Source organism: Lycium barbarum, chromosome 11, assembly GCF_019175385.1.
Source record: "Lycium barbarum isolate Lr01 chromosome 11, ASM1917538v2, whole genome shotgun sequence".
In the NCBI taxonomy this organism is placed as follows: Eukaryota; Viridiplantae; Streptophyta; class Magnoliopsida; order Solanales; family Solanaceae; genus Lycium; species Lycium barbarum.
The window spans coordinates 109049466-109121554 of record NC_083347.1 but is presented as its reverse complement, the minus strand read 5'-3'; the positions used below and the strand labels follow the sequence as shown (position 1 = coordinate 109121554).

General features: G+C 37.5%; 2 protein-coding genes and 1 long non-coding RNA gene across 8 annotated transcripts; 2 read left to right on the top strand and 1 right to left on the bottom strand.

Moving 5' to 3' along the window:
- The first annotated feature begins 43779 nt into the window (after window positions 1-43779).
- Window positions 43780-45042, top strand: LOC132620097 (uncharacterized). Its single transcript, XM_060334808.1, has one exon. It carries the CDS (start codon window positions 43780-43782, stop codon window positions 45040-45042), a length of 1263 nt encoding a protein of 420 aa, XP_060190791.1.
- Window positions 45043-51165: 6123 nt separating this feature from the next.
- On the top strand, window positions 51166-61726 carry LOC132616692 (uncharacterized). 6 transcript variants are annotated; one of them, XR_009573336.1, is made up of 5 exons: window positions 51166-51482; window positions 57791-57922; window positions 58897-58992; window positions 59083-59969; window positions 60606-61726. It is a non-coding gene; the product is annotated as an uncharacterized LOC132616692 (long non-coding RNA). The 6 variants fall into 6 exon arrangements; XR_009573337.1 differs by having other exon boundaries at window positions 57791-58992; window positions 59083-59124; window positions 59283-59969; XR_009573333.1 differs by having other exon boundaries at window positions 57791-58992; window positions 60606-60706; window positions 61523-61726.
- LOC132616691 (non-specific lipid-transfer protein 2-like) lies at window positions 51768-52383 on the bottom strand. The gene has a single exon (XM_060331267.1). It carries the CDS (start codon window positions 52305-52307, stop codon window positions 52029-52031), a length of 279 nt encoding a protein of 92 aa, XP_060187250.1. The 5' UTR covers window positions 52308-52383; the 3' UTR covers window positions 51768-52028.
- Window positions 61727-72089: the final 10363 nt, after the last annotated feature.

Below are 72089 nucleotides of genomic sequence, written 5' to 3'. Positions count from 1 at the left end.
AAGCGACGTTCGTTATCTACCAACTACATATTGCATCAAGCCAACACAATTAACAATCAAGATATATAACGGAATGGCTAGCCCCAACACACATCGAGTCAATCATTTAACATACGGTATTACCATTTCCCAAATCAGCATTTTGCTTAGGATAAGAATCTCACCCTACACTCGAGTCACTTGTCACTATTTAATTAGGACATCATTCACTATAGTAACTCAATTTATATTTCTAGCTAGCTCTTATATACACTACAATAATCTCGTCAGTAGGCATAACTAGATTTCATCCGCTACTTTCAAGTCACATAAAATCCACCAATAATCAATAAGGTCACGTTAATACCTAAGGAGTCTACAGGCCACGAACACAAACAAACAGGTCACACATAACAATACCATCCTAAGACTCTATCCCATATCTCCAAATTCCTATACATGCATTCTTCGTTTCTTCTACTCAATAATATGGAAAACTAACCGAAGTCTACCGAAAGGAAGCCATAACCTACCTCATGGCCGAGCGGCTGCCACGAACATCCAATGACGCCTCAATTAATCACCACCGCGTAATCCATATGAAAAGCTCGGAGACAACCATGAGACCCAAGAGTAGAATTCATCAATATGGTCTTTCCCAAGGACTTTGAAATTGCTAAGGTAGATATGGAATTTTATCCTACCTAAAGACTCACTATCACAACGCTAGTTGATAGATCAGCCTTCATTTAGAACATTCATGACCTTACTCAAGTTACTAGTTTGGTAAATTTGCCATTTTAGGTTTATTTCAAGAAAACCATTTCCAAGATCTAAAATAGAGACCCAAAGGTATTTTAATGGGGTAGGTGAAAGATTTGGTTGAGAATCATGTTAGGATGATGTGCATAGGAAAATACCCCAAGGACTTTATATCAAGAAGGACAAGGGTTCATTATATTAGAACTTAAGAGATTTGAGATTCCCATTTGTGACTCTAGACAAGGACCGTTAATAGAATCAATGTTCGGGAGAATGAATGGAAGAGGCTAGGGAAATAACCCTTCCCAAGAAAGTATCATTTTTTGCTCCAAAAATACTCCAAAGGCGGCTGGACTCTCTAGGGTTTTGAGAAATAAAGTCAATTCCCGAAATGTCACTTAAATAGGTGGACTTCACTGTGTGAAACCGCCCCAGCGGTAGGTGTACCGCTGCGGAGGTACCGCCAGGGCGGCTAACACGCCACTATGGCGGTCAAGCAGTCCCATGCGGTTACCGCTACGGCGGTTGGTGTACCGCCACAACGGCACCGATGTAGCATCCACGAGACTGCTATAGCGGTCTGGCCCTATTTCTTTGCTCGCACTTCTATTGCTTACGCGATGCGCATGACAATCTTGGTTTGGCTTGAAAGGTTTTCAAGATGCGAGAAGGTGGAGACATCATTAGGCCCCCTAGTTGTCGCCTTCCTTAGAATTTCACAGTAACGACGAAACGGGTCGTTACATCGATACCAATTGAACAACTGTTAATTCCCGAACGGTAAGGGAGCGAACCCATGCTAACGGTCATACGTCCAATGGCCGGGGCTTACTAGTATCATCTTGCCCTCATCAATTCGAGTCTGACCGAAGGGGATGGGTCAGATAGCGTAATCGGGAAACTCCTTATGTCTTACGTAATTTGATGGAATTATCAGGTCCTCATGGCAAGGTAATTTAATGCCGGGGTGACTTGAGAGATGTCCACTGCGGGACATAAGGCTTGAGTATACCCCAACGTATCACAAACTTCACAAACGGAGCTGAATACCGTTGTAGCGACTGTGTTATCGCTAGGACGGTACCGCTACGATGCTATACTTGGCGATTAACCTAGGGTACCGCTATAGAGGTCCCTCTACCGCCGTGGCGTAACCGCTGCAGCGGCTTCATGGCCGCGCCGGCGATTCTGCTGCAGAATATTAAGGGACTGCAGTCCCTTTTTCCTCTTCATTATTCCACCATCCCACTTCGAAAACCCCTCTATATTCCTCAAAACCCTTACTCCCATTTCACTCCTAATCACACAACAACTCTAGCAACCATCCCCTCTCCCTACTTAACACAATTTAGCCTCCCCAATCACTTACTTTTTTGCACCCACAAGAAGAGAAGAAAGAGAAGAAAGGGAGAAAAAGAAAAGCCAACACAAGGAATCCATCTCCCCCCTACCATTGCACTACGAGATCAGGTAAATTTCATACTCCCTCTTTTCTCCATTGTTAATCCATTAAGCCTGCATCCTAAATAATATCTTAAGTGTAAGATTTTGGTAACACAAGTTGGTTTTTCTGATCTTTAGGTAACTACACAATTTGGACGAATTTTTATAGTAATCTGAACTAGTTAATCGTTAGGATAATCTTCCCTTCGCACTTAGCGTGATTATAACACAGATTTGAGGCGCAAAACTTGAGCATAGTAAAGAAAAATTCTTGAAATAGATTCTAGGGTTTATCAAGAATTTTGGGCTAGTTTGTTGTTAGAATGGCATCCAAATGCGTTTTAAACTTCATGCATACTGGTTTTCTCCCCGATCCATGCTTCAAAACTCATTTTTAATCCAACAAGGGTAACTTGAAAATTGAGAATTTTGGTTAATTGTTCGGGTAAGGTGATACCGCTGCAGCAGTACACTGGCCGCTACAGCGGCACTGCTGTGGCGCTCAACTAGCCACAGTGGCGCTCACCCCAAATATTATTGACCGCTGTGGATGTCTCATTTCCGCCATAGCGGTACCGCCATGGCGGTCTGCAGGCCGCTGTGGCGGTTGTCGCAAATTCTGCATCAGTGCAGTCTGCGGCTAGGAACTCTTCTACATAATTTTTCGCTTTGATTCTTGCTAGAATTGAAATGTAACTAATAAGGCTTAAGGATTGACGCGTTTCTAATTTCCTCGTAGGCACAATGGCTGAACACGGGGAATAAATACCACAAATCCAAGGGGCGGTGCCCCAAAACAGAGAAGTGTCCGCCTATGAAAATCTTTCCACTCGACAGAGTAAACGGCTACACTTGGAACAGAGGTCTATTCCCTTACTATTGGAGCGAGGCTTTGACATGGAAAATGTGGAAAGACGGGCCCCAGATTTCTGGAACAGGTTCGTGGAGACCAAGTGGACTCGCTTGGTTCGAAACAGATTGCAAAGAATCCTGGGTTAAGGAGTTCTATGCCATGCTGTCTTCAGTTGACTAGGATGTTCCTATCCCCGTGATCATAATAAGGGGCACTCCCGTGAAAGTGGGCCAGGGCTATCAACCGGATTTACAGGCTAGATGATCATCCCGAGGAGCCTTATTTGGAGAAAGCGGTGGAGAAGGATCTGATGTGGTTGGCCACCTAGTTGGTGGAGGCAAGTGATATACCAACGGTTCCCTAGGCTCGTGATAGGGGAGAAATATACAGTGACCGCTTTACTGCTGAGTCTAGGAGATGGTCACAGATTATTAGCAACCGGGCCCGCCCTTCCTCAAATACCCATGATGTCTCCTATGCCCATGCCCTTGTTATTGCTTGCGTTCTTGCTGACATTCCTGTAAATGTGGGGGGGGCAAGTCATCGCCGAGTGGAAGGAGTTTGTGGAGGTTGGCGGAAAAAGCTTAATTTTTCCTTCCTTGATCACCCTTTTAAGCCAGAAGGCTAAGGTTCCAGAGGAGGACGATGACGATGGGGTCCAGCTTGAGCCTTCTTACCATCTGCTGAAGGCGAAGGGTTATGGATCCACGATTGTCAGCCGGAAGAAGAGAAAGGAGGATGATATGGGCGAAGGAGGAAGTGGAGCTGAGGTTGACGCTGGTGAGGGGGAGGATACTGGGACTGAGGCTCCTCATGCACAAGGTCCCTTTGAGTGCATAGAGACGCGCTTTGATGACATTGAGGCTTTACTCCGGGCAATGCTCATGCCTTCTGGCGATTCCAGTTCATCGGGTGTTGCTGCCAGCTACCCCACTCAGTAGTAGATGAAGGGATAATTTGACACCCAGACATAGATGGGTGAGTCAATCACCGGACGCCGGACTGCCTACACCACTCTGGCTAAACATTATGGTGAGCTTTGCACTGATTTTGACAGGGAGAGGATGAAGAACAAGGCGCGCCAGGTCTTGGAGGGTTGCTAAGGGGATGTGGGGTACGATGTACCCCAATGAGCCGCTGCCAGTGGAGGATGATGATGACTCCGAGCAGTATTCCTTCGAGAGTGGTCCCCGTGAGACTGCCGGTCGGCGCGGGTTAGGTGGTCTGGTGTTGGTGACTCTGATGATGATGGTGCGACTGGCATGCGGCCAGCCTAGAGATTTCCCTCTCCCTTTATGCTTGCTTGCCCTTGTAGGGCCTTTATTTCTAGACAATTTTTTGTTGGTTTGCCTTTTTATTTTCGGATAATTTTGTTTTGGTTTTTGGTTGGCCTGGTTTATGGCCATTGTCTGGATAATTGTTTGGATATTGGACTATTTAGTTTTATTGCTTTTAGTAATGGTAGATGGTTTCATGGTAGTGACTTGGTTGTTTCTTGCCCTTGTCGGCTTATTTATTTTATACAGCTTGTTGGTTAGTCATACTGTTGTTTCTATCTGATCTGTTGAGGGTTACAGGGAAATGGACTGAGAACAGGTAAGTGCAGGCCTCTGATTCCAGTAGTGCCGCTTCGGCGGTCTCTCAGACCGCTGTGGCGGTACCGCCTTGGAGGCAAGAGGGCCGCAGGAGCGGTCCCTTTGGGAAGGCGGATCACTACTTCAGTGGTTATGCCACCGCTATGGCGGCGCCGCCGCAGCGGTAGGCTGGCCGCTGGGGCGGTATATCGGCAGTGGTATGCCCAATTCCTCTCGCATCCGAAATCTAACTCACTTCTTATGACGCAGCTATATCTAACATCTGAAATATAACTTACTCTTTACACGTGAATACCAATTGGAATCATCTAGATACCAATTGAGTTCACCGAGATACCAATTCGATTGAAGTAGCATGATTTGAAAGAAAGAAGGGAAATCTTGCTAGATGCCCTATACCCTCCCGTGGACGGGTACGGACTTCTACCTACCATTCCATGAGACTCTACTAGACCAATCTCTTGTACCTAGTAGACCGGTAACCTAGGCTCTGATACCAACTTGTCACGACCCATTTTGGGCTCGTACAGGCACCTACCTTCCCACCTTGGTAGGCAAACCCTCTCGTTTATACAACGCTTCAATCACATAACTTTCCTTTCAAAGCTCTTGTAAATTAAAAAAATAGCGGAATTTCATTTATAAATACAAACTCGAATGTTACATAATTTGACAATATGTTTTTACAGACTCGATACAAATTCCCATGACCTGGTCTAAACTAATTCAAGAGCGACTAAGTAAATTTCAGAGTGATACCATATAATAAGACTCAACCCCCAATCCCGGAATGAAATGGGAGGAGGCCTTCCAGACAAGCACCGCATAACTTCCGCATATACTTCGATCAGTCACATGAAACAATCTACACCTCAAAAAGGGTGTAGCAAGTGCAATATCAGTACAACCACACGTACTGAGTAAGTATCATAGGCCGACAATGGTTAGTAACACATATATTGGTAAAGAATTCACGAAAAATGATGATAATCACTAAATCAAGTCACATATCCCGAAACAGTAGATTCGCAACTTCAATCTAACTCAAGTCCCAACCAATATAGCATAAATTATGAGTTGGACAAACACATATACATATCTCAACATCGTTACCATTCCCAGGACGCTCGTTCATGTTTTAGGAGCGAACTCAATGTTACAACACCCTCATGTCCAACCTTATTTAACACGATACACTACTAATTTTAGGTTCGTTTAACAGGCACAAGTCAACAACATAAGTCACAAGAGTCAAGTCCAAATGTTCATTGTTACCTATGTATAGCATCTAAACCTCATATAATAAGTCTGAGTATATCTAATCCTGGAACAATCAACACAATAGAATCAACAACAGAATGATCACAATACAGTCATCACGACATCTCACTCAAGTCATAATGCAATGCAATGCAATAATGATATGAATGTGATGTCATGCCACGCTATGCAAATGAGATGTACACATGTACTCCAGACGGAAATATCGATGTCTTGGCAGCACAATCCAATGTGACTCGCGAAGTCTGAGTGCCACCCATCCTGGTTCTTTGCCAAACAGATAGACGGGACCCTAGCTAATTGCTCACAGGGGAGTCTCACTAGCACAACCCTGGGGGACCCGCGGAGCCCATTCACTACAATCGAATCCTGAATAACATCGGAATAGGACATGCACAACGATTCCTGAATATAACCATCGGACATCAGCCTCCTCACAATCACTCAAAAGAGTTTTCAAATATCAGTTTCATAAATCAACGATTCCGGAATTGAACCTCGGACATCTGCCTCCACACAATCACTCAAGTAAAAGAGTTTATCAAGTATCAGTTTCATATAAACAATGATTCCGGAATGGATCTTCGGACATCAGCCTTTTTCACAATCAGTCAAGTAAAAGAGTTTATCAAATATCAGTTTCGCTCAATCAACGATACCGGATCATCACCGGATATCGGCCATGCATGATAATATGAGAGAATGCGTGCAATGCATATGTCAATCATTAACAAGTAAGATCAATATCATAAGTACCTCAACGGGGTACGCCAACAATATATCACAGTACACATACCAACAATGGTTATGTCAATCCTATCTGAATTAGGACAACAAGCGACATTCACTATCTACCAACTACATATGGCATCAAGCCAACACAATTAACAATCAAGACATATAACGGAGTGGCTAGCCCCAACACACATTGAGTCAATCATTTAACATACGGTATTACCATTTCCTTAATCAGCATTTTGCTTAGGATAAAAATCTCACCCTACACTTGAGTCACTCATCACGATTTAATTAGGACATCATCAACTACAGTGACTCATTTGATATTTCCAGTTAGCGCTTATATACACTACAATAATCTCGTCAGTAGGCATAACTAGATTTTGTCCGCTACTTTCAAGTCACATAAAATTCACAAATAATCAATAAGACGTCAATACCTAAGGAATGTACAGGCCACGAGCCCGAACAAACAAGTCACACATAACAATACCATCCTAATATTCCATCCCATATCTCCAAATTCTGATACATGCATTCTCCGTTTCTTCTACACAACAATACGAAAAACTAACCGAAGTCTATCGAAAGGAAGCCATAACCTACCTTATGGCTGAACGGATGCCACGAACATCCAATGACGCCTCAATTAATCACCACCGCGTAATCCATATGAAAACCTCGGAGACAACCATGAGACCCAAGACTAGAATTCATCAATAGGGTCTTTCCCAAGGACTTGGTTTGGCTTACGCGATGCACATGACGATCTTGGTTTGGCTTGAAAGTTTTTCAAAATGCGAGAAGGTGGAGATATCATTAGGCCCCCTAGTTGGCACCTTCATTAGAACTTCATAGTAACGATGAAACGGGTCGTTACAAAAATGGTTGACCCAAAGTTGACTTTTGGGCAAACGAACTTTTTTCTGAAATTTCATCGATTCCGAGAGGTCCGGATGGTCATTTAGAACTTATGTGTGTATTTGGTTCGGTTCCCAACGCACTCAGATGCATTTCGGGACTTGGGTTGGGAAATTGTAAGTAAGGCATCGGGGGTTGACTCGGTCAACGAGACCTCCGTTGGGAATTTCGATGCCACGGGCACGTTCGCAGCATATTTTCATGTGTGTCTATGTGTATGGCATGTGAGAAGATGGCCTTGGAAACTAGACGAAAAATCGAATCCAATTACGGAGTTTGGGGAGTTTTCTGGTGTGTTAAGGCGGCACCAGCACCGCAGTAGCGGTATCACTGGAGTGGTAACCCTGCTGCTGAAGCGGTGCAAATATTTTAGGCATGACCGCTGAAGCCGTCAGGTGACTGCTGGGGCGGCACCGCTGGGCCGGTCCCAGTGCCGCTAAAGCTTGTGACGGGAAGTTAGTAACATTAATAAAGTGTTAAAAGCCCATAGACCCCCATTATGTCCCTTTTCGATATTTGAGCTTGAAGAAACTGTTCTTAGGGATATTTGAAGGAGAATCTTGGAGGTAAATCTTGCTCATTTCTTCATTCTTCCTTTAACCATTACCATGTTATATTCCCATTTTTTCCCTTAATAAACCCATAGTGATGGGAGTTGAAAGAGGGCTTTAGAAGAATATTGTCCCTAGGATTATTAATGATAAATTGGTGGTGTTTATTCTAGATATTGACTAATCTAAGCTTATTAATCATATATCTTCCACTTTTAGCATTAAATTTTGGAATTGAAGACTTAGGGTTTATACCCAATTTAGGGGTTTTGCTGAGATCAGAAATTAGGCTAATTCTTGAGTTAAATAAGGAATTAGTGGTTGGGTTATGATTACTTAGTACTTAATTTGGTATTTTGGTCCCGAATTTTTCGTTTTGTCCTTGTGGGCCCGTTTTCCCAATTTCTAGGGTTAGAGTCGACCTAATTGAAATAATAGCAATATTAGTATCATTCTTCATGATTTCTAATACAGAATTCGATTATGCTAAGACTATTTTGGTTCTGAGGTTCACCGGAAGGGCAAGGAAAAGGAGTGAGTCGTTGATGTTGCGATTCGGGCATCCAGGTAGGTTATGGCTTACCTTTGGTGAGACTTCATATAGCGAAGCACATATTTATATTATGATGTCGGAGACAGCATATAAACCTTCGGGTATAAATTCGGGTTGGATATTGCCTTAGGTTGGGCCCTGATGTATGTTGGGACTAGCCACCCCGTTATGTATGCTTAAATTGTTCTATTGTGTTGGTTTGATGCCATGAATAGTTGATAGATATCGGAATCTTTGTTATCGCCTTGATGAGGATAGAATTAACATACCCGTTGTGGGTATTTGTACTTGGATATGTTGTTGGCGTACCCACTGTTGGTAATTGTGATTCGCTTACATTATTGGCGTAACCACTATTGGTATTGTGATATTGATATATTGTTGGCATACCCACTGTTGGTATTGTGATATGATACATTGTTGGCGTACCCCATTGTTGGTACTTGTGATATCGAACTTGATTGTTAATGTTGATACAGGCATTCTCACTCATTCATGATACATGGCCGATACCCGGAGATGATCCGGTGTCGTTGATTGAGGAAACTGATATTTTGATAAACTCTTTTACATGAGAGATTATGAGAAGATTGATGTCTGAAGATCAATCCCGGAATCATTGATTATATGAAACTGATACTTAATAAACTTTTTTGCTTGAGTGATTGTAAGCAGGCCGATGTCCGAAGATCAATTTCGGAATCATTGATTTTATGAAACTGATATTTGATAAAGTCTTTTACTTGAGTGATTGCGAGATGGCCGATGTCCGATGATCTATTCCGGCATCGTTGTTGCATGGCCAATTCGGATGATATTTTCGAAATCATTGTTAGTGCATAGACTCCACGATCCCCCAGGGTGGTGCCGGTGAGAACCCCCCGTGGGCAAAGATTCGGGGTCCCTTATGTCTGTTGGGCAAAGATCCGGGACGGGTGGCACTTAGACTTCGCGATTCACGCTGGGTTATGCTATCGAGCAGTTGATATTTTCGTCCGGAGTACATGGGTACACCGCATTTGCATCGCATTGCATTGCATTATGACTTGATTTTGATGTTTGGTGTTGTATTGTGATTTTGGATTGGATACCTTCAGACTTGGCAAATTTGGGATTAGATGCTCTATGTAGGTGATGACGGATAATTGGAATTGATTGGATTGTCTTATACTTGTTAGTTTCCTTGCTTATCTGCTTCATTTTCTGGATTGTGTTAGCTATGCTTAGTCGACTGATGATGCCTACCCGTACTGTTGTTTGTACTAACTTGCATTTGCTGCATTCTTTTATAAATGCAGAGTATCAGGTTGGATCCACTTAAGTGACCCATGGCAAAATACGCTAAACGCCTCATTCTTTATATATATATCGTGAGACTTATGTATTTGTTCTATTCCGCTACTTAATTTTCATCATTTTATGTATTGGTTCTTTGTTGGGGTGAGAGTTCGCTTACCGAGGTGGGAACATAAGTACCCGTACGGCGTAGGCTAAATGGGTCGTGACAAGTTGGTATCAGAGCCCTAGGTTACCCGGTCTTTAATACAAGAGCGTGTCTAGTAGAGTCTCGTGGATCGGTACGATGAGCTCCGTACCTATCTACAAGAAGCTATAGGACATTTAGGAAATCCCACTTTCTTTCTTTCCGTCGTGCTACTTTATTCAAATTGGTATCTGGAAAGATCAAATTTGTACTTGTCTCTTATATCTTCACTCACAGATGGTGAGAATTCGCGACATGCCAGCATGGAGGATGTACATGCGGTTGACCCCACCGATTTTTACTGGCGCACCAGACGAGGATGCCTACGAGTTTATCGTTATGACACATGATCTACTCCACTCATCAGGGATTACGGATACCCTCAGAGTCGCATATGTTACCTTTCGACACAGCAGTGGCATGAGGGCATGGTGGAGTGGCTACCTTGCCAGCAGGCTAGCAAGTGTGCGTCCACTTAGTTAAGAGCAATTCTATAGGTTGTTCCTGGATAGGTACGTGCCCGATTCGCGGAGAGATGAGCGTCAGGGTCGATTCCTCAATCTCCGTCAGGAGGGCGTGCCGGTTGCTACCCATACACTACCCTTCTCCGATCTGGCTCGTTACTCCTACCCCTTGATTCCGACGGAGCCCGACAAGATCCGGTGGTTCATTAATGGGCTGGATGGTCCTCTCCAATTGCCCTGTGTCCAGCTTGAGGCCGAGGGCACTTCGTTCCAGGCCATTGTTGACAGTGCAGCGAGAGTTGAGGCCGCGAGGGCGAGAGCAGCTAGGATTCCGGTTAGAGATCCTTGATATAGCGACGACAGGTATTATTTCTGTTCGAGGCCAGTCTATTACTGCGTTATTTGATCCTGGATCCACTTAGTCATATATATCTGCATTTCATGCTGTTGGTTGGGATTTGCCTTGTGATAGCATAGATATACTTATTCATGTGTCTACTACGGCCGGAGATTTTGTGGTTGTTGATCGAGTCTACCAGTCTTGTTTGATTACTTTTATGGGGTACGAGACTTTGGTAGATTTGATGATTCTTGATATGGTGGACTTTGATATTATATTGGGTATGTCCTGGTTTTCTCCTTGTCATGCGACCTTGGACTGTCACGCCAAGACAGTCACTTTAGCGATGCCGGGCATTCCTAGGCTTGAGTGGAGAGGTACTCCTAGTCCCGCTCCGAAGAAGATCATTTCCTTCCTTTAGGCGAAGAAGTTAGTAAGTATGGGGTGTTTAGCGTATTTGGCGCATGTTCGTGATACGACTGTTGCATCTCCACCCCTTGGGTCTATCCCTATTGTGAGCGAGTTAGCGGAGGTATTTTCGTCGGATTTGTCGGGTATGCCAATCGATCGCGACATTGATTTTTGTATCGACGTGGACCCGGGCACTCATCGTATTTCCATCCCACCATATCGGATGGCACCTGTCGAGTTACGGGAGCTTAAGGAACAATTACAGGATTTATTGAGCAAGGGGTTCATTAGACCGAGCGTCTCCCCTTGGGGTGCTCCTGTGTTATTTGTGAAGAAGAAAGATGGGACCATGAGGATGTGTATTGATTACCGCCAATTGAACAAGGTCACTATCCGAAACAATTGCCCTATACCTCGTATTGATGATCTGTTTGACCATCATCAGGATGCTTCGGTGTTTTCGAAGATAGATTTGCGTTCCGGCTATCACCAGCCTTGAAGATTAGGGTGGAGGATATTCCGAAAATAGCATTTCGGACAAGATATGGCCACTGTGAGTTTTTAGTGATATCTTTTAGGCTTACCAATGTCCCAGCTGCATTTATGACTTTGATGAATGGCATCTTTAGGCCGTTCCTTGATTCCTTCGTGATTGTGTTTATTGATGACATCTTGGTGTATTCCAAGAGTAGAGTGGAGCATGAGAGCCATCTCCGTACCGTTCTTGGGTTGTTGAAGAAACATAGCCTGTTCGCTAAATTTTCTAAGTGTGAGTTCTGGTTGGTATCTGTAGGATTCTTGGGCCATGTGGTATCTAAGGATGGGATTATGGTTTATTCACAAAAGATTGAGGCTGTGAGAGGTTGGGCGAGGCCCACTAGTGTTACTGAGATTTGTAGCTTTGTGGGTTTGGCCAGTTATTGTCGTCGCTTTGTTAAGGATTTTGCTGCCATTGCTTCATCCTTGACCAGATTGACTCAAAAGGATGTTCCCTTCCAATGGACGGATGATTGTGAGGAGAGCTTTCAATATCTCAAGCTTCTTTTGACTACAGCCCCGATCCTAGCCTTACCTATGGAAGGTAAGGATTTCGCTGTCGATTGTGATGCCTCCTGTATGGGTTTGGGTACTATGTTGATGCAGGAGGGTAGAGTGATAGCTTATACTTCCCGTCAATTAAAAGTTCATGAGAAGAATTACCCTACCCATGATTTGGAGTTGTTAGCTGTAGTCTTCGCTTTGAAGCTTTTGAGGCATTACTTGTGTGGTGTCCATTATATGGTTTTACCGATCACCGTAGACTTCAGCATGTGTTTACCCAGAGAGATCTAAATTCCAGGCAGTGCCAATGGATGGAGCTCCTGAAGGACTATGACATCTCTATTCTGTATCATCCCGGGAAAGCCAATGTGGTGGCTGATGCCTTGAGTCGCAAGGCAGTGAGTATGGAGAGTTTAGCTCAAGTGATTGTCTCCGAGCGTGCGTTGGCCATGGAGGTTCAGACTCTGGCCAACAGTTTCGTCCGTCTTGATGTTTCAACCCCGGGCAGGATTTTAGCTTGTATAGAGGCAAGGTCGTCTTTATTGGATCGGATCAGGGCTCATCAGTTTAAGGATGCTCAGTTGATCAAGATCTCAGTTAGGGTTTCGAGAGGTGACGCCAAGGAGGTCGTGATTGATTCTGAGGGCATTCATAGGATTAGGGGACGCGTATGCATTCCTCGTGTTGGTGATTTGGTTTAGTCATCTTATCTGAGGCCCATAGCTCACGCTATTCCATTCATCTGGGGGAGACTAAGATGTACCGTGACTTGAGACAGCACTATTGGTGACATCGGATGAAGAGAGATATAGTTGACTTTGTGGCTAAGTATGGAAATTGTCAGCAAGTAAAGTATGAGCACCAGTGACCCGGTGGGGTAATTCAGAGGATGCCCATTCCCGAGTGGAAGTGGGAGAGGATTACCATGGATATTTTCACGGGTCCTCCGAAGACCCTTGGCAAGTTTGATTCTATTTGGGTGATAGTGGATCGGTTGACGAAGTCCACTCACTTTGTTCCAGTTCAGGTTTCCTATACCGCGGAGAAGTTAGCTAAGATGTATATTCGGGATATTGTGAGATTACATGGGGTTCCTATTTTTGTTGTATCTAATCGGGGTACTATCTTCACCTCTCGATTTTGGAGGGCATTTCACGAAGAGTTGGGTACCCGATTGGATTTTAGTACAACATTCCATCCCCAGACTGATGGCCAGTTCTAGCGGACTATTCAGGTGCTCGAGGACATGTTTAGAGTGTGTATTATTGATTTCGGTGGTCATTGGGATCAGCACTTTCCCTTGGTAGAGTTTGTGTACAATAACAATTATCATTCGAGTATTGGCATGACGTCTTTTAAGGCCTTATATGGTAGGAGATGTAGATCTTCAATTGGTTGGTTTGATGGGTTCGAGGCTCGACCTTGGAGCACGGATCTATTGAGAGAATCCCTTGATAGGGTAAGAGTTATTCAGGCCAAACTTGTGGCAGCTCAGAGTCGGCAAAAGATGTATGCGGACAGGAAGGTCCAAGATTTGAAGTTTACTATTGGTGACCAGGTTCTACTGAAGATTTCATCCATGAAGGGTGTTATGAGGTTTGGTAAAAGGATCAAGTTGAGCCCCAGGTACATTAGTCCATTTGAGATTGTGGATTTTATTGGTGATGTAGCTTATGAGTTAGCATTGCCGCCAGGCATGGCGGGAGTTCATCCGATCTTTCATGTTTCGACGCTGAAGAAGTACCATGCCAATGGTACCTACATTGTTTATTGGGATTCCATATTGCTTGATGAGAATTTGACTTATGAAGAGGAACCTATCGCGATATTGGATAGGCAGGTTCGGAAGTTGAGGTCAAAGGAAATTGCTTCTGTGAAGGTGCAATGGAAGCAGGTCCTATGGAGGAGGCTACTTGGGAGACTCAGTCCGACATGCATAGCTGATATCCCCAGTTGTTCACTAATTCAGGTATTCCCTACTTTCCTTCTTTCCTCTCTCGAGGACGAGCAACGGTTCAATTGGTATCTAATATAACGACCCATTTGGTCGTTATAGTCTTTCCGGTATTTTTGCCAATTCCCGAGGATTAATTAGCTCACTTTTGCCACTAGGGACCGTTAAAACGCTTCTCGAGGTGTCTAGACCAGATTCGGGCAACGTTTCTGAAAATATAGGCTTAAAGTGAAAAATGATTGACTCAAAGTTGACTTTTCGAAAAACAAACCTTTTTCGGAATTTCGTCGATTCCGAGAGGTCTGGATGGTCGTTTAGAACTTGTGTGTATATTTAGTTCAGTTCCCAATGCACTCAGATGCATTTCGGCACTTGGGTTGGGAAATTGAAAGTAAGGCATCGGGGGTTGACTCGGTCAACAAGACCTCCATTGGGAATTTTGAGGCCACGGACGCGTTCATGGCACGTTTTTATATGTGTCTATATGTATGGCATGTGAGCAGATGGCCTCGGGAACTAGACGGAAAATCAAATCAAATTGCGGAGTTTGGGGAGTTTTCTGGTGTCTGGTGCTCGCTTTGGCGGCACTAGCACCGCAGCAGTCGTACCGCTGGAGCGGTAACCCTGCCGCTGAAGCGGTGTAAGCATTTTAGGCTTGACCGCTTAGATGGCGCCGCTAGGGCTATCCCAGTACCGCTAATGCGGGTGACGGGCAATTAATAACATTAATAAAGTGCTAAAAGCCCTTAGACGCCCATTATGTCTCATTTCGATATTTGAGCTTGAAGAAACTGTTCTTAGGGATATTTGAAGGAGAATCTTGAAGGTGAATCTTGCTCATTTCTTCATTGTTCCTTTCACCATTACCATGTTAGATTCCCCCTTTTTCCCTTAATAAACCCATGGTGATGGGAGTTGAAAGAGGGCTTTGGAAGAATATTGTCCCTAGGATTATTAATGATAAATTGGTGATGTTTATGCTAGATATTGACTAATCTAAGCTTATTAATCATATATCATCCACTTTTAGCATTGAATTTCTTAATTGAAGACTTAGGGTTTATACCCAATTTGGGTGTTTTGCTTGAGATCATAAATTAGGCTAATCCTTGAGTTAAATCAGCAATTAGTGGTTGGGTTGTTATTATTACCTAGTACTTAATTTGGTAATTTGTTCCCGAGTTTCCCGTTGTCCCAATTTATAGGGTTAGAATTGACCTAATTGAAATAATAACAATATTAGTATCATTCTTCATGATTTCTAATATAGAATTCGATTATGCTTAGACTATTTTGGTTCTATGGTTCAGCGGAACGGCAAGGCAAAGGAGTGAGTTGTTGGTACTGAGGTTCGGCCATCCAGGTCGGTTATGCTAGATATTGACTAGTCTAAGCTTATTAATCATATATCTTCCACTTTTAACATTGAATTTTGGAATTGAAGACTTAAGGTTTATATCCAATTTGAGGGTTTTGCTTGAGATCAGAAATTAGGCTAATCCTTGACTTAAATCAGCAATTAATAGTTGGGTTATTATTACCTAATACTTAATTTGGTATTTTGTTCCCGAATTTTTTGTTTTATCCTTGCGGGCCCGTTTTCCCAATTTATAGGGTTAGAATTGACTAATTGAAATAATAGCAATATTAGTATCATTCTTCATGATTTCTAATATAGAATTCGATTACGCTTAGACTACTTTGGTTCTGAGATTCAGTAGAACGGCAAGGCAAATGAGTGAGTTGTTGGTGCTGCGATTCGGCCATCCAGGTAGGTTATGGCTTACCTTTGGTGAGACTTCGTATAGCGAAGCGCATATTTAGATTATGATGTCGGAGACAGCATGTGAACCTTCAGGTATGAAGTTAAGTTGGATATTGCCTTAGGTTGGGCCCTGATGTGTGTTGGGACTAGCCACCCCGTTATGTGTGCTTAAATTGTTCTATTGTGTTGGTTTGATGCCATGAGTAGTTGATAGATATCGAAATCTGTGTTATCGCCATGATGGGGATAGAATTGACATACCCGTTATTGGTATTTGTACTTGGATATATTGTTGGCGTACCCACTGTTGGTAATTGTGATTCGGTTACATTATTGGCATAACCGCTATTGGTAGTGTGATATTGATATGTTGTTAGCATACCCACTGTTGATATTGTGATATGATACATTGTTGGCGTACCCCATTTTTGGTACTTATGATACTGAACTTGATTGTTGATGTTGATACACGCATTCTCAATCATTCATGATGCATGGTCGATACCAAGTGATGATCCGGTATCGTTGATTGAGGAAATTGATATTTTGATAAACTTTTTTCTTGAGAGATTGTAAGAAGGTCGATGTCCGAAGATCAATACCGGAATCATTGATTTTATGAAACTCATACTTGATAAACTCTTTTACTTGAGTGATTATGAGTAGGCCGATGTTCGAAAATCAATTCCGGAATCGTTGATTGTATGAAATTGATATTTGATAAACTCTTTTACTTGAGTGATTGCGAGATGGCCAATGTCCGATGACCTATTCCGGCATCATTGTTGCATGGCCGATTTCGATGATATTTTCGAAATCGTTGTTAGTGCATGGACTCCGCGGGTCCCCCATGGTGGTGCCGGTGAGAACCCGTCGTGGGCAAAGATCTGGGGTCCCGTCTATCTGTTGGGAAAAGATTCGGGATGGGTGGCACTTAAACTTCGGGAGTCACACTGAGTTGTGCTGCCAAGACTTCAATATTTTCGTTCTGAGTACATGTGTACACCGCATGTGCATGGCATTGCATTGCACTCATACATTTACTGCATTGCATTGCATTATGATTTGATTTTGATGTTTGGTGTTGTGTTCTGATATTGGATTGGATACGTTCAGACTTGGCACATTTGGGATTTGATGCTCTACGTAGGTGATGACGAATAATTGGAATTGATTGCATTGTCTTATACTTTTTAGTTTCCTTGCTTATCTGCTTTATTTTCTGGATTGTGTTAGCTATGCTTAGCCGGCCGATGATGCCTACCCTTACTGTTGCTTGTACTGACCTGCACTTGCTACATTCTTTTATGAATACAGAGTATCAGGTCAGATCCACTTCCTTGACCCGTGGCTGATCGACCCTTCAGCTTTCTCTCGAGTTTCCAAGATGAGCACGGTGTCCGCTGACCTTGAAGACTTTTAATTAGTATGTCATATTTTTATTTCAGACACATAGACATTTATGTATTAGTATTCCAGGTTGTATTATTCTCCTTAGATGCTCTTTTATTATTCAGACTAGACCCTGGAGGCATTTATTATCTTCCGCACTTTTCACTACTATATATATATATATATATATATATATATATATCGTGAAACTTACGTATTTGTTCTATTTCGCTACTTAATTTTCATCATTTTATGTATTGGTTCGTTGTTGGGGTGAGGGTTCGCTTACCGAGGTGGGAAGGTAAGTGCCCGCACGGCCTAGGCTAAATGGGTCGTGACAATGTTTGATTAGTGCATTTTTTCTTCAAAATCAACCTAATATTCATCGTAGATGTTTTAACTTTGAATATAGAAACAGGACAACAGTTAATTGGGAAGAGTCATTTGAAGCATTTTGATTTCTTCCACCTTTCGAGTTTGTGAAAATGGTAGTGGGCATAGTGGTGTAGTAGTGGTGGAGGGGGAGGTGTAAATGGTGAAAATGACATGGAAGTTTAAAATTTGATTTGGACAATGAGGTGGCATGCCACATGGCATTTTCTTCATTAAAAATATTAACCTTGGTCAACTTTAACGGTGGAGGGGTATATTTGTGCCCAAAGTATAACTGTAAGGGCATATTTGGACCCAAAGTATAACGAGGGGTATGTTTGACCGTTTTTCGATAGTACAGAGGTATATTTGCCCTTTTCCGATTAAGAATTTATGATTGATATGTATGGTTATCTTCAAGGTTGAGTATTTATTCAGAATCATTGAAGATTCTTAGTAGCTTTATATGCGTAAAGTTGTATTTGGACATGGATTGAGAGTTGTGATTAATAAATAGGATCTACTGATGTGGTCTATTTATTTGATTCATTAAGTATTCTCAATGTACCATGTATAAATTGTCCTAGATAAGAGTATGCTAGTGGTGAAGTTTTATCTATGGAAAAGTGATTTACCTTAAGATACTAGTAATGCTTAATTAATTCATGAGAAGAGACATTATGATTTTCTCACCCAAATAGGAGAAACGTAATATCTTAGATTCTCAAGTGTATTAATCGAAAGGACAATTAGTTGAAAGAAGATTTTGTATTTCTTATTCAAAGAAAGGACACAATGTAATATGTATGTCTTGTGCTCATGGATAATTATAAAATGAGGATTAAAGTATGAATCATTTTAAATTCTATATATACCTAAAACAGCTATCTTCTGAATTTGGTCATAGTTTTGGAGATAAAGTATATGTTATTTGTTCTTGCTTGGTAAAAGATGCAATTGCAGTGATTGATGTCATTTTTTGGCATTATGAGATCGTCTAGATGAGTTTTAGGTACTTTGTCGGATTAAAATTTGTTTTAAGTAAGAAAATGATATTCTTCATATCGGTTATATTTATGTTAAATCTGGAACATGATTACACATGATGATTTAATATGAATTGATATATGATAATATAGATCAGATTATTTTTCCTGGAGTCATCTGAATCAATTATTTTCCTAATTTGATCATAGATTTAGAGATCTGGAACATTACGAACTCTAATTAACCTGAAATTCGGTAGGTTCATCGAAAATGACACAAATAATCAATACTCACTGCTTTGCAGTGAATCATGTTGTTTCTCGGTGATTCTAGGTTGTTTAGATAGTGTTTTGGGCAATTTTCGTTTTCTGAAAAAATAATTTAAAGGGAAAACAACTCGGCTATGATCTAGAGGTGATAGAAATTGTTTTCTATGGTTTGCATGACTAAATACTAGTGAAATAATGAATTTACGTGTTGACTTTAGGTCTTCCTCCATATGGGATAGGTTTATTATGGGTTTGCACAATGTATAATCACTAGTTATGGATAACTGGTATTAACTCTCCATCTGAGTTATATGTTGGATCAGTGAAACTAGGGAAAATGATATTCACTTGGCTTAAATTAAGAGTATACTCTCCATCTGAGCTAGCTCTGGTTTTAAATTTATTGGAGTGAATATATGGCATCACATATATATGTTGCATGAATTATTTTTTTATATTGAAATTTGTTGTTCAAGGCGCATGGATATCTATGTGGTGTGTTTTGAATTTTATATTCAATGGTTACATAAGCATGCTAATTTCCAGAAAACAACAATGAGATTATGTAAACGTATTTTAAAATTTTGTTCGTTGTTCTTGATTCATGTATATTAGTACACTAAAGATGATATGTGATAAGAACTACTGAACAAATGTATATGTTTTTTTTATCCGAATTGGTCATGGTTTCGTAATTCTGATTTTTGACGAACTCCGATTGACTCAAAATTCGGTAGGTTCATCAGAAACGACCCACTAAGAAATACTCGTGAGCTTTGCTCGAGAAATGGGCCCTTTTTTGGCCATCCAGGGTCGTTTAGATGGGTTTTTTGGTCTTTTTTTGTTTTCTGGAAATTTTTTGTTAAATAAAAAAATTTATTTCTTCAAACAGTGGTCGTAGGGTTCATTCTCTATGGTCTCCATTGTATATAATAGTGATGTAATGAGTTTATATGTTGACCTAGGTCTTCTTCCCCGTCGGATAAATTCATTATGGTTAATTATTGTGCTTCAGTCCCTAGTTAATTGATAGCTTGTCTTGATTCTCCAACTGAGTTACACGTTGGTTCAGTCAAACTAGAGTTTATTAAAAGTGATATTTACCTAACTTAAATTAGCAGTTTATTCTCCATCTGAGTTGGTCCTGTTTTAATTTATGGGGTGAATTATCTGGCCTGACTCAATAGAGTTGCATGAATAGTTAAGTTTCCCTATCGAATCTAGCTATTCAGTATGCATGGTTATATGTGCGATGTGTGTTTTGAATGTTATTATTCTTACTACTTAACTAATGATCTATTTAATTATTATATGTCAATTTCTCAATAGACTTTATCCATCCCACTTACTACTAGTCAGGAACTTCGTCTGATAGTGATAAGACATTAATTTAAAGAATGCATTATATGTAACTTCTGTTAGAAAGAATTTATTTTCAGTTTCTAACTAAACAAGAGATGGATAGTTAGTTTATTTTTCATGTAACTCTTGTGTTATCGAGTTTGATAAACATTTTATCTTTTGTGGTACATACATTGATGCGTGAATAACTCTTCTGAACTGAATAATGTTAATCTATCCCATAAGAGAATTTTTTTTTTCTCTTTTCTTTTCGTGAATTGAATGAACTTATCTGTGACACTTGTCTCTAAGTCATTTTAATCAGAATAGGATTTCGAAGTTGGTCAAAGGATGAACTTTTGAGGTTCGTTGAAAGTTGAGGCACTACCAACTTGTGAGTCCTATTTAGAAGGAAAATAACTAAGAGACCTTTTCTCTTAAAAGGAAATAAAACTAATGATAAGTTAAGCTAATCCATTCTGATTTGTGTGGTATAATGAACTTCAAGGCAAGAGGTGATTTTGAGGAATCTGTGACATTCATAGAAGATTACTCATGATATGAATATATTTATTTGATGCTCTATAGGTCCGAATGCTTTGAAAATTTCAAGGTATTTAAAGCGACAATGAAAAGCGTCAAGGAAAATATATTAAGTCACTGCAATTTGATCGTAGTGGCGAGTACCTCCTTGCAAAGTTCATTAGTTACTTATTAGATAGAGGGATTGCATTTTCAATTGTCTACACCAAGTATTCTACAATAGATTGGTATGGAAGAGAAAAAGAAATATTACTCTTTTGAAGGTGGTAAGATTAATGATTGACTCATTCATATTTGCTTTTTCATTTTGGAATATGTCTTAGAAACTGCGAGTTACATTCTAAATTTACTTTCTTCTAATTTAGTACCTTTGATACCCCGATTGGATGCAAGCCAAATCCGCAAATGTTCGGATATGAGGTTGTCTAGCACATGTGTTTAAAGGAAAACAGATACGTGGGAATCAAGAACGGATGTACGCATATTTATTATATATATCCAAAGGGAACGAAAGGAGGTTTAAGGTAATTGTTAATACAAATGCCAGATTTTTAGAAAAGAACTATTTAATAAACCAAGTTCCTAGAAGTAAACTAGTTTTATAGGAACTGAGCAAAGAAATAGCAAATAAGTCATCTAAAAATTCAGAAGTTCAAGAACATCTAACCGACAAGTCAGGGTTGACGTTCCGTTGCATTTAAGTAGTGGGAGAAACATTAATAAGCATAAGGAAATTCACTACCTTTAAGTTGTGGGAGTGATGTTGAGCAAACAACACTATGAAGTCGTTAATATTTCAATACCAAAAGGCAATGAATATAATATGAAGATTCAGGAATATGATAGTGCGACTATAATAGTAATAGTACTTAGTCGTAGTGGGAGAACAATAATCAAGATCGGTTCGGTGTATAATCTTGGGATAGTTTCATGATAGGATCCTGAAAAGAAATACCCTTTTAGGAGAGTTTCATAATAGGATCCACGAAGATCTTAGTACAGAACGGGTCAGTTACGACGAAGCACTACTAGACGAAGTTGCATCACAAAACAACTTCGCATGTTTTATTTTTGCAAAGAGCTTATTAGCTACGACTTTTGGTATTTATGCAAAAGGAATACATGTGAAAGTTGTAAATGCATGGTTAAAAGTCTAAGTGGAGATTGTTGGGGTATATACCATTAACCATGCGATTAGACATGGTATATTCTAACAATTGTCATGGTTAAAAGTCAAAGTGGGAGATTGTTGGGATATAGACTATTAACCATGTGTTTGGATATAGTATTTATTATAGATGAATTATTAAATCATTTTTTAATAAAGAGTTAAATATATCATAAATTAGTATGTGTGTCCTTTACTTATATAGTAGATGATTTAGTTTATAGAGTTTAGCTTATACACGGAAAATTAAATCATCGGTTCTTACAAGTATAAAGTTTACATTCACAATCTAAGATGGAAATTGGACAAAGTCATCGGTATGATTGTAGCACAAGATTAAATATAAAGTATCTTCATTATGGGAACGGTATAGTTCCGTCTTCTTCTGCTAGAATATTTTGTATGTATTGAACAGGCCAAGAAGAGATAAGTATTTTTGTACTGAATATATAAAACAAATTCTCTAGTTCATAAATGTACTTATACTCTTAACCTTGATATAATTATTACGATCAATATGATTTGTTCATTATTTTGATTTATTAAAACCTACGACTCAATTGCGAGTCTATGTATTCCTGGTAAATTGCATAATGAAAAAATACATTTGTAAATTAATAATTAGTTGATAGAATCCACGTCTCGACTTTGAGATTGATGATACCCCTTGATGTGCCGAGAAATTGTGGCACATTCGATACCTTTTTACGAGAAATTTTACTTTTTTTTAGGCAAGTATGTGTTGTTTTGATGTGTTTTTGTTGTGTTTCAGGTAAATCATAAAGTTCAGGTTCGAAAACTAAAAGTTGCAAAAAATTGCAAAGAGATTGACTTTCACGGTCCGTACAATATTATACGGACCGTGTCTGTGGTCATATAAAAGAGAACAAAGCAACAGAATGTCTAAGTTGGAAGATGCTGAGATACGAGCAACTTATACGGACCATATAATATTATACGGGCCATATAGTTGGATGTGTTGAAGGATTGAAAACGAGACAGAAAGCTGAGTTTGAAGAAGGAGTTTCACGAGCTAGTTAAACAAGCCATTTAATTTTATACGAACCGTGTAATACCAGTTCGTGTTTTTCTCTAAAGAAGTGAAGACTGAAGGTTGTATAATTTTTATACGGTCCGTGTAATGTTATACATATCGTATAAGTTGCCGCCTGAGACTTAAGCGCAAATTTTGTAATTTTAAATTTTTGAAACCTATAGATATTCCAATGTAGGTTTTTATTTATTATCAGCTAATATATTTTGACTCTTGACTTAGAGCATTGAATATTCCTTTTTTTTTTAGCTTGCAAAAATCAATTCAAGTATTATTAAATTCTCATTTCATCAAAACTAAGAAATTATGAATTCTTCAATCTTTTATTTCTTGTTCTTTGTCATGAGTAGCTAAACACCTTTACTAAGATTGTGAACCCAAGGATGGGTGTTTTGTGATTGGGGATTGTGATTGATATACGCATAATGGATTGTTAAGGTTTATTTGTTCTTCGTTTTAATCATATAGTTAGTGGTTGCAAAAATTAGCTAACGCCATAAACTTTGGTTTATTTGGAAAAGTAACTAGGGTTTGGTAAGAGTAGATAAAAAGAACTCAAGGCTTTAAACCTTGTTTGATAAATTCACTTAGGAATAAAAGGAATTTACTTGGCATAATTAACCGTTCTTCATGCATATTTTCTTATCTTTGGGAAAAGCATAGAAAGAAATAATCTTTTCTTATTGGGAAATAGTCTAGATTCACATAGAGGTTAAGTGCATTCATACAGCGATCCATTAGAAGTATATCAAGATCAAGACCTATGATCATACACTTTATCTAAAGGGAACACAACATTGGTACTTTTTACCCATATTTTTACAACTTTAAATTACTAGTCAATCTAAATTAGTCCACAAACCAAACCTCTTATAAAATCCTTTTCTCTAGAATACACCAGGACGGCAAGATTCGTATAATACTCATTTAGTAAACTTTTGAAACCATATTCTCTATGGGATTCGAGCCCAACCTTATTGGGTTACTATATTTGACATTGTCCGCTTTACGCTAATAAAAGGTGTAAATTGAGCTTATCAAATTTTTGTGCTATTGCCGGAGAATGCGGTTTTGAAATTACTAAATAGTGTTTACTCTTCTTAAAGTCTTTGTCCTATTCCAACACACCTTGTTTTCTACCTTGTAAACCAGTTGATCATGGCAGACGATGCACTTCCAGTCGACAATGTTTTTGGTAATGAGTCAGATATGAAGGAAGACTTTGCATTTGCAATAGTTCATCCTAGGGTGAATGCTGCTGCTATTAAGTTTGACCAGTCCCTCTATCATATACTCAAACAAGAGGGATACTTTCGGAATGCAATCGATGATGATCCTCACCAGCATATAACAAACTTTCTGGGGGTATGCTCTCATCATGTCCAAAGGGATATGTCTCAAGAAGTTGTTCGGCTGAAATTCTTCAAATATTCATTAGCCGGAGATGCGAGAAAATAGTTCACAAATCTACCTCGATACTCTATTGTGATATGGGAAGAGATGGTCAAAGTGTTTCCCAGGAAGTGTTATCCCCCGAGTAAAAGAGTTGAGATTCGTGATTAGATTAACGAATTCAAACAACGTCATGAGGAGCAACTTTTTGAAGCTTAGGAGAGGTACAAAGAATACTTGGATAGGAGTCCGAACCATGGTTTCCCAGATCATATTCTGAAGGAGAAGTTCTACAGAGGGTTGGATCCTATGACTCAAGCAATCACCAATAATGTTGTTGGTGGGTGTTTCATGAATAAGTCATATGCGAATATTACTGATATACTTGATCAATTGACTACACATAGTCAAGCATGGCATTCGAGTTGTTCCGTTGGTTTATCACTTGGGACGCCATTGATCTAAAATATTGTGAAGGATAGCCAGGAGACACGGCAGACTTTGGCACAGCTGGCCACCAATATTTCTTTACTGATGAAGAGATTGAATGATAGAGAGGCAAAAAGGTAAACGTTTGTGAAGATATCTCAGGCATGCCGCCTAGAATGTACCAAGTCTAAGAAGGTCCATATCAAGAGGGTCCCCCTCCGCCAGTTGAGAATGTTCACTACGCAGACAACATAGCAAAAGGAGATGTCCGTGGGCCAATTTAAAGATACTGGAGACCTCAACAAGGGCAGGGTGCATACAACAACAACCAAGGTAACTACAATAACAACTATGGTGGATTGAACCAAGGTAGATACAACAATAATAATGGTAACTTCAGAAACAGAAGTTCCAACCCCTACATTCCACTAAAAGGGCAGTCTAATGATCAAATTAGTTCGAGGTTGGAGTCAATGCTTGCAAAAGTATTGGCAAGTTAGATGAATACTGAAAAGACATTATCTGGGCTATCAGAGACAGTGGTTTCTCACTCAGCGGCTATTCAAAACCTTGAACAGCAGCTGCGTGACCTTTCTAGAGAGTAGTATCCTGCTATAAAAGGAGGACTTCCTAGTGATACTATTCTAAACCCTAAGAATGGCGGTGGTGGTGTGGAGAGTACTTTTGCTATTAGCACGAGAAGTGGTAAAATACTTCAACGTGCTGATAAGAAGATGGTTGATCTAGATCCGGTTAATGAGGAAGAAAAGATGCAGTTTGATGTGCCTATTGTGGATGATGAGGTTCGTGGTGAATAAAAAGTTATTGATATTCTAGATGTTGTTGTTGATACTAGGAAATAGACGATAAAAGGAGTTCTTCGCCCTTTGACTCAGAAGTACAAAGCAAAATCTCCCTTTCCTCAAAGGTTGGCAAAGAAGAATGACTCAGATGTACAAAGAAAAACCTCCCTTTCCTCAGAGGTTGGCAAATAAGAATGATGATGCTCAGTGTTAAAAGTTCTATGATCAGTTGAAGTGGTTAACGGTGAATTTTTGCAATCTTAGATGATGTGAAAGAGATGTCCGGATTTGCTAAGTTCGTGAAAGACCTGCTTACAAAGAAGAGGTCTGTTCAATATGAGACAGTGAATCTAACTCATCGCATGAGTTAAATTATGGCTTCCACCACAGTTCAGAAACAGGGAGATCCAGGGGCATTTACTATTCCGTGCAATATTGGGCATCATGCTTTCGCTCGTGCTTTGTGTGATATTGGGACGAGTATTAATCTAATGCCTCTTGCTATTTACAAGCAATCAGGATTGGGAATGCCTAGACTGACTTCTATGCGATTACAAATGGCGGACAGATCCATCAAGAGGCTAGTTGGGGTTGTAGATGATGTGTTGGTACAAGTGGGTAAGTTCATGTTGCCTACAAATTTCGTTATTCTGGATTGTGCGTTTGATAAAGATATTCCCATAATCTGGGGAACATTATTCCTTGCTACGGGCAGGGCGATTATGGACTCTAAAAAGAACAAGATCAAGTTCCGAGTGAATGATGAAGAGGTGACTTTCCAAGCAAGTAAGGGGATGAAGTTGCCAAGTGCTTATGAGAATATCTCAGTTATTGATTCATTTTATGGGATTGATGACGTTGTCGAACATAAAATGGAAGAAAAAGTTTGGGAGAAGCTCTTGCTACTATTCTGGTGAAATTTAATGCTATTAATATGGAGGGCTACGTGGAAACTGTAAATGCGCTTGAGGGTCTGGGTTCTTCCACTTACCATCCAGAAAGCTTGATCTTGACCTTGCAAATAGAATAACTCCACCAGCTAAGCCTTCTATTGTTGAGCCACCAAAGCTTGAGCTTAAGTAGCTCCCATCACACTTGAGGTATGAGTTCCTTGGTTAGAATAAGACATTGCCAGTGATTTTTTCAGCATTATTGACTGAGGAATAGATTGAATGATTATTAGAGATTTTTCGCGAGTATAAGCGTGCTATTGGTTGGACCACAGCAGACATTCGGGGTATTCCTTCTTATATTTGTGAGCATAAAATTCAGCTAGAGAAGGACAGCAAGCCGAGTGTTAAACATCAGCGGAGATTGAACCAAAACATGCAAGAGGTCTTGAAAAAGGAGATCATAAAGTGGTTAGATGCTCGGGTCGTGTATCTGATTGCAGACAGCAAGTGGGTGAGTCCAGTTCAATGTGTTCCAAAGAAGGGAGGTATCACTGTGGTGCCTAATGCATATAATGAGTTGATTTCCACTCATACAGTTACTAGATAGCGTGTTTGCATGGACTATAGGACCATATTCCCATGCCTTTCATTGATCAGATGCTTGATAGGCTGGCTGGGAGGTCTTACTATTGCTACTGAGATGGGTACTCTGGCTATAATCACATCAACATTTCCTTAGAACATCAAGAGAAGACGACTTTCACTTGTCCGTATGGGACATTTGCGTTCAGCCAAAGGCCCTTTAGGTTGTATAATGCGCCAACAACTTTTCAGAGGTGTATGATGTCAATCTTTTCTGACATTATAGAAGACTTCTTGGAGGTGTTTATGGATCATTTTTCTGTTGTAGGTGATTCGTTCAATGATTGTCTTGACACACCTTGTACTAAATTAGGAGAAGTGAAGAGATGCACCTTGTGCTAAATTAGGAGAAGTGTCATTTTATGGTGAAGGAAGAGATGGTCCTCGGTCACAAAATCCCTGAAAAGGGGATTGAGGTCGATCAAGTGAGGATAGATGTGTTTGCAAAGTTTCCTCCACCTGTATCAGTCAAAGGTGTCCAGATTTTCTTAGGACATGCTTGGTTTTACAGGCATTTCATCAAATATTTCTCTAAGATTGCTAACCCGATGTGCAAGCTTCTTGAAAAAGAGGCTAAGTTTGTATTTGGTGACAAGTGCCAAAAGGCATTTAATGAATTGAAGAAGCGTCTCACATCTGCTCCAGTTATTATTACTCCTGATTGGTCCCTGCCTTTTGAGTTGATGTGTGATGCAAGTGGTTTCGCAATTGGTGTTGTGCTTGGCCAGAGGCACAATAAAATTATGCACCCGATCTACTATGCTAGTAGGGCTCTGAATGCAGCGTAGATGAACTACACCGTGACTGAGCAAGAGCTGCTTGTTGTAGTGTATGCTTTCAAGAAGTTCAGGCCCTATTTGTTAGGGTCCAAGGTTGTGGTGTACACTGATCATGCTGGGTTGAGGTATCTTATGGCAAAGAAAGAAGACAAGCCGCGACTGATTCGTTAGGTCTTTTTGTTGCAAGAGTTCGATTTTGAGGTAAAAAATCGAACGGGGTCCGAAAATCTTGAGGCAAATCATCTCTCTAGGCTTGAGGAAACTGGGTGCCAACAGAGGAACTTGATATTGATGATGCTTTTCCAGATGAGCAAGTTTTGGCGATGTCTATGCAAGTGGCACCTTGGTATGTAGATTTGGCTAATTACTTGGTGACTGGTATCATTCCTGACGAGATCAAATCTTACCAGAAAAAGAAGTTTTTGCGCGATTCTCGTCAGTACTATTGGGATGAACCATACTTATTTAGAACTTACGCTGATAACATTATCCGGCATTGTGTTCCAGAGAGTGAGGTGTTAGAGATTCTGAAGGCTTGCCACGACTCTCCAATTGGGGGACATCATAGTGGTACGAAGACTGCTGCAAAGGTTCTCGAATGTGGCTACTATTGGCCTACTCTCTTTCATGATGCTAATTTGATGGTGCGGTCTTGTGATCAGTGCCAACGGCAAGGGAATATTGGTAGGAGGCAAGAGATGCCTATGAACTTTGTGATGGAAGTTGAGGTATTTGATGTCTGGGGGATTAATTTTATGGGGCCCTTTATGAGCTCTTGTGGCATGAAATACATCTTGGTAGCTATTGACTATGATTCTAAATGGGAAGAAACTGTGACTTTACCTAATAACGAAGCTAAGAGTGTCATGGAATTCTTGAAAAAGAACATATTTACTCGTTTTGGTACCCTAAGGGCGATAATCAGTGATGGTGGTTCTCACTTTTGCAATAGTGTCTTTGCGGGATTAATGGAGAAGTATGGAGTCAAGCATAGGGTGGAAACCCCTTATCATCCTCAGACAAGTGGGCAAGTTGAAGTCTCTAATCGGGAGATAAAGAGTATTTTGGCTAAAACGGTGAATGCAAACAGAACTGATTGGGCCCGCAAGCTTGATGATGCTCTATGGGCGTACCGGACTGCTTTCAAGACTCCGATTGGGACTTCACCTTTCAAGCTAGTTTTTGGCAAAGCATGTCACTTGGCAGTTGAACTTGAACATAAGGCCAAGTGGGCCTTGAAGAAATTGAACATGAATTGGGAAGAAGCGACTAAACTCAGGTTATTTAAACTTAATGAGATGGATGAGTTCCGCTATCAGGCCTATGAAAGTGCAGCATTGTACAAAGAGAGGATGAAGCAGTATCATGACAAGAAAATCCTGAAGCAGGAATTTTACAATGGTGATCTTGTCCTGCTATTTAACTCTAGATTGAAGTTCCTACCGGGCAAATTAAAATCAAGGTGGTCCGGTCCTTTTGAAGTGGTAAGTGTTTCACCCCACGGAGCGATTGAATTAAAGTCCAAAAATGGAACTCGAACATTTAAGGTGAACGGGCAGAGGGTGAAACACTACCACGGTTGCATTGAGGGGGATAGAATTATTGACCGATACCGGTTGAAGCATCTAGGGACGAATGCTGACTTGGAGAATCCTGACCAGGAGTAAATTGGTGACACCGTCGTACCGCGACGTTAAATTAAGCTCTTCTTGGAAGGCAACCCATGTTTAATTTTTGTTGTTTTTGAATTTTTGTAACTTAGACAGCGTGTGTATAGGGTAACGTTTGTTTTGGTGCAGGATAAAAGGTACAGAAAAATCGCTGAAGACTAGAGGAAATTGGACTTATACGGTCTGTATAACATTGTACGGGTCGTATAATCCAGTCGTGGAAGGTAAGGAAATCATACAGAACACTGTTTGAAGACATTATTCATACACGATCATTTTCAAGAACTGTATAAATTTATACGGATCATATAAGTAATCGTATAATTATGGTGTACTCAAACAGCAGTTGGTGGAAAAATCTGAAGTTACACGGACCGTATAATTTTATACAGCTCGTATAACTTCTATAAAAAAACAAAAAATAGTGTACAGAGGGTTTAAAATAACTGCCCGCCTCTTCTCCTCCCCACTTCCTCACTCCTACTCCTCTCCATTAACACCCACGACCATATACCATCAACCCACTACAATTCCACCTTAAAATATCCATAAATGCATCTAAGTTTATCACCAAAACCCATTTAAATTCATCGCCATACCCGAAACCCTCTGTTCAAAAGTTCATTTGTTTTTTCTTTTCTATTTCACTAATTTTCATGATTTATGATTTTCTAAATGAGGACGAGTATAATGGGCTATTGTGAATTCATGTGGTTGAGAAATCAACACCCTAATGGGTTGGAGGGCATTTCAATTGACGAATTTGAATTATGGATTCCAATATTGTTATGCCCGCCAATTGCTCAAAATTGAATACTAATGAATTGTGAAAATTTGAAAAATAGGTGAAGTCTGAGTACCCCAATCCCCGTAGGATTTGAAACCATGAAAGTAATGTGTGTGTGATGATTGGCTGCTAATGAAGCAAACTCGTAAAACTTGAGGTCATATAAGATTGGCTAGATAGCAGAGGTTCTATTTCACCAGTAGAAGTTGTTATACGGATCGTATAATATTATACAGTCCGTGAAAACTGTTCGTATTTCATAATAGAACTTCTGAAGTTTCTGTCATCATCAGTCATCAACTTATACGGACCGTATAATATTATACGGTCCGCGAAATACTTAAACTACATAAAAAAAATCTATTTTCTTCTGACTTTGATTTCTAAGACCCGTTACTAACAACAACTCTTTGCAGATATGGTTTAAAAACATAGTGTCAGAAGGGATGCGGGGCCCTGAGCTAGTAGGGGCTGAGGCCGAGCCCAAGATAAACCAGAGATTGCTCATGGGCTAAGAGATGAGACCTCCGATGATGAGGTTATGCCGACAAAGAAGGTTCGGGGGTCTTCAAAACCTCCACCTGAGACCGTGACTCCTTTCACCTCTGCAGACTCCAAAGAGGGAGAATGAGAGTCCTCTGAGGGCGAGTCTGAATCAGGAGAACCCTCGGCAAGTGAGGGAGGTATGAATGTGAGCGGCTCATCTGAGCCAACGGATACCCTGGCTCCAAATTCTGATGCTTCCCCGGAATCAATGCAAGCCAGGCACAGGTTGGTTCTGAGACGTAAAACACTATTGGAGGATGCTTTGCGGTTTAGGGTTGAAGGTTCCAAAAAGTTGTATGAGGATCAAATTTCTCTCACCAAGCAAGGGGGAAAGCCGAGAAGGAGTATATGGGAAGAGCGGTGACTCGTGTTTAAGGGTCTCGAGGCTTATCCTAACACTGCTGAGACCCTCCGATTCTATAGGCTGGGGTGTTTTGCTGAGCCTGCTGGAGAGTATTGTCCTATCATTGTGCGGTAATTTTATGCCAACTATGGGGCCGAGTTGTTGAAAATGAAGAAGCCCAGCCAAACGAACCATCAGCTCCCGATGCTTGATGAAATCAAAGTGAGGAATGTAAAAGTTGACATCTCCGCTGCTGCTATCAACAAAATTTATTTTGGGGTTGATTTTCGAGGGCCAAAAAATGAGAAAGAGCATTTAGACAAATTGGAGAGCTGAAATCAGAGGACAGTTATTAGATGGGCAGCTGCGATACTTGCCCACCTATAGGTAGAATGGGCAAGTAGTCCACACCCGAAGATAGTCAAAGATACACTCAATTAGGAGGACCGATTCTAGTGGAACCTAATGAGATATAGACTACTAGTGATGCAGAATGTCAACACCATCACGATTGCCCAGGAAATAGCTCTTGCCTCAATGATGAGTCGGTATCCGGTAGATATGGGGAAACTAATAGCTGATGAGATTCGACAGAGAGCACCCCAGTCTCAGACCTCATTGGTATTCCCGTATCTCATCACGAAATTGTGAAGAACAGCCCAGGTCGTTGAAAATCTAGATCGGGACCATTTCACCAAGGCCACCTAGTTTGGGGATTGGCGGAAGGGCATGAGGGTGTGACTGAGATATTTGTGGCACTACCCACTAGAGATGTAAAGACTCAGCACGAGTCAGATTTTGAGGCCATGGGAGATGTCACTACTACTGATCCTGCTATTCCTGAAGCTGGTAGTACTGATGCTATGGCTTAGGCCCATGCCCCTGACCCTAGCACTGTCACTATTGCTGTTGTTGCTGCTACTACCATACCACCACCACCACCTGCTGATGTGCCTGCTACTTCTTCGGGTGCTACTACTTCATCCATTCCACCATCGACAGCGCAGTCTGGGTTGATCTATTGACATTCTCCAAAACAAGCTACAGAGAAATAGCCTTCAAAACATTAAAGGCTGAGAAGCAAATTGGAGTGATTATGGCCCAGCTTAAGCCCCAGATAACCAAACAGATCAAAACGGCCAAAAGAGAAATTCAAGAGGAATATCAGCAATCTCACCAGGTCTTCCAAACTCGATTAGATGGGTTTCAGATAATATTGGCCGCTTTAGAGCGGACATCACTCGGTGGTGGATCAGCATCATTGAGTAGGGAATTTGTAAAGTTGAAGGCTGAATTTGAAGGCTGAAGGCGTAAGAGCGAGTGGAGGAACCTGTTCTGGCACCCCTAGCCAACTTGGATATTTATATCCCTGTAGAGAACCTGCTCGACTCTGATGAGGAAGAAGAAGAGATAGAGAAGGCTCGGGGAAAACGGCCACTACATGTCGTAGTTGAGGATCAGGGGGAGAGAAACAATAGGCTGTGACGTGAGGAGGTGGAGATGATTCAGGTTACTGCACTGAACTCTCTGCGTGAGAATTATCCAGATCCCACGGGTGCGTCGGGCAGCCAGCCGCGAGAGGAGAGTTCTGATGTTGCTGCAACTGAGGCAGCACGGTCCCGAGCTGATGAGCATAGCGCCTAGGGCGCCCAGGTATCTCTTACCCTTTTGTACTTACATTTGATGCATTGGGACACTGCATGATTTTCAGTTGGGGGTTGGGAGTATTTGATTATGTTAATAGTGTAAACATGTGTTTAGAAGCTCCCTCAGCTTTTCTTTGCCAGAGTTCTTTTCCTGAGGGGTTTTATTCTATTGAAACTGGCATGTGTAGGATGTTGCTTAGGTAGAATAGAGTAGTTTTGACTTATTTGGTAGTGTTCTGAAAATTATGGCATGTTTTGTGATTTTTGTTGGAAATTGTGGACTCCTCGAAAATTTTGAAAAATGCATACTTAGAAATAGCTACTGATTGACGTGATTGATTCTTTGTATGAAGTTATGGTTATTGGGATATTGTGTGTGATGAACGATTGCTTAGGAGGTTACAGTTGTAAATATAATCGTCCTTATACCAATGTGTGGGTGAGTTGTTAGTTGTGTTCAGTCTATACATGTGTAATCTAGAACTTGCCCGGTTAGTCATGTTTGAATTCAACAGTTGGTTTGGTTGTGAGATGATCTTAGGCTTTCTTTGTATAAATAATCACTTTGCCTAAACAAGCCTGGCCATATGATGTCAATATCCCTAGTTTTCCCTTTTTGAGCCTTTGACCTTTTCTTTGGCTAGCCGTTAACAAATCCGTACCCTTGGTAAAAAGTATTCCAGCTTGGCACCCGTTCCCTCCTTGATACTACGAGATAAAAGAGGCTAAAAGCCTAAGTTGGGGATGGGATAAGTGTGAAGTAGAAGCTGAGAACCTATGTTGGGGGTGGCGTATGTGGTGTTAGTTGAGACTCGATGTGGTGGCTATACATAACAATTGAAAAAAAAATGGAAGAAAATTAGAAAATTGTAACTCAAAAATAAGTTCAAGTTAGATTAGAAATTAGAAGATTAGAAAAGAAAAGAAAAAGGGAGAACAGAAGAGGTGAATAAGGGTGAAGAGGAAAAAATGTAGTTTTCAAGGAGGGTGAGTCACTAATACCCAAAAAGTATCCTACCCGTCCCTAAGCCTACATTACAAGCCGAAACAAGTCCTAATGTGATCACAACTGAACAAACCAAGGATGAAAGAATAGAAAATAAGGGCAAGCCTATGGTATTCACATGAGTAGATATGAAATTCTTTGTGAGTGTGAGTGTTTCCTTTTCTCTTTAGTCTCTTGTCCCTTTTTCATTGTATATATGTGTGTTTGGGGACGTTCTTTGGTTTATGTAAGGGCATAAGGATGGAAATTGGTGCAAGAGAAAGCGCCCGCCTAAAGTGACGTTTGTGTGCATCATGATATGTTCGATAATGTAATGGCATAAATTGAAGCTTCATTGTGAGTCGTAGCACCCTTGAGTTGTGCATCTTATGTTGAGAGTGAAAGTGAGGTGGTCCTTAATAGTAACACATGCATTCCTGTAGTTCGGAGTCAAAACCATTGTAGACATTATTACTCTGTGATATCTAGGTGGTAGTTGAGTCATCGTGGTGTTGTAATGCTTGCTTGAGGACAAGCAAAGACTTTAAGTTGGGGGTGTTGATGTGCCAGGAAATTGTGGCACATTTGATACCTTTTTACGAGAAGTTTTACTTGTTTTTAGGCAAGTATGTGTTGTTTTGATGTGCTTTTGTTGTGTTTCAGGTAAATCATAAAGTTCTGGTTCATAAACTAAAAGTTGCAGAAAATTGCACAGAGACTGACTTTCACGGTTTGTACAATATTATAAGGACCGTGTTTGTGGTTGTATAAAAGAGGACAAGGTAACATAATGTCAAAGTTGGAAGATGCTGAGATACGAGAAACTTATACGTACCGTATAATATTATACGGGCCGTATAGTAGGACGTGTTGAAGGATTGAAAACGAGACAGAAAGTTGTGTTTGAAGAAGGAGTTTCACGGGCTAGTTATACGAGCCGTGTAATTTTATACGAACAGTGTAATACCAGTTCGTGTTTTTCTCTAAAGAATGAAGACTGAAGGTCGTATAATTTTTATACGGTCCGTGTAATGTTATACGGACCGTATAAGTTGCCGCCTGGGATTTAAGTGCAAATTTTGTAATTTTACGTTTTTGAAACCTACAAATAGTCCAATGTAGGATTTTATTTATTATCAGTTGTGATATTTTGACTCTTGACTTAGAGCATTGAATATTCCTTTGTTTTTGGAGCTTGCAAACATCAATTCAAGTATTATTAAATTCTCTTTTCATCAAAAGTAAGCAATTATGAATTCTTCAATCTTTTATTTCTTGTTCTTTGTCATGAGTAGCTAAACACATTTACTAAGGTTGTGAACCTAAGGATGGGTGTTTTGTGATTGGGGATTGTGATTGATATACGCATAATGGATTATTAGGGTTTATTTGTTCTTCATTTTAATCATATAGTTAGTGGTTGCAAACATTAGCTAATGCCATAAACTTTGGTTTATTTGGAAAAATAACTAGGGCTTGGTAAGAACAGATAACAAGAACTCAAGGCTTTAAACTTTGTTTAATAAATTCACTTAGGAATAAGAGGAATTTACTTGGCATAATTAACCGTTCTTCATGCATACTTTCTTATCTTTGGAAAAAGCATAGAAAGAAATAATCTTTTCTTATTGAGAAATAGTCTAGATTCACATAGAGGTTAAGTGCATTCATACAACGATCCATTAGAAGTATATCAAGATCAAGACCTATGATCATACACTTTATCTGAAGGGGACACAACCTTGGTTCTTTTTACCCATATTTTCACAAATCTAAATTACTAGTCACTCTAAACTAGTCCACAAACCAAAACTCTTATAAAACCCTTTTCTCTAGAATACACCAGGACCTCAAGATTAGTATAATACTCGTTTAGTAAACTTTTCACACCATATTCTCTGTGGGATTTGACCCCAACCTTGTTGGGTTACTATATTTGACATCGTTCGCTTTATGCTAATAAAATGTGTAATTTGAGTGTATCACACCTTTATGAATGCTTATAAGTCTCATGTGAAAACCCTGCAGGTGGATTTTGTATCCGTCACATGATATAAGTTAAGTGGAAATATAAAGGATTTGATTAGTCAATGAATTAAATTCTCAGTAATTTAATTTAATTGATTGGTATCTGTAATCTTAACGTGGGGAGTTAAATAAGATTTAATGAAAGATTTCAAAATTAAACTGAGGAGTGCAATTACAGTTTTTTAGTGGAATAAATTGTAATTTATTGTGGTAGGATTAATTCATTCATATTCCGAATTAATACCACAATTGGCAGCATTGTTATTAAATTTGTGGTCCCTGCTATGCCTAATTGTTCTTGGACTTGGAAAATAATATTCTTTGGGGAAAAGCAAGCTCACACGTTTTGGACTAGGGTTTGCACCCTAAAACGTGGTTATATATAATATGCTTTTCAACCCTAAGAGATAGATTATTTTCTTGAGCCGTAATGCTTGCCCACACAAGTATTCACAGTCCAAATGCTAGTTAGGTTACATAGTAGAAGACTGCAGACTTGTGGAACTGGAGGATGATCTCATAGATGGTTTCTGCTCGTGATTGAAGGTTCGATTTGCGGTCGCGGTCACGCTTCAAGAGATAAGTATTGATTTTATGTTTGATTAAAATATGTGATTATGTGTTATCTATATTACATGCAAGTTCGATCCTGGCTATTTGCTTCCGCTGTTTATGCCTGTATTCCATCATCTGCAACATGCCGAAGAGGGTACTGACTTTGATGATTTGAACGCCGCGTGACGTGGATTCAGCTCCTTGACATTACATGTTACTGCTTCAATCACCAGAAATTCACCTACAAGGACCAAGAATATTGCAGCAAAAGAAATACCCTTCTTCATTTTCCAAAGTCTTAGTGAAATTAAAGAGAGAGGGGGATGTGAAAGGTGGAGAGCTAGTGAAGGATAGCGTCTCTATTTATAGTGGAGTAGGGGCAATTGCTAAGTTGAATAAACTTGGTAAATCTGAGGAAAGAAATTAAAGCTACAACATTTTTGAATTCATTTATAAGTGCCAATAATATTTGGCAATGTTAATGAAGATCGTGCACAGCTTGTACTACTAGAAATAGTGTTTTTGTCCATAAGTATTCGGATTTTTGGGGTTAGTGGTGGCAGAGTCGAAGTTATGATTTTTAGTATGTGATTTCTGCACTATAATTCTTTTTGGTTATTGGTTTTGCATAAATTATTTGTATATATTAAATAAATTTTTACACAAATACATATTTTGAATCAAAATTATTAGATTCTGCCGAACCTTTAATTGACATTGCAGCTCTGTTCCTGAGTGGCGGTAAGACCAAGTCTTGCTCATAAAGGAGACACAATTTCGTATGGATATATAAGTTATATGCACTGATCAATATTCAGTACTAAAAATTATGATTATATCATATTACTTATTGTTTTATTAGGTTGGGTTAATATTTGTTATAGAAATCTACCTATAATTAACTTACCAAGTGATCTAATTATATAAAACCTTTGGAAAATTTGGAAGTTTTTATTTGTGGAAAAAACGGCGACTTTTCTTTATTGAGAAGTGCCTTCCAAATTCTTTTTAGGGAAATCTACATGGTATAGAGAACATTAGGTCTTATTTATATTTAGTAGCTATACTTTTCCCAAATTACATCTCATAGCTAAATCTTGTATGTCAATTACACAAGGTCACTAGTACAGTAAAATTATGTTGTATTTAGTATTAAAAACTATTTTCTCTCTATTCTCTCACAATCTCCTCCTATTTTCCTCCATTTTCTCTCTCCTCCATCGCCTCTCTCTCTCCGTCGTCTCTCACCCCTCTGTCTCAGCCGTCTTCGTCGCTGCTCCGACGAGGAGCTTCTAGCTCCGGTAAATCGGAGCAGTCACCACGAAAATAGAGTGTATCTCAGAAATACACTTATAAATACACTCTCCTCCACAGCCGCCGTCGTCTCTAGATCCGGTCGTTTTCCGGTGTGCCGGCTCAAATCTGAGCTTTTTATTTTTTTGTATTTCAAATCGGAGTGTATTTCATTTTCTTGTATCTGAGATGGAGGTGTACATTTGAGTGTATTCGCTAATTTTTTAGCATACAATCCAGTATTTGAGGTGTATTTTATTTCTTGTATTCAGTAATTGAGTGTATTCGTTAAATGTTTAGTGCAAAATTCAGTGTTTGGGGGTGTATTTTATTTCTTTTATTCAGTATTTTGAGGGTATTTTTTAGTGTAAAATACAGTGTTTCTTTATGTATTTTTTGCTTGTATTTTGAAGGATGTTTTTTTGTATACAACCGATTTTAAATATAATAAAGTGAATACAATGTAAAAATAGCTACAAATGAATCTAGTTAAGTTGAATACATTTGACTTGAATACAGGTTAGTTGAATACTTCTGACTTGAATACATCGAAATCTGAATGACTTGAATACAGCGAAATCTGACTCAGCCGAATTTTGAATACAATCTACTGTAGCTAAGAAATGTAATTATCAAAAGTGTAGCTATGCCTTACAAAAATCCCCAAAATGTAGTCATTTATATAAGTTGATCTTCTTTTTATGATAACACTAATTATGAGTACATGGGCCCAAAAAGCCACTAGGTCCGAATCATTTTTTTGCGCGGATTGTCCTTCTTTTGAGGTGGTCTTTAATTTTTACCCCTCAAATTGGCGATCTTTAATTTTTGCCCTTCGCCTAATACCCCGAGGTTCTGGGTTCGAACCTCAGCTCAGTAAAAAAAAAAAAATCGCAAGGCAGAGGTTTGGATTCGCAAAGCAGAATTTTGCCTTGCCCAAAACTCTCCTTGAAACTCTGCCTGAAGCAGGCAAAATTATGTCTGCAGGCCTAATTTCGGCCCAAATAGGCTTAACTTTGCTACAAAACTTTGTCTTGCGAATTTCTTTTTTTTTTTTACTGAACCGGTGTTCAAACCCCAAACCGCAAGGTATTAGGCGAAGGATAAAAATTAAAGACCACCAATTTGAGGGACAAAAATTAAAGAACACACCAAAATCATTCCTGCGAATTGCCCGGTCCAAATGCCCAAAAATGAACAAGAGAAGAAGCTCCAGTGTGGAATCTTGTAGGTGAAAGTTAAAGGGTTGCACATCAACTCGTGGAGACGCCTAACAACCATCCCAAAATCGAAAAACAAAGAATTCAAGTTAACGGTTCCTAGTATAACTTTAAGTTAATATACAATAATAATTGAGTTTCAAATTCAAATAGTTATAAATATTTAGTAAATATTTTAATACATATATAAAATTTGAGCAAAAGCTAAGTTCCAATAAATCCGCATACAACATTTTGAATCCGCCCCTGGAACTGAAAGTTACAATAGTTAGCATTATTTCCTTTTGTTCCGTCTTTTGATCACGAGATCCTCACACCTACACTCGTGAAACAATGCAACTAAGTAGCGTAAACACAAGCGCGCGCAAAAAAAAAAAAAAAATTACAAGTGATATTGGCTTATTATCACAATTTTCTTATAATTTGTTTATGTTTGAAACTGTTGGTGGTCATAATGTTTTATTCCTTTTCCTAAAATTAATGTTTTGTATTACCGTAAAACGGTATCGACCTATATATTGTGTATATCCATACTGGTTTTTAAATTTTTTATTTAAACACATAGGTTAATTTTCACCAACGATGTTGAATGACACTTACACACCCCTAATAAAGAACGTCTCCCCAGTTGATGTGAATCGCAGTTTCGTTTTGAGAAGGACATCATTTAGAGCGTATTATTTTATCCCACCACATGGATTATTTAATACACTAAAGGGCGTATTAAAAAACTAAAATGACAAAATTAGCCTTATTTTGTTCTAAGAGACCTATAAAGGCCAAGCATCCAAGGGTATAATTGTAACAAAATATTTTTTAAGTTTTAAAAATAAATAAATATTCAAATGGTATCTTTTGTGTCCAATTTTAGTGCAATGAACCAAACAGCCAACAAAAATAATCCCTATATTACTAATTCATGTATTACTAATCCATATATTACTAATCAATGGGTTATTAATCCCTACCTTGATGTGGATCGCGGTTTCGTTTTGAGAAGGACATCATTTAGTAATATTCTTCTTAAGCTATGGAAAAATAGTTAACTTCTTTGCCTAAGGATTACTTGCAGTTTTGAAATTCTAAGACACAAGTTTGATTATTAGACAAGCAGGCAGCTGATACAATTTAAGAAGCAAGATAAATAGATTTTGATCTAAGAGGTGGTCCAAATCAAATTAAATTCAGTGACCTAGACAATTTTCTAACATGGTGTTTGAAGGTATCTTTCAGAATTTAAATTCATTAAACTATTTTAAATATAAATTAAATGTGATGTTTTCTAAATCTAACTAATTTTAGCTACTACTTTAATGTTTTCTGACACTATCACTACTTTAATATTTTCTCTCACTATCACTGCCATTCTAATTGATATAATTGTGAAATACTCAATTCTATTTTCTTATTAGTCTTTGTCCAAAAAAATAATCTATTTGTATATTTAGAAACATTTTATCTTTATGCAAAGATTTATATTCACACAAAATAGATGTGACTTATTTAACACCACAAGTTTAAAAGTCTTCTCTATTTTCTTAAATTCCGTGCTTAGTCAAATGGGTTCACATAAATTGAAACAGAGAGATTAATACTCCCTCCGTCCCAGAAAAATTATCTTAGTTTGACTTGCCATAGAGTTTAAGAAATAAAGAAAAACTTTTGAAATGTGTGATCCAAAATAAGTCTTAGATATTTATATAGCTATAAATCATCTTATAAAGTTAAATTATTTTTAAATATAAAAAGACATCAGTGTTTTTGAGATAAATTAAAAAAAAAACTTTTTGAGAAGGAGGGTACTTCGTACGCCTTAAACCTCTGACAAGACGTTGCTTCCGAGCTGCACATTTCTAACGGATGAAAGTCTGTTCAAAACATCACACCAAGGAAGACAAGTGCCCATATACTATTTGTTTGTTGAAAAGTTAACTTAGCGAGGAAAGTTTCTGGTTGTGGAAAAACTCTGTAGAAAAAATAAAAAAAGAAAAAAAAACACTGCAAATCCTTTTAGAAAAGTCTTTTCTTCTAAGAACTGCCTTTCAGGAAAGAAAAAAAAATAATTGTTGGAAGCACTAACTATTATTAGTTCCGTTTGGACATAGTTTGAAATCATAGTTTGAAATCATATTTGGACATGTAATTTGAATATTTTAAGGAGTATTTTCTCTTATAGACATAAAAATCCCACAAGTTGTGAAAACTATTCAAACATTCTCAATTCTTATACAATCTTACCAAATGAGCAAGTCATAGTTCATAACAAAATTAATTCGTTAATTCATAACAACCGGCTCAAAATTAATACTAGAAGACCTTTCTAAAAATACAACATCAATTGATCAAATTTTAGTTCAATAAATAAAATTAAACTATGGGTCTTTTTTTACAAAATTAAAAGGTTGGTAGACATAAATAAAATTTGGTGTAAGTTAATGAGATTGGTAAATGATTGATGGGGATAATTTTTAAAAATATCTACCAATTTATGGGTATTTTTTTACAAAATATAAATTTATGGATTAAATTTTATATTAAAAAAATTGAAACAATGATTTCAAATGCATGTCCAAACGCTAGTTTGAAACCATGGTTTCAAACCATGGCATGGCCAAACGCCTACTTAGTTCATTGGCTGAAAAAGCCCACGTGACCAAAAATATTGAATCAGAAAAAAATATTAGGGCCCGTTTGTCCATGAGAATTATTCACTTTTTTGGGGAATATTTTTTCACTTTTTACCCTTTATGATTTTTTGCCATAAAAATTTCAAATACAACTTGAAGTTGTATTTGGAATTTGAAAAACAATAAAAACTTGTTTTTCACTTTTTTTTCTACTTTTTTCACTTTCAATACATTCAAACAACCAAATATTCTTTGCAAAAACTATAACCAAACACAACCCCATCTTCAACTCCAACTCGAAAATAACAAATAAAGGGAAAAATATTTGGTTTTCATGGCCATACGTCTACTTAGTAGATGACCAGTTTTTAGATCACTTAGTAGTATTTAGGAGCAAGGTCGAGGTCGGGGAAGGCCAAGGAAAGTGCCGATTGCTATTTTTGGTAGCTCGGTGGGTGCGCGAATCGAAGTGGAACCGGCGAATCGAGATGGGGAAAACCTAGATCTAGCCGCCGGCGTCTTTAATCCAACTTATGAGGGTAACACGAATGGATCTGGGGTGGTCAAAAGGCTCGATCTCACTTCTCCTAACATAACCGAGGGGAACATGAATACTGAAGGCACACGAGCAGTGAAGGCAAAGGACCCAGTTGTGCTCACCACTGCAATTGCTGATGTAACAATGGCTGCTAGCAGCTCGTCGAGTGCAGGAAAGCAGTGCGCAGTCCAATCTGCACCTGCGACGGGGAATGAAACACGACTAGGGACTAAATGGGGGAACATGTTTCGAAATAACAGAGCAGCGACATCGGTGCGGGAACTTAACTACGTCCCCCCACAGGTGATTGAGGGCCAGTTGATGGCTCAATTAACAAAAGAAGAAGTTGAGCCGGAAACCCAGAAATGGAAGTGTGCTGTGATTGCATATTTCTTGGGCGAAACTCCGGGCTACAATGCGATGTGCAGATATATTTCGACGAATTGGAAGGATATCTTGGAACCTGATATCTACCTCCATACCGAAGGTTATTATGTTATTAAATTTCAAACATTCGAGGATATGCAGAAGGTATATTATGCTGGTCCATACTCTATTAACAATCGACCCATCATATTGAAGCAATGGACACCAAATTTCGATTTCAATGTCGAATTCCCATCAGAGATACCACTGTGGGTATTGTTCCCTAAGCTGCCTATGAACTACTGGGGAGATGCTTCACTCAGTCGGATTGCTAGTCTTGTCGGGACACCCATTTATGCTGATGAATGCACTTGTAAGCAGACTAGGATTTCGTATGCTAGAATCCTAATAGAGGTCAATGTGACTAAACCACTCCCTGAAGCTGTAGTCATAATGGATTGCGATGGGACCAAATACACCCAAGCTGTTGAATACGACTGGAAACCAGAGTTTTGTGAACAATGCTTGGTTGTAGGTCACAGATGTATTGAGCAGCCAGCGAAGATGAATTTACAACAGCAGAGACCAAACGTGCAACGAGCTAGAAGGAGGAGGCAAAACAAGATTGTCACTCAAGAATGGCAATACAAAGGGCCTGTTCAGGAGCGGTATGCAACAGGGGCTGATCAGGATATTGTTACACTAGCAGGCAACCAGCCAGTGCAACGAACACAACAGCCGGAACCAACTAACCTCGAGACAACTAAAACTCCTCCCCAACAGCAGAACCAGCGGCAAAGCCCACTGACCAACAACAAGGCAGTGGTGCAACTTGGTCCTGAGCTGAGCCTGGAGCATTTTCCTGCCCTTAATAAGGCTCCTACTCCGATCAGGAATTCTTTCTCTGTGTTGACTAGTGGAAACAATGAGACTCATACACGACCTCCTGATAATGCAAAGCCAATTGAAAATTCAATATGACTTGGCTCTGTTGGAATGTTAGGGGGATGAATAAAAGGTACAAACAAAATGAGCTGAAATACTATATCGCTAGTAAGAAGCTCAATTTTGTGTGCCAAGTAGAAACTCGTGTTAAAATACATAGAGTAGCAAGTGTCTTAAATAATGTGGCTCCTAGATGGGGCAGCCTACACAACTATAGTCAAGCCGAGAATGGTAGAGTTTGGATGCTTTGGGACCAAAACAGTTACGAGGTGAAGTTCATAGAAGAAGGGGCTCAATACATTAATGCACATGTAAAAGGTAGACTTGATGGGTTTGACGCGTATGTCACTGCAATTTACGGGTACAACAGTTTGGAACAAAGGAAAATGCTATGGCAAAATCTGATTCGAATAGGCCATGGGGTTACAAAACCATGGTTGATGTGGGGCGACTTTAATGCAATATTATCTCCCCTTGATAGACTTATGGGCAACCCTGTTACTGCTGCCGAAACACAAGACTTCTCGGACTGTATCCAGGACCTACATATGAATGAACTAACATGGAAGGGTGAGTTTTATACTTGGTCAAACAAGCAATCTGGTACGGACAGAATCTGGAGCATGATTGACCGAGCTTTTGGAAATGCGAATTGGCTGATGCAATGGGGACATGTCCAGACGGAGTATGATTTACCACATATTTCGGATCATTCCCCAATGCGTCTACAGTTATACACAGCACCTCAAAGTGGCAAAACTCCATTTAGGTTCTTTAATATTTGGGCTGAACATGACCAGTTCCTTAGCATACTACAGGAGGTATGGATGCATCCGGTGGGGCAAACGGGTATGAAGAAAATCTGGCAGAAACTTAAAACACTCAAACCGCGACTTAAAGACCTTAACGTCAAAGAGTTCAAGGGAGTCCGGCATAACATCGATAAGGCTCGACTGGAATTAAAGACTGTCCAGACACAGTTGGGTTCTCAATGCACTGATGAGTTGATAGCAAAGGAAAAACAACTCCTCCTTAATCTAGAAAAATGGTCCTTGATCGAGGAAAGCATTCTGAAACAGAAATCTAGGGCCTCTTGGATCAAACTTGGAGATGGTAACACTAAATATTTTTCAGCTGTGATGAAAGAGCGATGCCAGAGGAAATTGATCAGCGATATCCGCTCCTTAAATGGCCAGAGAATTCGTGAGCCTAAAGATATTGAAGTGGAAATCACTAATTTCTATAGAAACTTGATGGGGTCAACTCAGGCATGCCTCCCAGCTGTAGATAAGTGAATTATGAAGCTGGGACCGGTCCTAACAAGACAACAACAGCTGGAGTTATGCGCAGAAATCCAAGATCAAGAAATTTGGGAGGGGCTTAAATCTATTGATGATGAGAAATCCCCGGGCATAGATGGGTATTCGGCCTACTTTTTCAAGAAAGCATGGGTAATTATTAAAGAGGATATATGTGCAGCAGTCAAGGAATTCTTTAGCTCTGGGTTATTGTACAAAGCCATAAACTGTACTACTATCACGTTGGTGCCTAAAATCCCGAGCCCTGAGACGGTCAAGGACTTTCGGCCTATTGCATGTTGTACCATTTTGTACAAAATCATCGCTAAGATAGTGACATCAAGAATGCAGAAGATTATGCCTTTTCTAATTTGTGAGGCTCAGTCGGGTTTTATACCAGGTAGGAGGATTTCTGATAACATCCTACTGGCTCACGAATTAGTGAAAGCCTACTCTAGGAAACATATTTCTGCTAGATGCATGATCAAGATCGATTTACAAAAAGCGTATGAATCAGTTGAGTGGGCATACCTAGAACAGATTTTGGAGGAGTTGGGATTCCCTGCAAAATTCAAGGGCTGGATAATGCAATGTGTTACTACTGTCAACTATACTATCCTGGTAAATGGGTCTCCAACTGAACCATTTGATGCAGCAAAGGGGCTGCGACAAGGCGATCCGATCTCCCCGTTCTTATTTGCCATTGTCATGGAATATTTAAGTAGAAGCCTGAACAATTTGCGGACAGACATGTCCTTTAAATACCATCCACGATGCTCAAAATTAGGGATAACTCATCTCAGTTTTGCGGATGATTTATTGCTTTTCTCCAAAGGGGACTTTGCCTCCGTGACTGTACTACATAATTCTTTCTCGCTGTTCTCTCGGGCATCAGGACTACAGGCAAATTTGAACAAGAGTTCTGTTTATTTCGGTGGGGTTGAACAAAATAAGCGGGACAGAATCCTACACCACCTGGGATATTCATGTGGAGACCTACCCTTCAAGTATCTTGGTATACCGCTATCTACAAAGAAGCTTACTCTAATACAATGGCAGCCACTGATTGAGAAAATTGTTAAAAGAATATCCTCATGGACTGCTAAGAAACTATCATATGCAGGGCGGGTTCAACTAGTACAAAGTGTATTATTTGGCATACAATCATATTGGGCACAACTCTTCATCTTGCCTGCTAAGGTGATCAAAGCCATCGAAGCATATTGTAGGAGCTATGTTTGGTCCGGGGTCAATACAATCACAAAAAAAGCACTTGTTGCATGGGATAGAGTCTGCTGCCCTAAGGCTTCGGGGGGTCTCAATCTCATAAACCTTCAAGTGTGGAACCAAGCGGCTATAGCTAAACTATGTTGGGACCTAGCGAGGAAGCAAGATCGACTCTGGATAAAATGGGTCCATACATTCTATATCAAAGATCAGCACTTAGCCACCCTTCCCATACCTCGTCAAGCAAGTTGGATGGTGCGACAACTTATTGGCACTTGGGGAAAGCTCGAGCAAATGACCATTGGGACGCTGCCTACCAAAAGCATGACCAGAAGCTTTTATCTACAGCTACTGAACAACCATGAGCGAGTGAATTGGAAATGCTTAATGTTCCATAATGTCGCCCGACCCAAATCTGTGTTTATTTTGTGGCTCTGCCTTCATGGAAAATTGTTGACAATAGATAGACTGCTCAGCTGGGGACTGAGCTTTGACCCAGTGTGTGGGCTATGTAAAACGTACAATGAAGACAGAGAACACCTGTTCGTCAAGTGCGCATATGCACAGCAACTCTGGAGCAGAGTGCTGATGTGGTTACAGCAACCACTGACCAGTGCGCAAACATAGCTGCAGCACCTGGAATGGCTGATCAACCGAGGGAAAGGTAAGTCACAGCAAGCTAGATTATTTCGTATGGTATGTGCTGAAGTGACGAACTCAATATGGACCGAAAGGAATGCGAGGATTTTTGAACAGCGAAGCCGTGAAGTGGAGAGGGTTGCCCGCGAAATAGCCTACATATGCAATGTACGAGCTACTCCAAGCCTCCAATCTCTTATGCAGAGCTACACATTCTGAGGGAGTAATAGACCCAACATTAGGCTTTATATGTGGTGTGTAGGTAGACAGTAGTAAACCAGATAGATAGCTGTGTTTGGCTATGCTATGGAGCTGTAATTGACACACTTGGTGATTAATAAAATAAGTTAGTTACCAAAAAAAAAAACAAGAGAATAACAAAGACACCATACTTTTTAATGTAAAGAAATACGTATAACGTTCGAAGGAACAATATAATATAACTATAATGAAAATTTTACTCCTACATACTCCCTTCGTCTCACTTTCATATTTCTATTGTGCACGGAGTTTAAGAAATAAATAAATACTTTTAATTCTTGTGTCTTAAATTAAAAATGTGTGGTCTTAAATTTTTCATTTAGAATATTAAAATTAAAAAACTTAATATAAAAAAGAGATACTTTTTTTGAAGGGGACAAAAAAACTTACTTAATATAAAAAAGAGATTTTTTTTTAAGCAGACAAAAAAGAAAAATTAGACACCGAAATTAGAATGGAGAGAGTACTCAATCGTAGGGGATCGTAGGGCATGGAGTGGGGGGTTATATGACACTATGAACTTGTTAATGGGGGAGTTATTGTCCCCATTATCTGCTCTGCTGATCAGGACAAAGAATGCATTAACTCTAGTTGAAGTGTGTGCCCATGTTTGTTCCCCAAAACTACTCACGTGAACCCATAATTCATAACGTGGATCCACCAATGATTTACTGTGGATACGTGTGGGTAGAGGGTGTATAAAGGAAATTAATAAATCGCGTCAAATTGATAATTCGAATCAAATTAAAAAAAAAAAATTGACTAGTGATTTGGTTTGACCTGGTTTGATTTTAGATAGAAAAACCCGATTGTCATTGGTTTGGTTTAGTTTTAACTAAAAAAAGTCAAACTGAACCAAACCAACCCGACATTACATATATAAAATTTCAAAAATATTTTATACACAAAATTTTTTATTTATAATGTAATTTATAAATATTTCTTAAATTTTTTTATAGTTTTTTGTCTTTTAATATATTATTTCAAGCTTAAATTTAGAATTCTGAATAATCCAATAAGATTTATAGCCCATACATGTTAGTAACTCAACAAAAATCAAATTCATACTAATACTAAAACAAAAATACTAGGAATGACAATAAAACACCAGTGCTAACAAAAGATATCAATTCTAAAATAGTGAAAATACATAACTTTATGTTTTTTTTCTTTAATATCTAGTCATGTAATTAATACTTATTAGCCTTACTTATTTTAGCATGACTTAGTACTTTAAGATTATGATCATTTTCTGTATGCCTTATAAATTAGCCGTATTTATTAGAGCATGAATTAATATTTTTAGATTATGATCATTTTATTTTATGCGATTTTCTCGTTGCTTTTTTGTTGTTGAATATTTTAGTACAATGTCATTTCTCATCTCACATTTTGTGTTATTTTCTTAAATAATATCTTAATTAGATAGTCGTATTTTACTAGGACTAAAAAAGTATTTGAAGTACAAGTTATATATTTTATATGAAGACTTTGCTCAAAAAAACCCGAGCAACCCGAAAAATTTGAGAAAACCAGAGGTCGAAAAACCCGACTTTTGTTGGTTTGGTTTGATTTGGTTTGGTTTATAAATTTAAAAATCCGATACAATTAATTTGATTTGATATTTAAAAAATCTGAATCAACTCGGTCCATGTACACCCCTACCTGGGTTATATTTTCGTTGTCCCATTCCCTCGTCCCCTTGAGTAATCCCTACGTGTAGGGAAAAGGAAATTCTCTTATCTTTGCAAATGATAATTTGTGCCCACACTAAAGGTGGCAACCGGTTCGTTATAACCGGTTTTAACCGGTAACCGGACCGGTTAAACCGGAACCGGAACCGGTATAACCGGTTAACCGGTTCTGGTTAACCGTGCATTAGTTTACCGGTCCGGTTCCAATATTTTGGAAACCGGAACCGGACCGGTTTAACCGGTGAAAAATAAAAAAAAAAATACAACTTGCAAATAAATGTTATCCAAGAATGAATACAACTTGCAAATAAATGTTATCCAAGAATGAATAAAATATATGGCTCATTGAGCTTTCTTCTATTTACTTGTGTTCATATTTTTACTTTTATTAAGTTAGGAATATACCTAAAATATACTAAGAATATACTTATAAGTATATTAAGTTATATAGTATACTTAAACATATATAAGTATATATAGAAAAAATAGTATATATAGTATATAAGTAAGTATATATAGTATATAGTACATATATATAAGTATATATAGTATATATATTAAGTTATACACATATATAAGTATATATAGTATATATTATATATAAATATATATAGTATATATATTAAGTATATATACTTATATAGTATATATAGTATATATGTATATATAGTATATATATTAAGTTATACATATATATAAGTATATATAGTATATAAGTATATATACTATATAGTACATATATATACATATATATAGTATATAGTACATATATATACATATATATAGTATATATATTAAGTTATACATATATTTAGTATATATATTAAGTTATACATATATATAGTATATATACTAAGTTATACATATATATGTAAGTTATATATATATATATGTATACCAAAAACACTATTCTGTATTGCTGACTTGCTGTTAGGCTGTTAGTCAGTAAATATTTAAACTTTAATTATAAAGTTGTATAACATATGTAAATATACCTACAATATACTAATAAATACTATAATATATATATATATATATATATATAATACAAAAAAAAAAAAAATTAACTACTCCAAACCGGACCGATTCCGGTTTGGAGTTTAAAACCGGTTAACCGGAACCGGTTAAACCGGAACCGGCCGGTTCCTTAACCGGTTACCGGTCCGGTTCCGGTTGGAACCGGTTAACAGCTTTAGCCCACACACACAAAATTTCTCTTTTCCCTTGAACATACAACTTTAATAATAATAAAAAAATTATTCCATAGATTTAAAAATAAAAAATAAAAAACGACATCCCATTTCCTCCAACCATTATTGTCCTTCCTCCAATCTCCACCGACACATTGAAAATCACATGTCTACTCTATTTTTTTTTTCTTCTTTTAGGGTGTAGGATTTGGTTGGTAGCCAAAAAAATAATATTTCATACGGTAGTAAATGTTTTTCTTACTTATTTTCTGTGATATCATCACAAGTATAGAGGAAATTCTTTGGTCAAGCATGCGGTTTTTAATCTGACAAATCAAAACGAATGACTTTCATCTGAGAAGTGGCTCTCTATTTTCTAATATTACTCATTAGGCATTAATTAAATAAATTATTTCACTAGATTCCCTTGAAAATCTTGATTATAAGCGCCTTAGAAGTACTAGGCCTACTTGTTCCTCTTATGAAAAGAATGGTACTAAAGCCAAACATTATAGATCCAGTCTATATTGAATTTGAAACTAATTAACAAAAAGAGCAAGATTAAGTATATACTCCCTCCCTCTCAAAAAAATTATCTTAGTTTGACTTGATATGAAATTTAAGAATAAAGGAATACTTTTGAAATGTGTGGTCCAAAACAAACGTTAGATATTTGTGTGGTTGTAAATCATCTCATAAAGTTAAATTATTTCTAACTATAGAAATGTGTCAATCCTTTTGGGACAAACTAATAAGGAAAGTAAGACAATCTTTTTGAACGGAGGAAGTTAAACCTGTCAACTGGTCCGGTTGAAACCGGTGACCGGACCCAGTTGGACCGGTTCCGGAACCGGACCCAGATTCTCGATTACCGGTTATCCATCTAGACCGGGCTGGGTACGATTTTTAATTTTTGTAACCGGTCAACCGGTCAAATTTTTTTTAAAAAAAATCTGCCAAATATAGCCATTATTGGGCCATTGGCAACGGCCAAAAATGCCAATTTTGGCCCCCCATCACCCCCTAACCCCCAAACTTTTATTTTTAACACTTTAATCCCTCCCCCACTCCTCTATAAACCCCTCTCCATTTTATTTTCATCCACGCCAATTCTCTCTACACTTTCTCTCAATTTATAGTTATTTTGTAGCAATTAGCCACTTTAAAATTACAATTTGTCTCAATTATACACTATGAAGTTTCCTTCAAGTTTCAATTTTATATTTTGCAATTATATAAACAAAGTGTTGGTGGTTCCGGTCCGGGTATAATCGGTTGACAGGCTTAGAGGAAGTATAATATATCAATCAATTTCTCCTTATTCGCAAAATGAAGGGGAGCCTTGGCGTAACTGGTAAATTTACTATCATGTGACCAGGAGGTCACGGGTTCGAGCCGTGAAAACAGTCTCTTACAGAAATGCAAGGTAAGACTGCGTACAATAGACCCTTGTGATCCGGTCCTTCCCCGGACCCCGTACATAGCGAGAGTGTAGTGCACCAGACTGCCCTTTTTACTCCATATTCGCAAACTAGTTGGCGTAAGCCAGGATTCAACTGACTAAATTAAAAAGGCGGTTAATACAATCGCTAAAACGTATTGAAAATAGCTGCTAACTTCATCACTTATAAATAGGATTAGCAACGGATTCATTTTGTCGTTTAGTTACAAATTTGTCCTTCACTAATTCATGTTTTTTCAACAGTGAATAGAAATACAACAAGCATTTTATTTAGGTAGGAAAAATGCCAGTAAACGAATACATAATTTCCTCAATAGAAATAGATGGGTTTAGGAATACATAAATTATATTAGTGAGTACAGCTTACATAACATAACAGACATAGACAATAGTGTTTAATTTAAGAACATACGATGAGGGTGGAAAACCGAAGACTTTTTCCGATCCCTCTGAATTACCAGTAGCAACTCAACGAAATTAGTGGCCTAAAGCCAAATCTGAGTCACCACTCTAACAACTGGGAGTGGGTACTCCACAAGTTTTAGCAACTCTCTGGGCATTAGGAGAGTTAACATATGGCCTAAGGTTTGGATTCTTGAGGTATCCACAAAGGCAAGGTTTCTGCTCTCTCAACTTAGCGCAACATGCCGAAGAGGGTGCCTGCGGCGACGTGATCGCCGCAGCACACGGAGTCAGCTCCGTGACACTGCATGTAACTGCCTCTGTCACCAACAATTCACTCAGAAAAAGGACCAAGAATATTGCAACAAAAAAGCTACCCTTCTTCATATTACAAAGTTTTTTGGAGAAATATTATAGAGAGAGAGAGAAGTGAAGTAAAGGTAGAGGGCTAGTGAAAGATGGTGTCTCAATTTATAGTGGAAAGTTGAATTATACTTGGACTGGAAATGAAATTAAAAGGGGCTGCATTGTGGATTTTTTTTTTTTTTTGATAAATGGCCTTTAATCGTTGGTGACATAGTACTAAAGTTGATGAAAATTGTACATAGCTTGGTCCTACTAGCTAGAGATGGTATTTTTGGCAATACGTGTTTGGTCAGTGCGGGCCTGCGGGCTCAATAAATGTAAGATCAAGTCTCCACCGAAAGGAGACATAATTTCGTGTTTTTATTAGATTTTTAAAATTAAAATTTATCAACAAATACCATCTAATTGAAAAGGGCAAAATTTATCCCTTTACTTCTGGATATTGTCTGCATTTAACCTCTGTTACTATTCGGCCATATTTACCGTTAAACTATCTAGCCAAAATAGCCTACTGTCACGGCCTCTGTCACCAGCAATTCGCCAAGAAAATGGACCAAGAATAATATTGCAACAAAAGAACTATCCTTCTTCATATTCCAAAGTTTTGAAAAAATTTGAGCAATGGTAAATAGTACAGAAAGAGAGAGAAGTGAAGGTGTGGAAAGCTAATGAATGTTGGTGACTGGTGCCTCAATTTATGGTGGAAAGTTGAATGAAGTTGGACAATCACTTCTGTGGAAACGAAATTAAAAGGGTCCACATTGTTAAAATTTTGATAAATGGCCAAAAATTGTTGGTGGCATCGTACTAAAGTTGATGAAAATTGTACATAGTCTGGTCCTACTAGTGATAATGTTTTTGACCATAAGTATTTCGTAGGACCAAGTCAACACCGAAAAGTAGGAGACATAATTTCATATTTTTATTATATTAAAAATTACTCCAATTTATCAATAATTTTCTTGTACTACTTGGTATACTTGTATAGCAATATTTTTTGCACTTTCAGTACATAAAAATTTAAACCTCTTTAGTTTTACTTTCCAAACGTTACTTTCGAGCTACAAATTTCTAACGGATGGAAATCTGTTTCACACATCACACCGTTTGTTTGTTGAAACTAAGCAAAGTTAGAGGTTTTTGACTGGGGAAAAAATGGTGCAAGTCTTTTTTTAACAGTATTTTAAAAAAAAAAAAAAGGCATTGCTCAGTGCTCACTATTAAAATTAGTTCATGGGCTAAAATGAACCCCTAGGCAGTCATGTAAACACGGAGTTTCAACATATATTATGAAGAGAGTTTAATATATATTTCCCTCTTAGCTTTCATCATTTTTGTACCTTAAAATATTATCAAAAATCCGCCTTATTATCCAACAGTTTTTTGTGATGTTCTATGTCTAAGTGCTTATGATACCGGATTTAATGTGAAGATTTGAAAAGTCTTTTGGAACAGATCGAGAGAGACAGTGCCCAGGGGCAAATGTAAGTATATAGTTGCGGGTTCATTTTAACCCAAGAATTTAGATGTGGAAAATTAATTTACGTGTAAAAGTTCATTAAAATTGCTATAAATAGTAGATTTGAATATCATAATCCCAAAACATAGTGGATTTGATACAAAGGAGTATTTAAAAATGAAACTCATAAAACTTAAATTATGAATTCACCACTAATATTGGTGCCGCTAAAGATTTTTGATAGATCTAGCTAGACTTTGAAATAAGTAAGACAATTCACTTAGTCCATACATTATAAATCATCTATCTATCTATATTATATTAAAAGTATGAACTCCCTAACTTGAAAGTTAAATTACATAAATACCATTTTTTTCGATATATTAGTTATATGATATCTTATTTAATAAAAAAAAAAAAAACCACAAATAGACGCAAACTTCCGGAAAAAAACCTTCTTCCAACTTACTTTACTGAAGAGTTGCACCGTTGCAAACTTAAAAAAAAATGCTTTGAACTTGCTTCAAACTTCTAATGGGGCTTAGAGTATAAATGACTATATATAATTGCTTTTACATTTGCCACATATCCTTCCGTGTGGGGCTTAATGACTATAATTGCTTTAACATTACGTAAACTTCTTTTGCTTTGTTACACAAGGTAATAACTGTTCTTGCTTTTAATTCATTGCTCTGAATTTGCTTTTAATCATACTAATAATAATAATCCTCAGATTTCTCGCTTTTAATTGATTGCACTTAATTTGCTCTGTAATCATATTCGTGTAATTCCATTAACACAATATCACAACAACATCAGAGGAGAAGTTGTACGTTGTAAATGTTTTTTCCCGCCGATTTAATATTGCATCTTAACTAGTTTTGTTTTAAAAACAATCGAGAAGTAGTTTTCATATAAAACATTTTCAAAATAAACAAATTTTGAAACTTTGGCTAAATACAGTCCTATAACAGTGTTGCTTCATCTGTTTTGTATCTTGATATTTTGTTGTCACTTTCCTTGCAATCCTGCATCCGTTACGTTTCTTTGAGCCGGGGGTCTATCGGAAACAACCTCTTTACCCCACAAAGGTAGAGATAAGGTCTGCATATGTCCTATCCTCTCTAGACCCTTCTTATGAGATTACACTGGATATGTTGTTGTTGTTAGCCAAATAGACTATAAGTAGGAAACAACAAATAGGTGGTCGTGCACTTAGAACTCCTTTTCTTTTTCTATATTTGAATTACCCGCTTTACTTTATAATTCCTATCCTTATTTGAATTATATAGAGCCAACAATTTTCAAAATGAATTTTAAGGAGTTCGGTTTTAACTTTTCAATTGTGTAGTGTTCTGCCTTTGTATATGTTTGAACTCTATTCTTTTGTTAAATTTTCAAGGTTATGGATATCTTTTTGTTGACAAAGACATATGTTTCGAAGAAATTAGGGGTTGTTGGTTATTGTTATTTTAAATTTTCAAGCTTCACAATGTTCTTTGTGCTAACAAGTACATTATTTTCAAAGTATCACGGATGCCACTATTGAGGACGCACAAATCCACAAACTAAGCCTAAATAATCCCATATAATTTCTCTCTATGGAAATCAACTCAAAATATCTCCGATAATTATTGTGACCGCCTTAATCTTTATCGAGGGTACGATTCTTTTGGCCTTCCTTGAATTCTTCATACTTTTCTCAGCTACGGACTTTATCAATTATTTCAAAAATTTATGGACAACACTATTGGTAATTCTTTATGTACTTTATCAATTATTTACGTAAATCTTTAATTTATATTTCTAAATATTTTTAGTTGGTGATTGGACACTAAAAAATACGATTCTTTTTTAAAAGGTAGTATTTGAAAAGCAATAATTGAAAAAGGATATTTGGAAGTTGAAGTTGTACTTGGATATACATTTAACTTCAAAAGAAAGTAGAAGTTTTGTGAGTCAAAATAATTAACTTGAAAAACTGGTTAAAATCATTTTTTCAAACTTGAAATTCATCTTCAAAAGTATTTTAAAAAATCAGTCCAATGATATAACCAAAAACGAAAAATATATTTATGGCCAAACCGGCCTTAACTTACTTTAAATGTAGTTTGCATGTTAGTTATAGTGAAACAACTTATTGAAAAAGATGGAACAATAGGACAGAGATAATTGTTACAAACGAAAGATAAATTAAAACTACACGGATTTTAATGAAAAATGATTATTTGACACACTAAACATATAAGCTAACGTAAAATTTACACAATTAATTTGCAATTTTAAACTATAGGTGCATATGATCATACAACTGTTACTTCATGAGGAGATTTTTTTGAAAATGAAAGTAAATTATTTGAAAAAAAATGAAAGATGATAAATCAATCCTTGGCTTTTGTGATGTTAGAGTCCCAATCTACTAAGCAACTATGCAAATTGAGCTACCGAAGGGACATAAATGAACATACACCAAAAATATCGTCTACGCGGAAATATTAGGTGAGATATGCTCAATTACATGTTTGCACCTCATAAAATAAATAGAAAATAGAAAATTATGTACCTAATCATTTGTCTTCGTAGGTCCAAAAGATATCATATCATCTTGACCTCAACAAACAAGTCACTATACGATGATCCACGATAATCATTCTAAGAAACTTGTATATTATTATTGTATAATTATTTATTCAAACTTTTCTTTAATAATATTGATAGTATTATACACAAATACATACTATAGGACTCGGTATACACATGTAGCGCATGTGCTGAGAAACTAGTATATTATTATAAAAGTGGGAAGCCTCTGAATTCAAAGTTGAATTACAAAAATGTCCATAAAACATTGAATGATCTTTTTATCCTTCAACCGATCACTGCTCTCTATCATTTTTTTGTACCAAAAAGCAACACATTTAAACAAATACTTCTCTGTCAAATTAATATTGTAAGTACAATGAATCAACCACACAATAATGGCTCTTGAATAAATCAAAATACGTTTAACGTATTTGGCATTTCCTGGAACTGATGTACAGTCAAACCTCTTAATAACAATATCGTTGGGTCCAAAATTTTCTTGTTGCTATAGAGAATTGTTGTTATACACCTATAATAATATTTGACATTTAAATAATAGATGGCTATTATAGGCAAAAAAGATTCATAAAATCTTATATTTTTTTTTAATGTTATAAGAAATAACAAAATTATTTAAATTTTAAATCTCAAAGATATGCATAATTCACTAATTAAACATTGAAGAAAGTTAATACAGTTCTAATAAATTCATAATTGAATGGATAAAGTTTTAAGCTCTAAGGCTCACATTTTAAATCTACTTGAAAATTAAATTCTTTCAAGATTGATGGAAGAAATTTATAATTGTGCCTTGTTTCTTTCAAGATTGATCAAAGATTTGTCTCTTTGTTTGATCTAAAGAGTAGGATTCGTACTCCTTATTCACATTGTTTTCCTTTTTGAAAATTATTTATAAATAAACTTAGAAGACAATGATATTTTTAGATTACAAATATGTATTCATATGTAATATTCTGTCATAAATATAGTGTATTAAAGTATCAAATTAAATATTTGATCAAAATTTCTACACTTACTATTGATAATCATAGCTATTATATTTTTATAAAAATACTAAATATTATATTACAAAAAAGAAAAAGAAAAAAAAGATAGTTGTTATATGGGGTAATTTTATAAAGAGTGTACTGTTATAAAGTTGGATGTTGTTGTTACAAGTAAATTGTTATTATAGAAAAGTAAAATATAACATTAAATATCAATTCCGAAAAATAAAATGTTATACAAAGATACTGTTATATACGGATGTTGTTATAGCGAAGTCTGTATGTATTAACTCTTTGCATTTATCTAGCTAGAGGTACGTGTGATATATGAACTGTTTTATTTAACTTGTTTTTATATTTATTTTTAACTATATAATAAGTGAAGGTTTTTGGTCGTCCAGAGGTATTTCCGTAAATATCCATTGTTTATTGTTGCATTATGTTTCAACCTGCAGGATAAACACGTGTGCTCCAAACTGCAGACACGTACCTCTTCAAACTCTTTCTCGTTCTCCATCTACCTCTGTCCTATTCTCTCCTTAACACAGAGGAGTGCTCTGTAGACTATTGGTGAAAAGAGTTCCGAGGTTTGTTCTTCTCAGATTTTTGTTTCAGATGTCATTGCTTTGATATTGTCTTTTCCCTTTAGTCGAAAAGCCAGGCAAAATGGGAGAGTTTTTTCCATCAAAAGTTATAAAAAAAAAAAGAAACTGCGAGCCACTGAAGAAAAAGACGAAGAAGAATTGAAGCCATGTTTGCCGCTTCTTCTGAAATGGAAAAGATAAGAATTTTTTTTGAATCTACGGGGATTTCCCGTTAGTTTGATGATATTGTGCTTACTTCTGTTTACTTTCTCTTTATTGCAGTATGTTCTTATAATTTCTGGTCAATTTAGATATTGTTTCGTTAATTTGTATCGATTTTTTGTTATTTGTTGATGGGTTATTTTTTTTTCAATGAGATGCTAAAATTGTTGTTAATGAGTATTTGTGGGGATCTCAAATTACTAATTTCTTAGATGTTTTCTTACATTGTGCATGCATGTTTGAAATTTTCCTACATAGGTATAAACATGCTCTGCCACATTGAATTTCCATATAGGAGAAAAAAAACGAGAAGAAATTAAACTTATAGAAGAGCTTTGATGCAGCTAAGATGTTTGAAAATATTATTTAATTAGCTTAAACCATGTAATTCTGGTGAGTTGAATTTGACTTTTTTAGGTATGATTTTCTACTGGATATTCGCACTACTCTTCATTTTCTTTAATGTTAGTTATGGCTCACGAGCTATTATCTAATCCTCTGCTCTGTGTCTGGTCATGCTATTTTGTTGTTAAATCTTTAGCTTAATGACAAATATAATAGGAAAAAACGGTGAAAACACTATGAGCAAGCCCTACATATAATTATATGCAGTGTTGCTTTGATCCACTTCTCTTAACCTTCTTGATATCCGATGTCAGGCAGTAAAAATTTGTACATATTTGGCTTTTCTTGCCTGAATATGATGATCCACTGGTGTGTCTGTTATATTCACCAGATTTTGTTATTTGGTATAGTCGAGGTGCATGTACAAACCCCAAGTAGCATGAGATGAAGAATTTGCCAGAAAGTGATGATGTTTTTTCTGATGTAGAGTGATCTTCGCGGCCAAGGTCTGTCCTTCCTTTTTTTTTTTTTTTTTGGCTATATCTTTATCACTTTCTCTCAAGCAAGACAATTATTGGACAAACATATTGATATAGACACTTTCGGAGAACAACAATTGCCCGGTGAAGTTCCATGTGGTAAGAAATTGTTGATTGTGCTACACAAACCAAGATATTTTTGCATTACGTTCTAACATATAGTTGTTCTTTTAAACATCAGGCAGTTGCATATTGTGTATCCTTATTTTAGGGACGGTAAATTCTTACAATTATCAGCCCTACTGTCTTCTTGATAGGGCTTGCAATGTCAGTTGCTTTTGTGGCGTCGTTGCAACTTTATACAAATTTTGCGCGAGTCTTCTTAGTTATAACCCAATCAAGAAGGTATCTCAAGTCAGAGACCGAGAAATCTCAAACTCCTCATTCTTGAAAGTCATATGTACAATTTTCACTCCAGTTCATCACTTTGCAAGATGATATGCATCAACCACTTTATTTACCTAGAAACAGGGGCGCCTTTTATTCGGCCTGCAAAGTGTCGTTTTTATGAATAAGTTGAGACTTGAAAGTTGAATGTAAATTACTCTGGACATCAAGCTACAAAAATGGACAACAGTGTCAGGCATATCCCGTGCTTTACTTTAGATTGCATGGACTGCATTAGAACTTCATACTACAAAAGTATTGCATGAAAACTTAAATTGGTGAACAAAGTTGAATCCTGCGGGGTTATGTCCGAATGTTGGGCATATATTCTTTGCCTATTCGAGGTATTTATAGATGCTATGTAAAACTGCGTATGGTTATTTTCTAATTTGCGTTTATTTTGTTAGGAAACAAAGTAGGACTTGGAACTGGAGTGGTGTGAATTGGGGAGAAAATCATAAACAAGATTTATATTCCAAGCAGCAGAGTTCAACATAAGATAACTTGGCCAAGATTAATCTATTTGAGAAAGGAGAGAAACAGAAGATTCTTTGTAGGTACACAACTTCAGTTCTCAATCAGAAATATCTGTGTTTATTGGTGCGAACATTCTATTTTTTATGGAATGTTGATTTAGAATCTTCTTTTTCCTTTTAAAGAAGATTTTGGATTCTTGATTTACACGTATCTTGTTTTGCTTTTTTTTTTTCTCGAAATTTTCTTGGGTAGATTCTTTGATGCATGTGGTTATTTTTGTTTAGACACTTTAATGAAAATTTTCTTCTCAACTGCCCAAACTGCAACAACACTAAGTACATCGAATTCCATTTGGACAAAAAAATCTAAATAAGGAAGAATATTGGTGCACTAAGGTGTTCGACGATACGCATGAAATAATTGAATATTTTTTATTCCATTTGATTTTCCATAACATAGGCATCTATCCTTTTTCAAACTGAATCTCAGTTCCAAACACCTTACTGGTAGTAATTTACTATTGCAGTTTTTTCTTATTGCTACCTTCTTCCTTGTTTTTGCTGATGTGGTTTAGTACAGAATGATCTGCTATCCAGTTTTTATTGTTGTCCTAAATTTGTTGAGCTATGTGAAGCTAAAGTTTTTTTTTTCCATACTGCATTCAGGGCACTGGAATTGAATAGCCTAATATATGCTTCTTCTGTCTAACTTTTCAGGTTCACGAATTTTTCTATGTATTAGTTGAAGAACATAAAAGGCTTATTTCTCACTTGGAAGATGTGTTTACACACTCCAGAGCCTTTCTTGGATGGTTGTGGTATGATGTTCTTACATTACTCTCATAATGGTATTTTATTCTTGCTCCGTTGAAAAGTAATCTAAACTGTGCTCTTTTAAGAAATCAATCTATTTTCTTGATAAAAAAGAAGGCATCAATCTATTAATAAATTGCTGCCCATAAACCAAAACTCAGAGAGAGAACTGATTAATTTATCATGATATTGGAGATGAATGAGTACAATATATAGATTTATAGTGACAATTCTAATGTGGTGTCTTGATAGTTAGATGTACAAAAATCCTACAGCGTATAAAAGTACAGATAAACAATAAGGGGATTAATGGATAAATTACTTCCCAAAATTTTCCTGAAGTAGTAAAGAAAATAAAGAGCTACCTGATCATCTGTAAATATACCACCAGTATATGTAGTACCAATATAACTTGGTAAGAATCTCTATAGTTGACCACTCCTTAAGTTAATTTCTCCCTTTTCAACTATATGAGATACTAATTAATGCAAAAAACGAGCCTATTGGTAAGTCATCTTTTCAATACCATTCAACTTGATCCTTCTGTAATTGAAGCACGTTATGGATGGAAAATCAACATTCGTGAGAAGAAATTGCTAAATCTATCATTCTCTTCATTTTATGGAACAACTTAGTTTTTCTGAGATGCTAAGACTTTCTGCCTGCAGAAGGCATCCCATTTCCTTTTAACCTTATTGTACTTCAATACTATCTTGCAGAAGATGATTGCTTAAGTTAATTTAAATTTGCAGGCTTTCCTAACTTTTGCATGCTTACTACACAACACCAATTTTGATGTTTACCTTTCTTTTTTTTAGTAGATGCCCAGATTAAATATGTGTTGGCAGCTGTCAAAATTCAGATTTCATGCAATTGTAACACTGCTCATACATAAGTTGGACCACCTGCATGGTCATGAAAACCCGTAATATTATTGTCTTTATAGCACGTTAAAAAATGTAATTGTATGACTTTGTTCCACAAATTGATGTATTACGTCAATACTTCAGTTTGATATTTCCTTTTTTGGACAATCTTACTGCACAATTAGAACCGCCATGAAATTACCTTTCCGAATGTTGGCCCTCTAAATTGTATAACGATCGGGCAAATGCCCGTGCATACACGGGCCATCTAGTATAATATTTCTACTATATAGAAACATCGTCGTCAGTCACTCTAAAAAAAAAAAAAAAGGTGGCCCCACTCTTCTTTAATAGTAGAAAAATTATTTTAAAAAAATTAAGGTGGGGCTCACTCTTCTATAATAGTAGAGATTAAAAAAAATTAAGGTGGGGTCCGCGTGAAGAATTAGAAGACAATTGCAAAAAAATAATAATAAGGTGGGGTCCACGTGAAGAAGTAGGAGACAATTGCTAGAAAAAAAATTAAGGTGGGGTCCACGTGAAGAAGTAGGAGACAATTACAACAGAAAAAAAAATAGGATATTTAAATAATGATAATGAGTTCGAAAAATGGTAAAGGTACGCTTAGAGAAAATGTAAAGAAGAGAAGTTCGGGAAAAAAGAAATAACAATTTAAATTGAACATAAAAACTGCTAAAGAAGTCATAAAACCAAAAAATTTAAAACTTAGGTATAAGTTTAGACACATACGTCTTACATCAATAATGAGGAATAACATCAAGAAGACGAAATATAAACGGTCTTCTATAATAGTAAATTAAAAAAAAATTAAGGTGGACCCACTCTTCTATAATAGTAGAAAACTTTTAAAAAAAAATAAGTTGGGGCCCACTTTTCTATAATAGTACAACTAAAAATATTAAGGTGGGGCCCATTCTTCCATAATAGTAGAGACAAAAAAATTTAAGTGGGGTCCACGTGAAGAAGAAAAAAAATAGCACATTTAAATAATGATAATAAATTCAGAAAATGGTAAACGTACGCTTAGAGAAAATTTAAAGAAGAGAAATTCAGGAAAAAAAATAACGATTTAAATTGAACACAAAAACCGCTTAAGAAGTCATAAAACCAAAAGATTTAAAACATATACCTTTGGGTATAAGTTTAGACACATACGTCTCACACAAATAATGAGGAATAACATCAAGAAGACGAAATATAAACGGTCAAGAAACGTATACACATATTTTCTTAAAATGATGAAGTTGGTCTATACTTAAGAATTTAAGACTACAGGATGTGACACATGAAAACGCTTTTCAGTGTTATTGAGTAGAAAGAGATGATGACATGAAACTCGGTAGGAGAAGGTGTATTTCAAATCTTTGAATTGGAGAACCAAACTAGGAAAGTCATATATGAGAGAAGCGGACTAAGTAAAATAATTTATTGATATTTTCAATTAATTGAATTATAATACTTTCTGTAATAAAAATTTCGTAATTATATTACTAAAAGGCACACTCTCTGTCCTAATTTATGTGACATTATTGTCACACCCCATTTTAACCGGGTTGGATTTAAGGAGTATGACGTATTGGTGATTCCTGTTTATTTTGTTTTAAGGAGTCGCCACCTAATTAATTTAACGGTGAATTAGGACACCTAATTTATTAACTAAGGTAAAACTAACTAAACCTCTGTTAATAGTCTGCTTAACCAGTGTGATTCTAGGTAAGGGCTCTATATTATCCTAAAGGGAAGGGGTTAGGCATCCTTTAGAATCCGTTAACTTACGGTTATCCGACCAAACTTAGGTTAATTAATTAAGACTAAAGATGTAAATATAATATTTAAATTTAAAGAAAATAGCTTGTAAATACTGCTAGAGTTTTAATATAAAATATTGCTTAAGATAAGATTTAGGGAAAATATAATAATTTGCATAAAAGGATTTCAAATACCATTTAAAACGAAATTGATAGAAATTGATAAAACTTTAAATAAAAAATGTTATTTGGAATGAGATTTGTAGAAAACGTGATGATTTGCATAAAAGGAAATTTCAAATGCCATTTAAAATAAACTTATAAATGTTGATATGATTTGGAATACTAATGCTATTCTTTGCAATAAAACCTGCAAAGATAATTTATATATGAATAGACGAAAATACGAGCTTATGCGACGCTTTCCCGAGATACTTGAAATAATTTAAATGGTGAGATGTTTATTGATTTTTAGGAACAAAATACAAAGTAGCTATTGAAAGTTTTCTTGATCCTTTCCATCACTTTTATTAACTATGCTTAGCTAAAAATATATATATGATTGATTCAAAACTTGAAGAGTTGTTTAAAATATATTTGAATTTATGTTTGCATATTAATGATGTTTTGAAATTAAGACAATAAGAATGTGACTCCTTTAATTCGTAAAATATGGATTTTATACTATCAATTATTCTAGAAGTAAATATTACGAATACTATAAATACTTTAATATAAAAAAGAATGGAATTTGTAGAATTGATTATTGGTCTTCTATAAACTAACTCCCATTACTAGACTAAATCTATTAACTCACTAAGGTTTATGTAAACCAAATAAGAACAAACAAACGGTTAGTATACAAATTAAATGCACAGAATAAGTAAAGAAGAGATAATTTAAAATGGGCTCAACCCATATTTTAAGAAGGGCTGCTATTAAATGGGTCTGGCCTATTTGGGCCACTGCTGGGCTTCGGCCCAGCAGATTTCTTTTATATGCTGCTGCGGATTGGTTGTTGCTGTGTGGGCTTTGGCCCAATGACAATTTTTATATGCCGTTGCGGATGGACTGATGGGGAACGACTCGAGAGGATTTTGTTGGGTTTTAGCCCAACATCGAATGTGGAAAGGGACGAGTCCCTCGGACTCGCACGCAGTAGTCATGCATAAAATGAGAAGGAAAAGGATTAGAATATAATCAAATGAATAAGATTTAAACATATAAAATATAAACTCAAAGAAACAGATCAGTTTCAATATTCAAGACAAACAAATGAAGGCCCAACAGGTAACAATTTAAAGCAGCAACAAGCCCAAAATTCAAGAACGAACATAACATCAGTTTAAGTAGTCAAAATTCAGGTCATGATAGGTTACTGCTTAGTTATAAATCTAATGACAAAGGGAACAAACCTTCCTGATGTTCAAATCTAAAAGAGAAAGAAAGGAAGGGTTGATATGGGATGTCTTAATCTTGGGAACACATAGACAATTTCAAACACAAAAATATACGCAACTAGACACTAAATCAGTTCAGACTCATATGCACTAACTGAGCCTTTGACTCCACTACAGCTCCTATAAAGGTCAAAGATTGAAGAGAAGAGAGAGGCGCAGACCGTGACCATTAAAATTTCTCCTCTATCGTCAAGAAGAGGACTAGACAGAGAAGTGGAACAAATACTTTCTGGTAGTTGAAAAATTATACACTTACAGATGCTTTCTAATGCGAAATCTGTATAAGTATACATTGTGGACATGTATATGATAGGATATACTTGACACTTATTTAAATCGTCCAATCAAAGAGATTTCAAGAAGTATGCATAGACTTGAACATGCATATTTCCTCTTATAGCAAGCACATCATTAGCTTGAATAAGCCTTAATCTCAACGCGTTATAATACTGTAGTCATTAAACCATTTCAGGCATAAGTAACATTTACAAAGATACTGCATACGATTATAAGCGAGTAAAGTTGAACTCAGGTTGTAAAATTGAACTCAAGCCTCTACTGGTCATGTTTAAACTTAAACAACAACAACTGAAATGGTCCTAGCAGTTCAAACTGGTACATAAACTCAACTAAGGGTATAAGCAAAATGCAGTGCCTGTATTTAGGCTCAAATATTCACAATCCCATCCAGACACATTAAAGTAGAGAAGGTGAAACTCATCTGTAAGCAGCTGATGAACTCATATAACAGCTAAACGAAACAGAGGACCAAAAGATTGTTTCCATATTTCATACCCATACCATAGCCAATGCAAAAGTTAAACATCCATGAAATTTAATTAACTGACCATATGCTAATTCAAACATTCAACTGTCGTTATTGTTGTTATCGTATTGCCTGATGCTAATTTTGAACAAACAGAAACAGGGCTGGAAAACTACACACAAACATTAAAATATAATGTAACCATAGCTAGCTTATTTGATCACATGTATCAATTAAACGAGTGAGGAATCAGTACAACCAGCCACAGGGGAACTAGAAAAAGGACTGAAATAAAACTAAACTAAGTCAACACATAAGCATATAGCCACTGTTAACTACTAAGCAAGATTAAGACATAAGCATTTTATCAAATCCCACCAGCATATCACATGCTTCATAACCCATAAACTGAATTAATATAAGACTGTTAAATCATGAAGACAATATAACACATGAACATTCCTCTTTTAGGACAGTAATCATAGACCCAAGCAAGATAAAATGGCGGGGACTTGATACCCTTATTCTAATACAATAATAGATAAGACCAAACACACAGACCACGATGACTTGAAAACTTAACTTGAGCAAATACAGACATGTCTCAGATATTCCAAAATCAATTGGCACACTACTAAAAAAAACAAAGAGTTGAGTATGCTAGTCATGATGTCAAATAGAACAGTTTATGCATAATCTAATGTATCTTTAACCATGCCGATCAAATCCAACACCCATTAATCCATATTTGACATAAAACAGTTAATAGGCTGTCCAATCATAAACAAATTTAAGCCACATAGGCAGGATTAGTAGAATTCTGGGTCATAACTGAATATAAAAACTCATCAGATGTTATAGCAGTGAACCAACAAACCCAGATTTTGAGTACAAGCGAAGATTAACATCACTCTTCTAAACAGTACATGGAGGCAAATCAAATAGGCATGATAATAGTTCCTGTTAGATCCTGATCAGACGAGATTCAGACTAACTAATCATGGAAGAAGGCTAATGCATACAAACACGATTAATAGGTTGCCTAATTTAAACCAACACATGATTAATCCCATGACATACCAGTCGACAAATATAGGCTTAAAGCACCAGGTTAATTCTAAACTTGCATATAAAATTAACGCAATCACAGAACTGAACTAAACAGGGTCAAATATGTTTAATACGACTAAAATAACTGCTAACGAAATTGAAATACAACTAAGCAAACAAACCCATAAGCAGTTTCAGACATTACAACAAATACCAAAAGTAACTTAAGGGAAGGAAATTTACCTTCTTCGGGTGCAGCGAAGTGGGGCGAAGGTTTCGATATTTACCTCGAACACTTTGAAATTAGAGGTTGCGATGCTTGAATTCACAGCCACAAACAAGACAGACGAAAACGGGAAAACAAATATTCTAATGTTTTGACTCGATACTTTGGATTATCACAACTACTACAAGCTCAATATTTCGGGGATTTCTGCGGCTAAAACAAACTGTTCTTCGGGAATCTTATGAATCGAAAAATCCTCTTTTTTCAGAATTTTTGGGTTTTTTAGATCTGGTCTTGTAAGGGGATTTTGGGTTTTCAATCCGTATTTTTTGAGGGAAAAGGGTGGGGGTTTTTCCTATCCGTCCAAAAAAAAATCCTCCTATTATTGACTTGGACCACGATTATATATAGGGCGATCTTGGGTTTGAGCTAGGGTTTTCGTTTGAAAGGAAGAGAGAGAGGAGCGTGGGGGACAAGATGGAATGGGGGACAGAGGGAAGTGGGAGCGGCAGTGGCGTGGGTGGCGGGGAACAGGAAATAGTGGGAGGGAGCGGAGAGAGGGAGAGACGAAGAAGGAGAAGGGAAAGGGGGGGGGGGGGGGGGGTGCGAAGGGAGCGGGAGAGGGAGGCGGCGGGGGTGTGAAAATGAAGGAAACCCTTATAGGGTTTCCTTTGTTTAATGAAAACGGGTCGGGTCAAATGAGTACTGGGTCGGGTATGGTTTAAACAATGGGCTGGTTATTTTAAAATGTTGGGCTGACTGTTTTAAAATGTTGGGCCGGGGTAAATTAAATTGGGCTGGTAAATTAAAATGATGCCAGGTGAATTAAAAATGTGGACTCGTTTTGTGCATTGGTCCGAAAATAGTATGAGTTGATTGGGCTACTACATTTAAATAAAAGACCTATTTAAATAACTTGTGTTAAAATATTACTTAATATAAAATATGCAATTATTAGTGCTCAGATAAAAAATGGCGTCGTAATAGCCATGCAATAGTATTTTGAAAATCCACAGTAAATAAACACTATTATTTAATTATGCAAAGATAAATGCGATACGTTTGCGTAAGCTGGCAAAAAATGCGCTGAAATGATAAAATGTGAGATATAATGATATTAATAATAAATAATAATAATAATAATAATAATAATAATAATAATAATAATAATAATAATAATCAGTATTGTAATAGGATAGTGAAACGCCGGCATTGATAAAAGGCTAATAATTATAGTAAAATATGATATATATATTTTTTTAAATTTTCCAAAAATGTTAGAAGCATAAATAGGTATTTCGGAGGAGAGGCGGGACAAAATTGGGTGTCAACAACTTGTCCCTCTTTGCCCGATAATGATGAAAGGAGTTGTCGGGCAAAGACGTTGACTCAGTAGCCTATTTTGTCCCGGCTAAAGGAAACTTGATAGGATTATGACCGAACTCCGGTCTCTGAGTAGCCTACATATCTCGGGCTGCACGAGAATCAGGTCAAGTGTAGTTCTGGAACAATTACGACACCTGAACCCGATTAGCGCGAATCTTGCAAAATATTGTCCTAGTGTTGAATTATGATAACACTGGGTATTATGATAGAAACTTGAGAATTCTGAAAATTGAATTGCTGGAATGCAAGAGAATACTTGTAACTAGAGACGAGTGTTCGAGGTAGATCCTTGACCCGTGTCGGGAAGTCTGATTATCTTTCCCGACAAATTGCCCCAGTTCGCTGCCGAAGAAATAGTTCCACGAATTGATGTGTGATGCCAACTTTAATATTGTCAAAAGCCACAAGCTAAAAACAATTGTTAGCAACAAAGATATATATGTGTAAATAAGACAGGGTTGGAGAAGTTTACACTTGTAACCCCTGTTTCGAAAGTTGAATCCACAACATACTTTGGGGATGAATTAATTTTATGGCTTCCAATTGAGTCGACATTGAGATCCACTTTAACGAGAGCTAAATCCACATCCACGTTTATTTTAAGGAAAAATATAAATCCACATCCACTTCTACGGGAAAAATATAAATCCACGTCCCGAACCGCATTCTGAGGCGGGTGCCTGAACTGAAATATAAGATACCCGCATTCGGAGGTGGGCGCCTGAACTGAAATATAAAATACCCGCATTCGGAGGTGGGTGCCTGAACTGGAATATACAATACCCGCATTCGGAGGTGGGCGCCTGAACTGAAATATAAAATACCCGCATTCGGAGGTGGGCGCCTGAACTGAAATATAAGATACCGCCATTCGGAGGTGAGTGCCTGAACTGAAATATAAAATACCCGCATTCGGAGGTGGGCGCCTGAACTGAAATATAAAATACCCGCATTCGGAGGTGGGCGCCTGAACTGAAATATAAAATACCCGCATTCGGAGGTGGGAGCCTGAACTGAAATATAAAATACCCGCATTCGGAGGTGGGCGCCTGAACTGAAATATAAAATACCCGCATTCGGAGGTGGGCGCCTGGACTGAAATATAAAATACCCGCATTCGGAGGTGGGCGCCTGGACTGAAATATAAGATACCCGCATTCGGAGGTGGGCGCCTGAACTGAAATATAAAATACCCGCATTCGGAGGTGGGCGCCTGAACTGAAATATAAGATACCCGCATTCGGAGGTGGGTGCCTGAACTGAAATATAAAATACCCGCATTCGGAGGTGGGCGCCTGAACTGAAATATAAAATACCCGCATTCGGAGGTGGGCGCCTGAACTGAAATATAAAATACCCGCATTCGGAGGTGGGCGCCTGAACTGAAATATAAATCCACGTCCACTTCCACGGTACAAAAATGTAAATCCACATCCACTTCCACAGTGCAGAAAATAAATCCACGTCCACTTCCACAGTTCAAAAATATAAATCCACGTCCGCATTTCACGGTACAAAAATGTAAATCCACATTCACTTCCACAGTGCAGAAAAATAAATCCACGTCCACTTCCACAGTGCAAAAAATATAAATCCACGTCCGCATTTCACGGTACAAAAATGTAAATCCACATCCACTTCCACAGTGCAGAAAAATAAATCCACGTCCGCATTTCACGGTACAAAAAATGTAAATCCACATCCACTTCCACAGTGCAGAAAAATAAATCCACGTCCACTTTCACAGTGCAAAAATATAAATCCACGTCCGCATTTCGCGGTACAAAAAAATGTAAATCCACATCCACTTCCACAGTGCAGAAAAATAAATCCACGTCCACTTCCGCAGTGCAAAAATATAAATCCACGTCCGCATTTCACGGTACAAAAATGTAAATCCACATCCACTTCCACAGTGCAGAAAAATAAATCCACGTCCACTTCCACAGTGCAAAAATAAATCCACGTCCGCATTACACGGTACAAAAAATGTAAATCCACATCCACTTCCACATTGCAGAAAAATAAATCCACGTCCACTTCCAGAGTGCAAAAATATAAATCCACGTCCGCATTTCACGGTACAAAAAATGTAAATCCACATCCACTTCCACGGTACAAAAAATGTAAATCCACATCCACTTCCACAGTGCAGAAAAATAAATCCACGTCCACTTCCACAGTGCAAAAATAAATCCACGTTCGCATTACACGGTACAAAAAATGTAAATCCACATCCACTTCCACATTGCAGAAAAATAAATCCACGTCCACTTCCAGAGTGAAAAAATATAAATCCACGTCCGCATTTCACGGTACAAAAAATGTAAATCCACATCCACTTCCACGGTACAAAAAATGTAAATCCACATCCACTTCCACAGTGCAGAAAAATAAATCCACGTCCACTTCCACAGTGCAAAAATAAATCCACGTCCGCATTACACGGTACAAAAAATGTAAATCCACATTCACTTCCACATTGCAGAAAAATAAATCCACGTCCACTTCCAGAGTGCAAAAATATAAATCCACGTCAATAACAGATGACCAATGTCAGTATCCACTTTGGAGAAGGTTAAATCCACGATTATATGTACTTGATCCATCGAGAAATGCCACGAGCTAAAACAACTGTTAGTGATAAGAATATGTAAATAGCTGGGTTTGAAAGAGTTATGCTCACAGCCCTTGGTTGAGAAGATGAACTTGTGTCCACTGTTGCAATCGAAATTTCGTGACGAGTGGCATGACGACCACCGTTTAGCGCGAGCTACCTTTGCATCCATGTTGAAGAATATTTGTCTTTTGAAGAAGGCCAACTCTTTGATCGTGTCCATAATTAAAATTCTAAGAGGAGCCAAATACGAACCACATTCATATTGATTAAACCTGTCTCATCAAAGAAAAATTGTGAGTTTAAAAGAAAATTGATTGACTTGTGCATGTCGGGGAACTTGGCCCTTGAATTGATTTTTGACTCGGTCGCGTCCCTCGTTCTTCAATTTTCATCACATGTTTTGCTTTGCCGGGGAGTTTCAGTTATACAAAGTGTATTTTGAAAAAATAAAAGTAATGAGTTTTGGGTGACTTAGAAAGGAAATACTTAGTGACTCTAATAGATAAAATGATTGTGGAGACTCGATTTTGACTTTATCCACATTTCCAGAAATATATTGGTGGACTTTTTATTTAACATCGTTAAACGTTTAAGACCATTTTTATGCTACTTCTAAAAATTTGTCCCAGTTTCAATCCTGGAGATGCTTGATTCTGGACGGTAAGAACTTATAATGAAAGTTTTTTTTTTTTTTTTTTAAAGTGATTTGACCGACTTCAAAATTTTGTCCCAGTTTCAAGTCCTGGAGGTACTTGATTCTAAACAATCGAAAGTGAGAAAGTTGTAACGAAAATTTTTTAAAGCGATTTGACCGATTTCAAAAATTTGTCCTAGTTTCAAGATACTAAGACACATGAATTTAAACGGTAAGAAGAAAAAAAAAATCCTTATGTATTTTATAGAAACCAAAATGTTTGGACAAACCGAAGATATTAAAATTTTAAAATAGAAGGGCCGAACCCGCCTCGGGTTGCCTACGTATCCCAAAGGAATCAGGCCAGACATAGTTCGTGATAAAAATAAAGACTTTTGAGTTTGTTTTTTTTTTTTGATAAAAAGGGGGGTCGAGCCCTATATGGGTTGCCTATGTATCCAAAAGGAAATCAGGCCATACGTAGTTCCACCCATACAACAAAAACATCGAAATATTTTGAAAAAGTGGCCGAACCCGATGTGGGTTGCCTACGTATCCAACAGGAAGTCAGGCCAAACGTAGTTCGTTACAAAACAAAAATGACAAACTCT

Coding starts and splice junctions, on each gene's coding strand:
- LOC132620097 (XM_060334808.1), top strand. CDS start 43,780: ATGACTTGGCTCTGTTGGAATGTTAGGGGGATGAATAAAAGGTACAAA.
- LOC132616691 (XM_060331267.1), bottom strand. CDS start 52,307: ATGAAGAAGGGTAGCTTTTTTGTTGCAATATTCTTGGTCCTTTTTCTG.